The 72,089-nt window shown below is 43.8% G+C and overlaps 2 protein-coding genes across 5 annotated transcripts; both read right to left on the bottom strand.

Annotated features, from left to right (window-relative positions):
* Positions 1–7,742: 7,742 nt before the first annotated feature.
* On the bottom strand, positions 7,743–23,469 carry MTCH2 (mitochondrial carrier 2; the record flags this gene model as incomplete). Of its 4 annotated transcripts, none has more annotated exons than XM_084239507.1 (13): positions 7,743–7,829; positions 9,433–9,508; positions 10,791–10,858; positions 11,566–11,613; positions 12,498–12,591; positions 14,260–14,319; positions 14,758–14,809; positions 15,667–15,724; positions 17,051–17,143; positions 17,277–17,303; positions 21,028–21,134; positions 21,271–21,355; positions 23,383–23,469. In XM_084239507.1, the coding sequence occupies 13 exons, from the start codon at positions 23,467–23,469 to the stop codon at positions 7,743–7,745; spliced, it is 942 nt and encodes a 313-aa protein (XP_084095633.1). The 4 variants fall into 4 exon arrangements, with proteins under 4 accessions (XP_084095633.1, XP_084095634.1, XP_084095635.1 ...); XM_084239508.1 differs by having other exon boundaries at positions 17,051–17,113; XM_084239509.1 differs by lacking the exon at positions 17,277–17,303 and having other exon boundaries at positions 17,051–17,113.
* Positions 23,470–36,918: 13,449 nt separating this feature from the next.
* AGBL2 (AGBL carboxypeptidase 2) lies at positions 36,919–70,723 on the bottom strand (the record flags this gene model as incomplete). The annotated part of the gene is made up of 17 exons (XM_084248467.1): positions 36,919–37,092; positions 38,522–38,611; positions 41,140–41,247; positions 41,735–41,860; positions 42,813–42,879; positions 46,637–46,767; positions 48,196–48,296; positions 49,180–49,306; positions 51,913–52,069; positions 53,846–54,628; positions 56,002–56,155; positions 63,905–64,012; positions 64,687–64,872; positions 65,634–65,687; positions 69,005–69,127; positions 70,378–70,441; positions 70,688–70,723. 17 exons carry the CDS (start codon positions 70,721–70,723, stop codon positions 36,919–36,921), a joined length of 2,589 nt encoding a protein of 862 aa, XP_084104593.1.
* Between the last annotated feature and the right edge of the window lie 1,366 nt (positions 70,724–72,089).

The raw sequence follows: 72,089 nt of genomic DNA, 5'->3' as shown, positions 1-72,089 counted from the left end.
CCCCCCCCCGTCTCTGCACAGGGACTTCTGCAGACGGGCTGAACCCATTTTCTCTGCTAAGCTTCCTGTTCCTCCTGAACTGCACAACCATCCAAGTCTCTACACCTGGAATCATAACCTTTGTTTCTCCAATTATTTTTCCAGAACTTGATTGATCCATCCAGCCATCCACCCGTCCATGCTGTGCCCGGCATGCCCTTCCTTCTCAAGTCCTGTGTTCCCGGGATGCCCACAGCACCCGGCAACACTTCTTTGTGGTCAGAGCGAGGCTGGGGAAGTGCATCCCTAGGAGCTTTTTCTCCTGAGAGGAAACTGTTCCGGATGCATGGAAGGCTTTCTCTGCTGCTGCTCGCTAAGCAGGACGGTGGTTGCCAGGGCAGAGGCCGTCTTCCGGCTCGGTGGCTCTCCTGCCCTCAGCGAGAACCAGGCCTGAAGTGATCCGGCTTCCAAGTGCTGGCCTCAGTCCCACCGCAGGACCCTGGTCACTGCCTCCTCCCCGGCGGGCACCGTGCTGCAGTGTAAAGCAGGCAGGACTTGAAGTCAAAGAGTCAGGCCTGAATTCTAGTTCTGTCACCTTTGAGCAAGTGGCTTCAATCTCTCCAATTGTTCTCCCTTGAAAATTGGGGCTATCATCCGGCTGGAGGGTTGATTGAGATAATGGAAGCAGACACTTGCGTGTAGGTGTCAGCACCCATCAAGCCCTGTGTTCATCTCAGGCTCATGGAACATCACAGGTTGATGTTCTTGGTGGAATGTGCGTCTTTCCCCGTCTACTCGAGCTGCTTCCTGCGGCTTGGTTGCGGTGTATGTCTACGCCAGGTGAACCTGCCTTTGGCCAGTCATACTCTTCCAGATCAATGTCTGGGGGCCCTGTGGGGCTGCCCCTGGGTCCAGAGCCCCTTCAGGCTGGGCCTGTGACTCAGGTCTGTTTGGTAGTTTACCCTCCTAAGACACACCGAGCAGGTTACAGATGGACGAGTGTTTCAAACCAAAGTCTTCTGGAGAATTCTTGCTGGAACGTCCCTAGGACCCATAGTCCTTTACCGGAGCCCTACTTTGTTCCCACCTGGCCTTCCCCCCCACCCAGCAGTCTCAATTCTGCAGTCATATTTCGAGGGTTTGTTTTGGGTTAGTTCTATGAGTTCCCTTGGTTTTTTCCCCTCTATATTTCACAAATAATTGAAATCATTCTATATTTATCTTTTTTATTCTGATTTTTAAAAAAGATTTATGTATGCACACAAGAACGGGGGTGCAAGCAAGAAGTGTGTGTGTGTCGGGGTGGGGGGAGCGGGGTGAGAGGACTCACCAGAGACAGAGTGGGGAACAGAGTAGGACTCAGGTAAGGGAGGATGGGTGCTGGGTCGGTGGGGGTGAGGGAGTGATATACATCTGGGGAGGTGTGAGCCTGTTCCTCTAAATCATGTAGCGTTCTACACCAATGTTGTTATTGCAATAAAAGAGTAAAAAAAAAAAAACAAACCTGTTCCCCTATTTTTATATGGAAAAATAGAACTCAATACACATGTATCGTTTATGTTTTGAAATCCCCCCAGACCTACAGATCCAGGGGAGTCCTGGCTACGTCATTTCCCAGTCTTGGGTCAATCCAGGAACCCTTTTGAGGTTCATTTTTCCATCGGTAAAGTGGAGGTAACATGTTGTCTTCACGGCTGCCTCCCGGGTTCGTGCTCGTGGGCACGCAGCGGGGCACGGCTGCCAGTGACTATGCCGCCCTCGGTGCTGAGCACATTTACCTCGGCATCGTTTGCTTGCACAGCGGTGCTTCATACCCCCTTCTTCTCTCCACGCCGCATCTCTCTGCCACCACGGTGTGCAGGTGGATGGTGGCTTTGATCAGAGAGAGAGGACAGGAGCTTCGAGGCTTTGGGAGAAGATGCAAGATGAGGGGGTGGACAGGAATTTCAAAGCTCACACGGAGAAGAGATGGAATGAGCCTTGTTTAAAACATGGGTGACGACAGAACTTTACACCCACTTTCTATTTATAAATATCCCTGTCTCTCAGCCCGGCTCCTGCACAAGGCTCCAGGGGCGGGTAGCAGACAGAGAGCAGCTGCCAGGGAGAGGCAGATGCAGGCCGTAGGAGGGGCCCTGGGACCGCCTGGCTTGCGCCCAGGGAGTCAAGGCGGACGGATGCTAGGCCAGGAAGTCTACAGAACTTGGGTCAGAAAGCAGCATTGCGTCTCTTGCTGAAAGCCTGTGTAGACGGGGAGAAGAGGCAGCTGCCCTCCGAGCCCCCGCCGCTGTGGAGCGCCCGCTTTATCTGCCGCCGGCTGCCGGGCAAGCGGCCGAGATAAGGGGTGTGGTGACCGCCGAGCAGAGCCCATGCACCAAGATGGTGTGGATGGAGGGAGATGTCAAACTCAAGAGGATTCCTGAGAATCCAGCAGTGACTTCTGAGAAGCAGAGGGGCAGGAAGGACTCAAGTCACCTCCAGGGTTTTCAGCTTGGGAACTAGGGTTCCCAGGATGTGTTTAATAGTCTGAGAATGCAACCACCGCCGCAGGTTTGGCTGTGGGGAAATATCATGCAACTTGAGGATCCTGAAGGACAGCGATTCATTCAACAAACATTTCCTGCGTGATTCTGTGGCATTGCCGTGAGTGCTCATTCTGTGGCAGAGGAAGCTCCAAAGGGGAGGGCTGCCGGCAGAGACTCCACTTGCCCTGGACTCGAGCTTTTACTGATTTGATGACTTTGCCATATTATCTCTACTTGTGAAGTCTCCCCCCCTCTTACATCTTAAATAAGCTACCTTATACCTACTCTTTACCGCCAGTCACTGCACTAAATACTCCAGTGAGTATTACTCTCATTCTAGAGACAGGAGCCAGCACTTGCCCCAGGTCTCATGGCTGCTGTAACTGAGCTGGAAGTTGTTCCACTCCCCCAGCCTGTCTCCTGGGATCCTCAGTATGTCAGAAGCCCAACCACTCCATCTGGTCCTCCTTGAGTCCTCCCACTGGGTTTGGCTTCAACTTCTATGCCATCCAATGCCTCAGTCACCAGAGAGCATGTCGGGCCTTTCCAGCACGCCAGGCTCTGCTGTTTTACATTTGGTTCCGTTTTGTCCTCCCAGCATTTTCAGTTTTCCTTCTTACACTGCTTGGCTCTCTCAGGGCAAGCCGCGCCCTGAACAGGAGACCCCCCTCCAGCCGCCCCAGCCCAGGACTGCAGGCCCGCCACATACTCAGGAGCGGGTGGCTGCATTTGTCTACGTGTGGGCCCCTGAGGGGGACGGCTGGCACGATCTCCCTTACCCTGTGGGAGGTGAGCAGGCTGAAGCGAGGTACAGTTCGGGTTTCTGTTTTCACCCTCCCTTTTGTTTCCAGCCAAAGCACATTCTCACCCGTCTTTCTCACGCCAAGTGGGCAGGGCCCCAGACCGGACAGAAAGTGAGGAGGTACATTGTTTCTTGTCCTTATTTAATCTCTGGTTCTTCATGCTACCATTTGGAAACAAACCGCAACACTGAATTGATTTTCCATGGGAGTGTGACATTCCCCGGAAAGGTCCATTCTTCGGGCTGCCTCAGGGAGGCAGAGGTTGGTGCTAGACAACTCTCACCCACTGTCAACGGGAGACTTTCGGAGGGGACAAGGCTGGTTTCCACTCCCTCTCTGGAAGGTGAAACACATCCAGGTCATGTTTCATTCCCATTTCTTTGCTCTCGGAAGTACTGGTCTTTAAACACATTCTGGTGTGTGGTACTGATCTGAATCTATTTGAAAACACTTTTTGCAGTAAGTTGGTTCCAGAACGATTATGGTTTTTAATATAAAACCTGCCTAACTGGTCTCAGACAGTTTGGGGCCTGGAATGCAGAGGAACCCACTTATGAGACCATCAGTAAGTGGGTCTTTGAGATTTCACCTCATGGCCACAGAGATGACATGAGGACAGGCTAGTACAGTGTAGGGGGACACAACTCAAGCACTGCCAAAGGGGGCTTCCCAAGACTTCTCTTGAGGCAGCCAACAGACGAGGAAGCGAATTCATATGGACAAACTGGATAGATGGACAGTACTCTGAGATTAGAAAATTAATCCCTGTTGCTGTGAAAGAGATTGAGGGCATTTTTGGGGCTGGTGGTCAAGACTTTTATTTGCAACTTTCTCTCGAGGACAAAAAAAGCAGAATGCAGCATCCTGACACACTGAAAAGACAATAAGATGAAGGATCACAAGTGGGATAAAAAATGAGATGTCACCGGGCCTCCCCTGGTGGCAAAGTGGTTGAGCGTTGGGTTGCGAGGCTGCCCAGTTTCTGCAGCCAGTTTGATCCCCGGCCACCAGCGAGGGTCCCACAAAAAAAAAAATACTTTCTTTAAAAAAAAAAAAAATGTCACCTGTGACATTCTTTGATGAGCCTATTATCTCTGCAAAGGAAAATCTATTTTTGTCTGTATTTATAGACAAAAAGTTCCAAAAATATGAAATATTATGGCACTTAGGGAGGTGTTCTGAATGAACCTACCCAACATACAAGGATGTTCTAGAACAATCCGTAAGAGCTTATATATAACTTCCAAGAAATGTTATCCTCCAAATGATGAAGTCCAATTGGATTGCCAATACCTCAAGGAATAAATCCTTGCCCTAGAGCAACTCAGATTTCCATTCGCATAAATCTTCATAATGATCTAGGAAAGTAATGGCAGTCGTTTCTTTCAGTTGCTTCACCTATTTATCATTTGGCAGTGGCAAATCTATGCCTTTCTTGACTGAAGACCACTCTACTCTCTACTCTGGGGAGGCCTGTTCCTTGGTTCGCTACTTTGACTAAAATGCAAGACTCCTTTCCTCAGATGGATGACTTACATATCACCTGGTTCATCGGCTACTTTCCCCCGCACCAGAATACACAGTTTGCATGAAGCAGTAAATATGCCTTGGAATCCGAAAGACTCATTTTGCATCCAGCTCTAAAACTTACCAAATAATCCTAAATGAGTAAATAATGTCAGTCTTGTGTTAGTTCTAAGGCAAGGATACCCACTCTACCAAAGGTCACGACAGTACTTACATAACAGGTTTGGCAGCCACTGCCCCAGTGTTTCTTCTCTCTTCCTTTTCCTTCCTGTCATGGCATCTTAAACTGAACAACTCCTTGAATTGCCACTTGACCAACTAGTTTTCCTGTAAAACCCAGTGGGCCTATTTTTTTTTTTTTTTAAAGATTTATTTATTCATTCATACAAGAACTGGGTTAGAGGCCAGAGGTGTGGAAGGTGAGAGGACATCAGAGACAGAGCGGGGAACAGAACAGGCAGATTGACCGAAGTACACCACTGAGGGGAGCAGCAGGCGAGTCAGGAGAGGTCTGCTGCGCCATGTGGGTTGCTCTCTGGCTGGCTGGGAATCGAACTCATGCTGCAGTAGCTGCGGATTGCTTCATAGGCTGCGTCTTAACACTTGCGCCACCAGGGAGGCCCCCAGTGAGCCTATTTTAAAGGACTAAATTTTTTCCCATAGATTTTCAAATCAGGCAGAAAGAATGGCACTGCTGTGTAAACCCTGAACTTGGTGTTGGATGTACTTTGCATTTTGTCAGTTTAGTTTGTACTATAATCATGAGCCTTGGGGGAGAGGGGTTTGAAGACAAAGACTTTATCCTGTAGGGAGGATGAGACTTCACAAAGGGATGGTACTAGAAATGAATCTTAACCGCATAGGAAAAATTTCAATGGGGAGGGGAAAAGAAGGGCTTTTCTAAAGTAAGAAGTTATAGCAAAGCTAAGGTGTGTTTAGAAAACAGTAAGAAACTGGGATATAGGGCTTCTGTTTAAAGTTTCTTTTATACCCTGCTGTTTTCATAACCACCCCCAAGGGTCTAAGCAGCCTCACATTCTTTTCTTCAATAAAAGCTTTCATGAATATCAGACTCCCTCGGTGGGGAATATAGTTCCTGAAACAGTTCAGCACCAAGGTAAACCACTTGCCCATCTGCACAGGTACAGTTTTCTACCAGATAATCCTTAGTTGAATTTGTATTTATGCTTACAATGAAGTCAGCTCATTTTTTGCTTATGTCTCTCCAAGAGTACCTACCTGTATTTGTTGCCTCTGCATAAACTTCTGATTTTTGATTATGTTAATAGTTTATAAAATCTGATGGAGGGCCACTGGTATATGACCTACAGCTTGGATGCAGTAAGACTGACTGGATGAATACTTTGAACCGTACAAAGCCTGGGTGAAATTTTCAGCAGTCCAACTTGCATAGGTAAAAACTGAAGCCTTGATGCCCTCTGGTGGCAGGCTGGTCTTCACAGACAAGCTTCTCAACTAGGAATAGGCAGGCGTGTATGAGCACAGAAGCCACAGGATAATAAACATGGCACATTTTCCTAGATCATCTTTACTTGAAGATTTTTTTTTGGGGGGAAAAGTGGGTAATGCAAAACATTTTTATATTAAAACAATTGCAGATAATATTAAATAGAATATAAAATTTACATTACTTTTTGAGACAAAGAGACATCAAATACATTTCAAGTTAAGCTGCTCATGAGCTGCAGGCTGTATTCCTGTTTACCTCTGCGTGCTCACTCTGTTATGGGAGCTGCTGCTTCAATAGAGACGTCTGAGAGGCAGCAAATCAAGTGCTTTCTGCCAGAGGATTATTTTAAACTAAGTGAAACCATACACTTTCTCTTTTTAGAACATTTTAACCAGCTTTTTAGAGGCCTGAGTAGTTTTATGCTTGAGTTGATTATATTTCCTCTTACAGTGATTTTTATTCCCTGCTATATAAAGATATTGCTAACATGCCTAAGGGTGACATGCGAAGTGGTCTCTATCCTAAGAGCCATGTGGAGTTAAGTCTGTGTCACCAGATAGGAAGTTACACACTTTTCAAGGGCATACATAGGAACAAAAAACAAATTACTCACCTGCAAAAACAACAAGAAAGAAACAAAAGGAAACACTGAAGACATAGTAGTATATACAGACAGAATAGTGTCATGATGTAATGTAGAGACTGGCAAAGACCGAGCTCTTAGAGAAGGGGGCTACTGCTGCAGCGTATCTGCTTTTCATATTTTATATGACAAGAATTTCTTCCTGGGAAAAAAGCCATTATACTTCTATAGCTGGCTTATTCTCTATAATTGTCCTTTTGTTAGGGTGGCAATTTACTAATTTACAACAGACTTAAGGTGTGGATGTCTCTTGTAGAGATTTTCAGGGGTAATTTAGCAATGCTTTGTCTTCTTTCTGAAGTTTGAGACACAAGGTTAATCAAATGTCATTGAATGGCATATTCTGGTGGACGCTGAATGTTTAGGGTCTACTGAAGAAAAGGTAATTCATAACCTCCCTGGGACACAGTTTGCTTTATTCATTTTCTTAAGTTTTACAGAATTATTTCTCTTCTTGGGATTGTACTCTTCATTTTACAAAGCTTTAAAATGAGACTCAAATCACATGACAATTTGCCTGTCCCTTTAGGAAAATGTAACTTTTTCTTTTCACTTAAGTTAAATAGAGTCTGGAGCAAAAATGTCCCATTTTAGAATGACCCAAGGGGAAGTACCAGTGGTAAATTATGCTACATTGGGATAAAGAACACAAAAGGCAGACACCAAACACCTCCATTTTCCCAAGATTAAATGATTATTAAAAAAGCGCGCCACACTGTATATAAATCAACATTCTCTCCCATAATTCTGTGCATCTGGGACTATAGAAATGTCACTGTCCCTGTCCCACATCTTCAAATTAACATTCTCAGGTCACAACAATAAGTCTTCCCAAAGGGGACTTTCCGGAAAAACAAGCTATTTCCTCGGCTCATATTTCCCTGGGGGAAAAAAATATAAATTAATACAAGTAAAACCTAGCCTGTCCAAATTAGCAGAGAAATACAACTGGATATGCCTCTGGGAAACGATGAAATAAACAGGACAAAACTGGGAATCACTACAGAATAGCCAGTTACATTCTCTGACTCGGCTGAGCTCTCTAGAACTAACTACAATTTTGTTTCATGGATAAGTCAAAAATTTCTTACAGAATGCCAGTTTGGATTCTGGATCTGCCATTTGCTAGCTGGGTTATTAGGGTGAGTCAATATATGTAAAGTTCTGGAAATAATCCTAAATTCAGTAAACGTTAGCTTTTATTTATCTTTTAATGAAATGGTGAGAAGTCTCAGGGGCATTTGCAAAACCTTGTAATTAATGACGTTGTGAGCATGACTGAGCAGACTCTGAAGGCAGACAGCCCCGCACTCCCACACACCAGAGTGTGACCCTGGGTGATATGAATGATGTTATCTAACTTCTTGAAGTCCCAGTTCCTTCATATGTGAAATGGGGTAATAAAAGAAAGGTACCCACCCTCATATGGTAATTCTGAGCTAGTACATGGCAAGCTCGGAGCATGGTGCCTGCGATACAGTAACTGCCCAGTAAAGTGTCTAATACTCTAATACATTTTCTATCTGCTTTTTTCCCAAAGTGGGAGGTTAGTTAGAAAGGAGGCCCAAAAGAGGAGATTTTCCACTGTACAGTATAAAGCTCAGAGTGAAACCTAGAGTGCTCATGTTAGGTCTGCACAGGAATCGTTCAAGTATTCCAGCCTGGATTCACAGATAGGCTTGTTGGTGATGTGCGCTGAGCAAAAGCAACCACAACAGCACTTAGGCCTTTCTATTCGGAGTGCAGGCTGCGGAAGTCTGAGCCCCGAGACAAATCACTAATGCTGTCATAAAGCACAGCAGAGAGCTTCTTCATATACCTCCACTATCCTTTAAAAAAGTGCTTCTCACTGAAAAATGGCTTTAACCAGATGGCCATTTTAAGTGAGCTTGTGTTCAATTTAGCACACAGTCCATCCATTATTTTGGTTCCTAATAAAATGTAGATTGAAGAATCATCTTTGGTTGCAGATGATATCACTCACAGCAATACAAACAATAAATTCAAGTCTGGATAAAACAATCCACTGAGAGACTGCAGAAGAGACCATCTCTATCAACTTCCTTGTGACACATAATTATCATAAACAACTTCTCATTGCCCAATTTCTTCTCACCTGTACCACGGGAAAACACTTGAATATATAAGGAGATTCTGAAGAGTTGTAAAAGGTGAATTTGAAAAATATAACATGAAATTGAGGCTATCATTTGAATTATCAAACTCTGAAATTCAAATGTGATCACTCAAGGCTTCTAGATCACCTCTAGGGATTCTCAGTTCTTCATTACCCCTCCTGCTGATTTCTAAGCAGCATGTATGCCAGAATGACACACAGAATGTTGAAAAGTGTACATGACTGGTAGCTAAAGGGTGAGTGACAAGAGTTAACCTGGAATTCCAAAGATGTTAAGAAAATAAAACAAAATGTGGAACAGAAAGGGGGGGAGAGGAAGGGAAGGACACAGATTAAGAGCGAAATACCTCTTTTTGTAGCATACACCAACAATCTATCCAAGAAGTATATATTGGGGAGTAAGGAGGGCACCCACCAGCAAGCCTAAAATGAAAAAAAAAAAAAAGCTTTTCAAGTTAATATTTACTATCAATCAGTTAATAATATTTAGTTATACTTTCCATAATGTCTTGGTAATAAATTTGTGAACATAACTGTGAAATTCTGGAACATAACAATTATATGACTAAAGAGCAGGAAAATGAGATTTAAAAACTAAACAGTGTTCAAAAGAATACGATAATGGACATAAACAGTGGTCACCACAACAGGTTCTTACTCAGATAACCCACAGTCACTACTTCCACAAAACTGAAAAGATGAAAAATACATTTTACTCATCTTTGAGCTAAAATGTGGCAGCTGCTCTACAAATCACAAAAAACACTTGAATGAAACATGATATGAAATACGGTAACTGCACTCAAAACCCTACACAGCTGTCTATTTGATGGCTACAACAAGCTGAAGGTCATAATGTGTCAGGGACGGTGTGGGGACAGTGTTTTAAATTAAATCAACAGGCAAAACTTCTGTTCAACTTGGTAGCGACATTTGTCATGATGGAAATCAACAGTGTCAACACCACCACCCACTTTCCCAACCTATATAGTGAAAGGGTAAGAAGCTTCCATGGACCAAATTTCCTACTTCTCTGTCTTTAAGACTCTTTTCCTCCAAGAAGCCCCAGGAAAAACAGGCATACTATCATTCAATCCCTGAAACATCTTGTAACTTTCATAAAAAAGAGAATAAAGATTTAAGGGAGCTGTTTATGATATAAATTGTTGCTACTGCTACTGCATGGGGCATATGGAGAAATAAACTGAGGAAAAATAGTCGGAAAAGCAACTGTACTTTTCTCCCCAAATTTCTTTTTTTTTTTTAATTTATTATGCATATAAGAACTGAGATGTAGGCCAGAGCCGTGGAGGTGTGAGAGGATTCACCAGAGACAAACAGTGGGGAGCAGAACAGGCAGAGGTACTGAAATATACTGCTGATGTGAGCAGAGGGTGAGACAGGAGAGGTCTGCTGCCCCATGTGGGTCAGCTCCCTAGCTGGGGATCAAACTCATGTCACAGAGGCTTGATAGCACTGAGATTTAACCCCTGCACCACCAGGGAGGCCCAACTTCCCAAATTTCTTTCTTTCTTTTCTTAAACATTTTAGGACAGGTTTATCAGGAAAAGGAGAAAGAAAAAGAGAGGCACCTGCATAGTCATGGGCAGGCAGGAGAGCTGCTTTCCCCCAAATTTCTACCAAGTCTGCTCTGCCTCTCAGGCTTATGGACAGTCACCTACTAGAAGAGACACAAGGTACTTACCCACAGTTGTTGACAGCCATAAGATTAGAGACAAGCACAAAGGGATAGGTCAACATACTGGCAAAAAACTGCAAAATGGTAGAAAGACAGCTACGTTATTAGTCATTCTGAGTCATTGTTCTCTTTCCTCTCTCTAAAGCAAAGACCTACTGCCACTGTGGCCAAATACTCCAGTGTTGGTTTGCTGAGTATACCAGGAAAGACTATAAATTATACATCTTTTAGCCTACAGGTGCTTCCTCCTAACATATCACTACATCCACTATTTGAGCAAAAGGTCAGAAGTCTTCTCTTCTCCTGTGATTGAGTATTCATATAAAACTAAACAATGTTATTTAAGAGACTAAGCAAATACAAGTAAATGCAACAAAGAATTTCAAAATGCCCCTGAAGAAGAAAATATGAGAATCCCTCTAAAGACAACGGAAACTACTTTAGAAGTCAACTACTGAAGCCAAGACTCCATATGACTAGATGGTGAAGTTCTCCAGTGGAGGGTTAGCTGAGAAGCAGGCCTGACTGCAGGGGGCAGAGCTGTGGTAAGAAATGCCCACATGCCCCTTCTGAAAGCTGAATAGCACCAACCATGTGGGCTCATTAGTACTGTTACTGTGATGTGTGAATTCTGGGTTAGTCCCACCTCCAAAAAGCATTTATGAATCTGAGAGACTTTCCCGAGACAGCTGGGTGGTTTAAAGTAGTGATAACACAGGTCAAGTCTAAAAGAAACTAAACACAGCTATTCCTAGAAGGTTAAGAGAATTTGAAAACTCACTCCTGTGACAGCTTGGGAATAACTTTTCATTTCATTCATGGTGGAAACCTAAAATATGAAGAAAGTCTTTATTAGAATGAATAAGAAAATTAAGTTGATAGTAACAGCTAATTGTCCCCAACTATATCAATATAATCTCTAAATTATAAGTCTGATAGCTTGAAAATGAACTTTGAGGATGAAAACATAAAATAGTGATTATAAGCATAAAAAGGTAGTTGGCAAAATGATAACAAATTCCTCATTGAGGTTAAGATGGCTTAGAAACAAATGTAGTAGCTTCAGGATTTCAGAAACAAAAGAAAATAAGATTGGTAACTTTCCCTCAAGTTCCAGAAATACAATCCCTGCAAAACTACCTTTACAGCCTATCTGAGGGACAAGTCATACAGCTAGGTGTGAGCGGAGACTGTGGAGAAAATCAGTCTCTATACTCATAAAGCTTACAACTTGGATTTAGCCCCACCCTTGGGGATGTTCTATGGGGTTGCCCGTGTACAAAGAGGCCCACAATTGCCAAGGTAGGGGAAACATTACTTCTAGGGAAGGCTGATTCTTAAAACCTCCCAGGGCTGAGCTTTCCAGAAAATGCCCTTAGCTCGTCAGATCAGACACCAAACCTTGAAATTGTCATGCTTCATGGTATCTTCTAAAATCAGGTATCAATAAAGAAGTAATCCCCCGTGGCACAGAGACAGTGCTAGATCTCTTGGGTTTACTCTGCACACCTTAGGGATTTTGTCCAAGCATCTCTCTATGGTAAATAGTATAGGTCACACCATTAGACTTTGGAAACTTGACTGCTAATGCTTACTATATATAACGATGGGCTGGGCACACGATAAACTGCCCTCTTACTTTAAAGCTAACCTAGCTGCCAGATGAATTCAATAAAGTTAGGACCAGCATGTCTCCTTAAGGGCACAACCTACCCCACTGTCCAGTGCATAGGTATTGACGAGGTAGGCCAGTGAGTTACAGAGCCACAAAGAAATGATGTCACCTAGGAGGCGAGGAATAAGACCCCTACATGAGGAAACAAAAATAAGAATCAAGACCTGTGATCAGTACAAAGAAAATCCACTCAATACAAATACTTTGTAAAGAATTAGAAATTTCAAAACATTCTATACAAATGAAGACATTGAATACCAATATCTAGCCTTCATAACTGGTTCATTCAGTCAATACAATTGTACTTAAAGCTGATCACTAGCTATTGACTTTCATTCCCCGCCCCCCTTTTTTAAAGGTTTATTTTTACTCATTTATGCATACAAAAACTGGGGTGTAGGCCAGAGATGGGTTGGGGGCGGGCAGGAGAGGATTCACAGAGACAGAGTGGGAGCAGAACTGGCAGATCTACTAAAATACATTTCTGAGCGGAGCAGTAGGTAAGACAGGAGAGGTCTGCTGCACCATGTGGGTCAGCTCCCTGGCCGGGGGATCGAACTCATGCCACAGTGGCTGGTGACAGCTTAACAGCACTGAGATTTAACCCCTGAGCCACCAGGGAGGTCCTCATTCCCACTTTTTAAATGCAGGCCAGCTATATGCTCTAATATGGCAAGTGGCTCATCTTACTGTTAGTAACTAAGCAAGGAGGCCAAAAATTTGCCTACTATGCAGAAGAGACTTAAATATTGTTATTAAATTATTTGACACTTAGGAATGACCCAAACACAGACATAAATGAGGTTAATGAAAAACTGTGTTTCCAGGGCACAAGACAAGGCAGCAGGGAATAGTGGGACAAACACTGCCCTACCCATTACGACCAGGGTTCAAATCACTCCTACCACCCATCAGCTAGGTGTTGGGCAGCCAATGAACTTGCCAGAGCATTAATTTCTTTTGTAATCTCTAAAATGAGAATAGTAACTGTCTTGCTTATGTCTCAGAGTATCTGTGATAGACGAAATCAATTATGTAAAACACTGAAAATAAAAAAGGACCCTTTAGTTAACATTGCAGTTTCTGTTGTTCTGACTTCTTCTAAAGTACATTCAAGGGGCCTCCCCTGGTGGCATAGTGGTTGAGCGCTGGGCTGCAAAGCTGCCCATAGCCTCTGCAGCACCGGTTCGATCGCTGGCTGCCGGGCGAGGGTCCCACATGGCACGGAGATCTCTCCTGCTGCCCACTGCTCCCCTCAGCAGTGTACTTCTTCGTCAGTTTGCCTGTTCTGCTCCCTGTTCTGGCTCTGGTGAATTCTCTCACCCTCCTGTGCTTCTGACTGTACCCAGTGCTTGTATAAATAAATAAATAAATAAATCTTAAAAAAAAAAAAAAAAGTATTGCTTTAAAAAAAAAAAGTACATTCAAGGAAATGAATGCAAAAACCTCAGGATGTAAAAACATCAGATGATTTTTCCATTTTTCAAAAAATAATTTTCCTCATTTTATCAACTGTATATAATTGGAAACTCACAAGAGCTGAAACTTGGAATCAATTTATTTGTTAAAAAGCCAAACAAATGAACCAAATCTTCATTTCAAATATTTTACATGTGCAGAAGCAAAAGTTAGGGGTCTTTTACAAGAGCACTGAAATCAGAGGGGCCTAAACAGTGCTTAACATGAAGTAAACCCACAGAATACATTTCCCCAGGAGTTAAACAGAATCATGTCCTTATTTTCATCAAAGCTTTCTAGTCATATCAAAATCACATACACACAAATCAACAATTTACTCACGCAAAAAATCCTAGGATGCCCTCTTCCCGATAGATGGTTGCAATGGAGTCACAAAGCCCACTAAGGTACAGGAGAAGGTAAAACACATTAAGATGACTGTGAAGTTTCTTAAAAAAAAAAAATTATCACTTTGACAAGGTCAAGTTTATCTATCCTTTCCCTTGTTCCACCCCCTCACACTGCACAGAGTTGAATTTGGAAAGAAAAGTGAAGTCATCATCTAAAGGCAGTGACATGGAGTTAGGATGATTTCAGAACTGGTGGTTTTGCAACTTACTCTGAGAACCTGCAGGTTCCTGAATCTGCCTGGGTCTTCTATTTTACTGGGGGGTGTGTGTGTGTGCACGCGCGCACGCACACACACACAGATGAAATTATGTAAGATATATGAAATATTTTTTTGTAAACTCTAAGGTGTCACAAAAGATATTAATAGTGTTATTCTTATATGCTGGCTTAAACAGATCTCCCTGAATACTTGGAAACAAAAACACTTACCAGTACTTGGATTCTCTGCCAATAAATTGTACCATAGATCTCAGAGTGATCACTGCAGAACATAGAGAAAAGACTTAAAACTACATCAAGATCAGGCCTCCCTGGTGGCACAAGGGGTTAACACACAACCCATGAAGCTTTCTGCAGCCTCTGCAGGACAAGTTTGATCCCTGGCCAACCAGGGAGCCACCTACCTGGCACAGAGACCTCGCCTGTCTAGCCCGCTGCACTCCTCAGCAGTATATTTCAGTCAATCTGCCTGTTCTGTTCCCCTCTCTACCTCTCGTTAATCCTCTCACCCCCAACACCTCTGGCCTGTACGCCAGCTCTTGTATGCATAAATAAATAAATCTCTTTAAAAAAACTACATCAAGATGAATTTTGATAGTTTTGGGAGGAGAAAAAAATTTTCTCTACCTAAAGATCCATTACTATCTGGATAAATTGGATAAAAGACAACACTAGCAAGCAAACAAAATTCAGGAAAGGCACTTTTTTTTTTATAGAGGCATGTTTGTTTTATTTATTTATTTGTTTGTTTTGTTTATACATGCACTGGGTACAGTCAGAAGCGTGGGAGGGTGAGAGAATTCACCAGAGCCAGAGCAGGGAGCAGAGCAGGCAGAAGGACCGAAGTACACTGCTGAGGGGAGCAGCGGGCGGCAGGAGAGGTCTGCGCGCCAAGTGGGACCCTCCTCCGGTGGCCGGGGAGCAGCCGGGGATTGAACCGGCGCCGCAGAAGCCGCAGGCAGCTTCGCAACCCAGCGCTCAACCGCTGCGCCACCAGGGAGGCACTCAGGAAAGGCACTTTAATGCACTTCCACATCAACTTATCTAAGGGGTCAGGAGACCAAGTTATAAAAGAAATATAAGAAGACCGATTATTTCAGTTATCAGCTGTAAACATACCATGGAAGGGATGTGTGATGAGGGTAGCAGCAGAACGGGCCATCATCTCTCGAGTTGTCTAGAAACAATCAACAAACACTTCTTCACATATATGACACTCAAATTCTTGTAAGAAGCAATGTGGGTGATATTGCTGAATAAGAGAGGGGGCCACATAGCACTCCAGCCCTGCAGTTAGGATGCAGTAGCATACTGTCATTCTACCAGCATCTGCACTGGTAGAATGTTCTGTTATAGTTATGCCTCAAAATTTCTCTGCAGAACAGATTTATGTTGTCCTTTCAATTTTACAGATAAGAAAAACAAAATCAAATAAACAGAGAGGTTCACCAACAAACAATAAGGGCATTGGAATAAAATTGTGAAGCTGTATTTAGATTACGTTGCTCTCTCATTCTGAGTGATTGCAGAGGCACTGCTATCTTTGCTACACAAATGTCAGGCTCCATTTAATCTGTACTGAAAACCCAGGGAGACCGGAACAACTCCGATTTGCTGTTTGATCACAATCTGGTAACTTCAGTGCTGTTTTATTTATCTGAGTTTATCTTTCTAGTCTTGGACTCTGTTAAAAGGTTAGTAAAGACAATTAAATTACAATTCTTGGAGGTGGTTATAAATGTCACATATCTATTATTCCTTTTTGCATTTCAACAAAATCTTCAATGACTCATTTAATACATCCCTCACTCCCTACTCCAATGGTAGTTCTAAGAAGACCCTACAGGACAGGGTCTAACTGCAGCTAAGAAAATACAAAATGCATACTAATATATATTTCTACTTCTAAATAAACTTCATGAAATTTAGAGAAAATAAAGTTAATTCATCTGACTTACAGAAATACTTGTTTGGGAATGGGTATTTTAGAAGGCAGCATTTACTGGGAAATTGTGACCTCATTACAGACAATTAGACTAAGAAATTAAAAAATAGTTCTGAAAGTCATAAATATTATGTAAGGTAGAAACTCCAATGGCAGTAGATAGTTATGGAAAATGGGTAATAAAGGCATTCCAAAGCCATAATAACATAAAAGCATTTCTGAATACACAATGTTTAAGAGGCCCTGGCCACTATTTTAACATGTTTGTGCCAGAGATTTTCAACTTTATCAGAAGACTTTCAGTAGAAACCTCTTCAATTTTAAAGATGAAATGAGTAGGAAAAATTAGTTTCCTTAAAATGCAAACATCCCAAACAGCAGGCATTAGCTCTTTCTCTTTCTTATGTTATACATGTAGGAAAGCTCAAATTAAATTGAAGATTTCATTTCATTCCAAACAGACACTGAACACACAAGGCCTGATGATCCCAATTTCAAAACAGCTGCACCATATATTCTGATTTAGGAAAACAGCCCAGGATGTTATTCAATTCTTACCTCCTTGATAACTCGGTCAAAGCAAAATGAAACTTCTTTCTGTGCATTTCCAGGTCCTAACTCCTGGAAATCAAAATCAAAGAAGACAGGTATCTTGAGGTTTTAAACAGAACTATTCAAATTGTGGCCACCCTGTATGCCAACACTCACTGAGATGAAAGGGAAACTGACTGCTCGTCCCTCACAAGGGAAATGGGCCCAGGCATAGAAACTGGCTCCAACCTACCTCATTCTTATCACACTCCTGGTAATGCTGTAGAGGAAGAGAAAAAAGAAAAGAAAGGATAATTAAGGTTAAGATAATTTCACTAGAAGACATAAAATGAAAACACTATTGGTCGAAAACAAAAGCCAAATAGTTGATTTTCTTTCTTTTTCTTGCAACAAATCTCCAGTTTACTTCTAATTAATTAACTGGAAGTAAGCGTCTCTAAAGTGACCTCGTTTTAAGGTTAACATACTGGTCAGCTGAAGGAACAAGGATATGCTCATGAAAATTCTAAGGAAAATCAAACAAAATCCAGAACATTATTTTCTAAACGTTCTTGTTTAACAGAAAATAAGCAAGTAAAAACAAAGCCTAGGATTCCTAATCTCCTTGTGGAAATCGCAGGACCAAATCCAAATAGGGCAAGTCTCTTTTCTTCACTGTACAAAAGAACAGAGAATTGGTGCTAAGTCTGAATAGCTAAAGCTGCCTGACTTTTCCCTTTCTGTTTCTGAAACGAGTCTTTTTTTTCTTTTTAGGGAAGAGAACATGAATACCACAAGAGCCCAGATTAAACTGGAAGAGGAAATATTATTTTAAAAATAGAAGATGGGCAACATATAAAATAAAAGAATCAGACAATTGAGCTGCTAGTTGTACTAGATTTTAAAAAAGGCAATACTTTTTTTGTAAAAACATCAGAGCAAGAGAATAATCATCAAGAGTAAGCAAGTAAAATGACATTTTTTGTCAAATTTCAGTTGTACCACTGGAACTCAAAGGTTAGAATTTAATTCTAATAGGTTCAGCTGTTTTACAATTTTTCATTCATTTCTAAGAAAATCATAGAAGGAAAAAATAACCAATTTCTAGACTTTTACTCTATTGGTGAAACTGTCTACTTCTCTTCATTTTTCTGACTGGATATCGATTTAATTCTTATTCAGATATACAGAACTCTTTCTTATAAAGGTAAACCATTTCCATCAACCCTGAATTGGCCCTTCTTTTTTATTGTATAAGCTGCTTATTATTTATTTTTTGCATAGAAGAACTGGGGTGTAGGCTAGAGGTGCAGGGGGTGGGGGGTAAGAAGATTTACCAGAGAAAAGTGGAGAGCAGAACAGGCAGATTTACTGAAATACACTGATAAGGGAAGCAGTGGGTAAGGCAGGAGAAGTCTGCTGCGCCATATGTGGGTTAGCTCCCTGGCCAGGATGGAACTCAGGCCTTAGCAGTGACAGTGTTGAGAATTAACTCCTAGGCCATGAGTGCGACCCCCTAAGCTGCTTTTAATACAAAGTACAGTGCCAACCCTCCATCAAGTTTCATTTAGCTACATGTGAAATACATATTTGTGGGAGCTTGGATTATAGTGTGCCTCAACTACTCTGTATCTCTGCGTTGATTATTCTTTGCTTTGACTATTCTGTGCCTCTCAGTGTGCAGGAACAGGGAAAGTTTGAGATAAGGAACCTCTCAGGGCAAAAGTCCTGGTATGAGGATCTCTATATGCTGAAAACAGCCCTCTCAGGGCAGAAGAACTGGCGTGTGGACCTGTACTTGTGGAAAACAGCACGTGTAGAAACAGCAATAGGTGTGGTGGTTCGAGTAGCATAAACACTGAAATGTTCTCCCTATTTCCCACACTTGGCTGGGGCCAGCTGGTTACGCATCCTCCCACCCCCACCCCACACACCTGTGCATTCCCTGTTTGCCTGCTTGCTTCTTTGACCTTTTTTATTTTGTCTGATTCCAAATAAAAACGAGACTGCCCTTGGAGCTGGGCTGCCCCTTCATGGTGTAGTCCCTCTAGGCCTCTCATTGTTCTGCACATGGACTCTGAGCAATCCTTTTCTCATCCCGCCACCACACATTGTAACAAAACACATATTCAAGGTATGTCAACTCTGTCTTATTTTTCCTTTACGTAAAGGATCTTTGACTAGAGGACAACTGCCTTTCCACATGTAAATCTCACTTCGGTAACAGCAGTCCTTTCACTGGGCCCAGACTAAGGTGTGGCTGGAAAATAAAGTAGAAATCAATTCACCCAAAACACTGGCCCATGAGGACTACATCTCTCTGACCCCCAGCCCATCTGCATTGCTGCTTCCAAATTCAGTGGACAGGCATGACAACAAGGATAAGGGTAGAGAGTGACAATGACTGAGGGGTGAAACAGCTTCCACATGAGGACTGACCGAAAAGCTAAGCTAATTGTTTGACAAAATTATGTTATGTTCATGAAATGATAAAACATTAGAGGGTCTCTGTGGCGGTGCAAGGGGTTAAGCACTGCACTGTGAAGCAATCCGCAGCCTCTGCAGCACGAGTTCAATCCCCGGCCGACTACAGAGAAACCCACATGGCGAAGCAGACCTCTCCTGTCTCACCCACTGCTCCCCTCAGCAGTGTATTTCAGTCCATCTGCCTGTTCTGCTCCCCGCTTTGTCTCTTCTGAATCCTCTCACAGCCCACCCCCCGCATCTCTGGCCTGTACCCCAGCTTTAATTATGCATAAATAATTAAATCTTAAATAAAATAAAATAATAAATAAATAAAACATTAGAATTGGGGCAACCTTAAAGGCCTGGGGGGAAAAAAAAGATGTGGTGGATTGGTACTGAGCACCATTTAGATAAGCAATTGACAACCACTTCGATTTCAGCATTTATATGCTTTATAGATTTCATAAACATACAGTTGTTTTTTTTTTTTTTTTTTAAGAATTATAGCACAGAGGATAATATATCCCTGGTGCCTGCCTCTGGGAAACAGAATAGAAAACCCATGACTTTAATATTCTCAACTATACTTATGCTGTACAACCATGGACTGCTGTACAGGTTACACCTTTATAAATAGAACTAAGATTAATTCTGTTTGACCTACATTGTAACAGGTGCAATTGAGAATCCAGTACAATAAAAATGACAGGCTTTAGCACTTGAAGTTAAAAGATGGCAAAACAGAAAGAACACTAAGAAAGAAAGAAATGTAACTGATGTTTTAGGAAACATACAAAAAAACTAAGAAAACAATTCACTATGTATCTACCACAAAGGCTACATAGTAACATTTTATCCCTTTTGCGTAAGATAATGCCCTTTCTTAAAATCCTACAGATATAGCTGAAGTTCTACCTCTCATCTCTGCCACCTTCCCAAGTGACAGCTACTCTAGGGTTGATGTACATATTGGTGATTTTTTTGTTTAACTTTCAAGTTTATGCAACATAATATATATTCAGAGACAAATACAAATGTCATAGATAATTAAAAGACAAAATCCATATAGCCATGATCTGGATGAAAGAAAATCATTGCCATTACTACCCAGAACCCCAAGAATGGCCCCTCTTCTCTCTGCATACAAATATGCACTGTCCTGACTTTTTAAGTGGTCTGTAACAGAAAAGATTTTACAAGGGTAACACTAGAAAGAGGAGCATTAAATTCGAAAAAAATGCACATTTTAATCAGCTTCCTTTCCTCTATAAAAATCAGTGACATACGAGCTCAAATAAGTGTATTTAATCTCTGCTCAGAATAACTTGGTTTAGAGGAAGGTCACATAGGTCAAAATCCTTTCATCTTACACAAATTCCCCTTGCTTCCCTGAAAAGAATTTAGCATCGGTATACCAAGAACATGTTTTCCAAAAGGAACAAAGATCAAATTTATAAATGTCTTTGAAATTGCTCTTGAAAATCTGTGCATAAAAGCTAATCTAAAACTAAGAGAAGATTAATTGATTTTCCTCTTACCTGTAAAACTTTACCATGGACCACAGTTCCAAGGACTCCTGAACACAGTCTTGGTGTTAAGCCTGTGAACAACCCACGCTTCCCATCGATGCTCGCAATGTGCTGAGCTAAGAACATGAATCAGAGATTTAATTCTACTTGAAATAAATGGTTATATAGAAATTTCAAGGAAACATGCTTTCTGTGTAACATGCTTTCTAGTCTATTCAGTATCATCCAATTTCAAATAAATCAGACACTTACCATAACAAAAGAGCCCAGGAAGCTGACATACTTGCCGCCCAAAAATATTTCGGCCTATTGTTGGAGGCAGAGGCTCATATCCCACCTTTAAAAACAAGATACTAAGGTAAGAATCATTATAAGTGACAAACTCCCAAGAATCTCTTAGTTGCAAGATCTTGAATAAAGAACAAAATCAGGGTTATAATTTTTAACGCAAATTAAAACGCAGTGTATGTTGTCCTTGTCAGCTTTTTATTTTGTCTATTGATAAGACTGGTTTCAATAAACTCCAAGTTGCCTTTTGGCTCAAATTCTATGAGGTAAACCATGTAACTGCCATAGAGCAACATCAAATTGAAAAAGAGGATAAAGGCACTTTTGTATCAAGAAAGATACAGTTTACTGAGGTGGTTCAAAAATATTTTCTAAAGAAGCTCTAACCCATTTTTAATATTTAGACAAAATGAGAAGACATCTACTGCTAAGCCAGCATCAACTTCCTGCGTGACTAGCAAAACTAATAACTCAAAAGGCAAATGCAGATTATAACTGGCTAATTCACTCAGGAAATAATGACCAGCTAAATTCACATTAAAAGAGCAGACTGTCATTAACAATCTAATGGAGGCCATTTTAGAGTTAATGATTATCATCTTATCTCTACAATATATTCAGGATTTTCATATTCAGTGCTAAAGGGATACTTGAGAGAATAAATGCTGTAGGACATGGTTTTGAGTGCTGTGATTCTTAATCTGACCAATAAAATTACTGTCTGGGCTTCCTGAAAGTGATACTGTGCAACTATTTTAAAAACTTGAGTATCTGTGAATTTCATCAACCTTCCTCTCTCCCAAGATAATTGGCAACACATAGAGGTTGTGAAATCAGGATTAAAGATATTCAAGTTTTAGGGGCAAAAGCTCTGAATGTCACTTAGAAAATCCTGTGTCCTGGAGAAGAACTGTGTGTGGGGGCTCCTACCAGACTGAACTACAAAAAGCTGCTATCTTAGATATTGTCTCGCCCCAAATGTGACAATTTTGTTTTTAAACGTCATAGTACACTTTCAAGTCTTTGGTCTTGGTTCAAGTAATTTATTTTACAATAGCCTTTTACATATATAATCTGAATCCAAACGGGTCAACTAAACAACACATCAAGTCAGGAACAAGAAATGTGACTTTCCCTGGAGTCTTGTGTATTTCAGACGGTGAGAACTGGGGTTCTAAAAGCTTCCTTCTTTGGCACAAAGCAAGAGCTAATGATGTGTACTCTCCATTAAAATTGAAAAAAATGAATGACCTACCCAAGACAGGGAAATTCAGAAAGGCTATTGAAAATACTAATAGTGTACCACCTGCTAAAACCCAGCCTGCTTGCCCCTGGACATAAAATACATCTGATAATTATTTTATAGTAGACGAGAAACTCGCTAAAACTCTTTGGGCTGAACTGACTTTTTCAGACAGATGTGGTTTTCCACTGTCCTGAGCTACAAAGGCTGCTGCTGGAGAGCGCTCAGCAGACCCTGCCCAAATTTCACTCCGCAGCCACCCCATGGGTCAGTTCTGAATGGGCTCCTTGTGTTTACCTGGGGTATCAGGTGCTAAAATCTCCCAACAGAATAGCTGCACTAACAGTAGGAAAAGAAGAAGAAAAGGACTAATAAATAAAAAAAGAAAATGTTGGCATCCCGTCATTTCAAATTTGACTTCAACAGTCTCTCGCGGCCAGTTTGGGGGGCAGGGGGGGAGAGGTGAGTGTTCATTTCAAACAGGCGGGAGGGAGGGGCTGGGAAGCCCACGGTGGCGACGGGCCAGGATCAACCTCCGAGAAGAAAAAACAAAGTTCAGAAAAGCCACCGGGCCGGCGGCGCTGGAGGCAGTTGGCTGCAGGGCAGGAGCGGGCCTCCCGGCTCGACGAGGAGGCACGACCTCGGGCAGGCCCAGCGGCAGGGCCAGGGCCGCGGGGGTGAAGCGCGCCTCAGCAGGCAGGAAGGGGCGGCGAGACGGAGCAGCATCCAGGGAGACCGGGAGGCCCCGGAAGGCAGCCCCGATCCTCGGGCGCCGCGGGCAGCGGCGTCAGAACCGGGCGCCGGGCGGGGTGGGGGGTGGCGACGACTCGTACCTGGATGAGCACCTTCACGTACATGAGCGGCTGGGACAGGATGGTGAGACCGGAGCCCAGGAGCACCTGACTGGCCGCGTCCGCCATGATGGCAACCGCGGACGGACAGACAGACGGAGCCACCGAGCCACCCAGCCAGACCCAGATCACGTGCCCGGGCCGCCGGCTTCACTGGCCCGCCCGCGGCGTGCGCGCACGCACGCACCGGCGCGCCCCGCCCCGCCCCGGCCCCGCCCACAGAAACGGCAGGAGCACGCGGGCGGGCCCAGGGGGCGGGGCGAGCAACACGGGCCAGGTGCGCATGCGCGTCGCGGTGGGCTCGGCGTTCCACTGGGCTGGGCGGTTCGTTGTGCGCCTGCGTAGGACGGCCGCGTCCGGAAGGAGAATAGGAACGTGGGGAGCGCTTGAATGACCCTGACAGCAAAGGCAAGGTCAGAGGAGCATAAGAAGAATTGAAAAGGATTCTTGTGCTTTGCCTCCGCACTTGCCCTTTGGACATCATCTACAGACCCATAGACAATTTAATGATCAACAAACACTAGATAAGATCGATATCTAATAATCCACCTGCAGGTTGCTGTTGAGGCATGCTTTCATTCATTGTTACCTTATCAGAAAAATAAGTTGATGGCTGTCTAAATTAATCTTTCCTCCTACCCCCGTTTTTCCTGCTGACGTGGTCTTCAGCACGCATTAGTGTGTGAGATTTCTTATTTATTTTGCTTGTTTTTTCTATTAGAATGTAAGCTCCATAGCTCTGGAACCCTGAAAGCCTTTGTTCACTGTGGTATATTCCGTGCCTGGCACATACTAAGTGCTCAGTAAATATTCACATGGCATAAATAATCAATTGCATCAGTGCCCACCAGGTGACAGGCTATTAGAGGCAAAAATAAAAAGAAATTGCCCTTACCTGTGAAGCTGTTATAGAGCAGCCCCGATATTAAACGGGTTCCTGGCTGTGGGTCCTCACCCGCGCGCTTTAAAGGGACTTATGAATACTCTACTACAGACACACGCAAAAGGGTTAATAAAAGGTTTATTTACAAGAGAAAAAGAAATAAGGAAAATGTACAACTCAGGGAGAAAATAGGGAAATAAAGTCTTTAATGCGTCCTACCGGATCCGACGACCTGGAAACCCAAAGTCACTCTCAGAGCTGACCGGACGCTGCGAGCTGGTTAAGAGCCCAAAAATGGACAGAGCCCCCCAAAGCCCACGTGTCTGCCTTTTGTATCCACCTGGCTGCTTAACCCCACCCTCAGGTCCCAGCCACCTTTCCTTTGGTGGTGATGGAATTTGGAGTTCCCAGTGTTTTTGGCTTTGACCTGGGGTGGGGGTGGAGTCCACAAAGCCTATATGGAATTTGCTTTGGGACATTCTTTTTCCCCTAACAAAGCTAACGTGTTCAATATCAAACAGCATGTAGTGAGTGGTAGAATGCGGCACAAAGAATGAAAAGAGAAGACTGGAAATAAGAACCTTGCTATCTTTGGTGTCAAAATGAAAATAATTCAACCTTCCTTTTAGCTTGTGTTCAAATTTAAGCTTTTTTTTTTTTTTTCCTAAAAAAAGTTTTTTTATTTATGTATACCAGAACTGGGGTAATAGGCAGAGGTGCAGGGGTTGGGGTGGGGGAGAGGGTGTTGGTGAGAGTACTAACCATATACAGAGTGGGGAATAGAACATGTGGAATGACTGAAATACACTGCTGAGGGTAGCAGTGGGCAGGACAGGAGAGGTCTGCTGGGCGATGTGGGTCACATTGCTGGATGGGGATCTAATTGGCACTGCAGTGTGTGCAGATACAGTGCTGACACTTTAATGCTTTCATCAACAGGGAGGCTCAACTAAGCTTAACATTACAATTAACTCTAAGGGTTCTGTAGAGCACTAAGTGAAGAGAACTGTAATAAATACATGTGTAAATATAAATTAAACCTGCAGACCAGACGAAAAACCTGGGCAGCTACTTAGAAAAAAAGGCCATTCCGGGCCTCCCCGGTGGCGCAGCGGTTGAGCGCTGGGTTGCGAAGCTGCCCGCGGCCTCTGCGACGCAGGTTCGATCCCCGGCTGCTCCCCGGCCACCAGAGGAGGGTCCCACATGGCGCGCAGACCTCTCCTGCCGCCCGCTGCTCCCCTCGGCAGTGTACTTCGGTCCTTCTGCCTGCTCTGCTCCCCGCTCTGGCTCTGGTGAATTCTCTCGCCCTCCTGCGCTTCTGACTGTACCCAGTGCATGTATAAACAAACAAACAAATAAATAAATAGATAAATAAAACATGCCTCTATAAAAAAAAAAAAAAAAAAGGCCATTCCAAGACAACTGGGGATGCTGGACCAAAAGTCAGAAGCAACCAGAGTAGAAGGGAACACTCACCCTCAGGATCCAAGTGTAACAGGGTGGTCCCCAGGAAAGGGGGAGGTTCGCTGCCCCACCCAAGGGAGGGTGGAGCTGAGCAGGAAGAGGAGAAGTGGCAGAAGAGACTGAGGAAGGAAGCAGGATGGAGCCAGGAGACCTGGAGGAGGCGCATGGAGCCTAGAGACACGTGAAGAAACTGCGCTTGTCTTTTGGTCGTGGACTGGGTGACACAGATGTGGGTGAGACCCATGGGGAGGTGACAATGGCAGCTTTTATCTTGATGTTGATTTTGCTCTTTTCCTTCCGGGCTTGTCTGGTTGTTTCTGACTCTTTTCTGTGGGTTCCCACTGGAAGATGCTTTAGACTTGTGGCAGGCTTTGGGGCCTTGCTCTGGGCCGATCCCATATGGATGGACTTTTACCCACGAGGGGACGGGTAACTTTGGGTGCTTCATTTAGAAACTAGACTCTTTGCCTTACCTGTATTGTTTCCTAGTTTTATTAAAGTCCCTTCCCATTAAAGTCTCCTATGTTTTGTGTTGATGCGGCGGATGGCAGAACCCATTTAGAATAGGCAGGTTTGCGGGGTTTGGGCTGCCCCTCTCCCTGTCTATAACACAAGGTCGACATGTTAGACCAACCAAAACAGCCTGCGGCTCAACTTGATCCTCAGAAAGGCTAAAGAACAATAGGGTTTCCAGGCTCGCTGGACTCAGCATAGGACGACCTAGGGCTCCTAGGTCGACCAGCCAACCCCAGCAGCACCAGCCCGGGGATCTGAGACAAACCTGCACCCAACCTGAACCAGGTTCACGCTGTCGAGGGCTGTTAGCCAGAAGGTCCTGGACCCCACCAGGGGCACGGCGGTTATCCCGGGACCCACTCGAACTCCCCTGGGGCCCTAGTAACACCTACAGCCCCACTCAAACCAGTCTGCGGCTCCCCAGGCTCTGAACACAGCCCTACCTGCACTCAGCCTCAGGTTCTCAGGTCTATCAGTACCCCAGCCAAGCAGCATGGGTAGCTCCTTGCACCTGAAGACACCCAGGGCCCTGAGGATGCCTGAAAACTTCAGCAGCAGCGACCCCATCGTGCTGTGAGGCTCACAATGGCTACCCCAATCAGCCTAAGCTTCATTCAGCCTTGGACCCTGAATCCTCAAGGAAGAAGCATGGAGATCCGGCTCCACACAGCCAGCGCCACCAGCACCCAGCCTCCGTCTGGCAGGTCAACCAGCAGGCCCCACCGGACTGGGCTGGGGATTCCAATGAGCAGCCAGGCCCATTCAAGCCAGCCCGCTACTGCCAGGGTCCAGTAGCTGGGCCTGCCAGAACCTTCAGTCCCAAGCCGACCCTTTAGGCTGAGCAAAACAGCCTGGGGCTCCAACGGAGAGTCAAGGCCCAGGCTCGCCAGGTCAAGCCATGCCCGGAGATCAGGTCTCTGAGGTTGACCAGCAGGCCCCAGCAGCACCCACCTGGGGCTTGGAAGCAGCTGACAGCCCCACTAAAACCTCCCCTTGCTGCCGGGGTCCAGCAGCCAGCACTGCCCGGAGCTAGCTTCCAGATCCCAGGTCAACCATTAAGGCACAGCAAACAGTTGGGGCTCCCATGGAGAGTCAATGCTCAGCGAGAGCGGCATAGGGATTCCAGGCTCGCAGGCCCAAGCCTAGCCCAGAGGTCAGGGCCCTGAGGTCGACCAGCAGGCCCCAGCAGCACACACCAGGGCTCTGAAGCAGTGGCCAGCCCCACTCAAACCAGCCAGCTGCTGCTGGGGTCCAGAAGCCAGCACCGCCCGGACCCACCACAGGATCCCAGGCCAACTCATTAGGTGCAGCCTGGGGTGCCAATGGTTAGTCAAGGCCCTGCAAGAGCAGCATAGGGCTTCCAAGCTAGCTGGCCTCAGCCTAGCCCAGAGCCCAGCGCTCACAGGTCGACCAGCAGACCCAGCAGCACCAGTCTGGGAGTCCGAGGCACACCTGTGCCCCCACCTGAACCAGGCTCCTGCTGCCCTAGCTTTCTAGCCAGGAGGTTCCAGACCCCGCCTGGGCCCCACTGGTGGTCCCGCAGGCCACACGCGAAACGCCTGGGGCTTCCAGTAACACAGGCAGCACCACTTGAACCAGCCGGCGGCTCGCCAGGCTCAGAACCTGGCCATACCTGCCTCAGCCGCGGGCTCTCAGGTCGACCAGTGGACCAAAGCCCAGCAGCCTGGGGCAGCGAATTGTACCCAGAGGCGCTGCCCACACCCTTGGGGATGCCAGACACTTCCGGCAGCAGCACCCCATCGTGCCTCGGGTCCCACACTTGACTCCCCCAAACCAGCCTGAGCCTCAGCCTTGGGCTTCAAAGCTGCAAGCCAGGCGGCTTGGGGATCTGGGTCTCCACACAACCGTCACCCCCGGCACCCAGCCTCAGCCTGGCTGGTCGACTAGCAGACCCCACGGCACCCAGCTAGGTCTCTGAGACACAGGCCAACCCCACTCAAACCAGCTGCTGCTGTGGAGGTGCATCAGCCGTCACCGCCAGACCCAGCCTCTGGATCCCAGGTCTACCAGTTAGGCCCAGCAAGACAGCCTGGGGCTCCAATGGAGAGTCAAATCCTAGGGAAAGCAGCATAGTGTCCAGGCACCCTGCCTCAGCATAGCCCTTCTTGAACTATTCTGCAGCTCCCCAGGTTCAGATTCCCACACTACCTGTAATGATCCTTGGGCTCCCATGTCAAAGAGGTGACCCTAGCCAACCAGCCGGTCTCACTCTTGGACTATGCATGCATTTGAAGCACCTTGGTTATCTTAGGCCCCACATGTAGCAGTGACAGAACTTGCCTTTAGCTCCCTGTTTTCCACTTTGCTCTCCAGACCCTTCAGACTTGGACTTGAAATAAAATAGCATAGTTTCACTGAATTTAAGAGAAATATTTGCATAATTATGGCATGATTGATAATGTCAATACCTTCTATATGTCAATAATAATGATCAGGACTTTGAGGGTATCATTTAAATCTCTCTGCCAAAGTTGGGGATAAAGAAATCCTCCTTTATTGAGTCATAGAGATAAATTTTGCAAGCATTGACATTCCCTATTTGCCTTCCTTGCTTTCTTTTTCTCCAAGCCTTTATCACCTTCCTATCTGTAATTAAATTAATGTTTTAATAATATAACCCCCTTCACCATACTAGAATGAGGCTGCTCCCCGGCCACCGGAGGAGGGTCCCGCATGGCGCGCAGCCCTCTCCTGCCGTCTGCTGCTCCCCTCAGCAGTGTACTTCGGTCCTTCTGCCTGCTCTGCTCCCTGCTCTGGCTCTGGGGAATTCTCTCACCCTCCCGTGCTTCTTACTGTGCCCAGTGCTTATATAAATAAATAAACAAATAAATATTTTTTAAAAAGTAAAAAAGATCAAAGAAGCAAGCAGGCAAACAGGGAATATACAAGTGTCGGGGGATGCATAGCCAGCTGGCCCCAGCCAAGGGTAGGAAATAGGAAGAACATCTCAGTGTTTATGCTACTCGAACCATCACACCTATTGCTGTTTTCAGCAAGTACAGGTCCGCACACCAGGACTTTTGCCCTGAGAGGTTCCTTATCAGCTTTTCCTGTTCCTGCACACTGAGAGGCACAGAATAGTTAAAGCAAAGAATAATCAAGGCAAAGACACAGAATAGTTGAGGCACACAATAATCCAAGCTCGCATAGAAAGGTAAAAGAAAATTTCCTGTATTAATGTCTATCAGCCTAATTCTCCTTGCATTTCTAGTAATGTCACGTGGTATAGAGAGTTTGTAACTATTAGAGTTTCACTGGATACTGCACCTTTCAACAATGTACCTTGTTAAATGCTTTTGGCCTTCAATTCTATCTTATCTGATGTAAGACTCTGACCCCTTATTTCGTTTTGCTTGCATTTACCAAGTGTTCCTCTTCACTTTCATTTTCATTCTTCCATTTTTTTTTATAGAGGCATGTTTTTGTTTATTTATTTGTTTGATTGATTGTTTGTTTGTTTTGTTTATACAAGCACTGGGTACAGTCAGAAGCGCGGGAGGGTGAGAGAATTCACCGAGCCAGAGCTGGTTGCAGAGCAGGCAGAAGGACCGAAGTACACTGCTGAGGGGAGCAGCGGGCGGCAGGAGAGGTCTGCGCGCCATGTGGGACCCTCCTCCGGTGGCCAGGGAGCAGCCGGGGATCGAACCGGCGCCACAGAGGCCGTGGGCAGCTTCGCAACCCAGCGCTCAACCGCTGCGCCACCGGGGAGGCCCTTCATTCTTCCATTTTTAAGGTTACTCTTTCTTTCTTTTAAGATTTATTTATTTATGCATACAAGAGCTGGGGTGTAGGCCAGAGGTGCGGGATCATTTTCATTCTTTCTTTTAAAATTTTGTGGGATTGGGGCCTCCCTGGAGGTACACAGATTAAAGTCTCAGTACTGTCAAGCTATTGCCATCCACTGCAGCCTGAGTTAGATCCCTGGCCAGGAAGGTGACTCACATGACGCATCAGACCTCTCCTTTTGTGCCCACTGCTCCCCTCAGCAGTGCATTTCAGTAGATCTGCCTGTTCCGATCCCCACTCTGTCTCTGGTGAATCCTCTTTCACATATACACCCCTCCCCACCTACACCCCAGATCTTGAATGCATAAATAAATAAATCTTTAAATTTTGTGGGATAATCACTTTTATATTTTGACTCAGGCAGGCAGGCAAGCAGCCAAGATGGATTGGATGGATGGATGGATGGATGGATGGATGGATGGGGGCGGGGAGAGGGAGGGGAGAAGGGAGAGGGTGAGGGAGGAAGGAAGATAATAAATAAATGACAAGTGAAAAGCAGATCATGGCCAACTTCACAGCACTTGTATGACGAATGAGTGTCCTTTCTTGAGCCACTCAGTTCCTTTGTGGGGGATGGTGGTTCTGGGGCAGAGGATGTGGGCATCTTTCACCAAGTTCCTGAGGAAGACACTTTGGGCTGCCCAGGAAAGTGGGCCACCATGGGGAGCCCAATCTATGTGCAGGAGGACCCTTGTAGAGTAATGCAGGTCTCTCCCATTGGCAGATGCCTTCTAGTGTCTTTGTTGTGCTGACTACCACCTCTGCTTTCCTCCCAGGCCAGGGAGGGCATCCATGTTTCTCACAGTGGTGGCCCTACCCTCCTAAGTAGGAGCCCAGTTGGCGGGTTGACCTTGAGAGCTTCCAGGCTGAGTCCAGGTCCAGTTGGCCAGCTGACCTCAGGCTTGAAGCTGAGGTCAAGCTTCCTGGCCACTGCAGGTGTGGCCCTGCAGTGTAGACTGCTGGACACGACAGGTGTTTTTTCATTGCTGCCTTTGCAGCAGGAGCCATTGGAAAAACTGCACCTTCATTTTCAATCTTTCTCATTTATTTTGTTTGAGGTGTGTCTGTCTCTTGTATATGCTATAAAATAGGTGGATTTTGCTTGGTGTTTCGATCTAAAAACCTATTTTCATGGATGAATTTAGCCAAGTGCATTTCTTTCTTTCTTTTTAAAGATGTATGTTATTTATACAAGAACCAGGGTACAGGCCAGATGCACAGGAGGCTGAGAGGATTCACCAGAGACAGAGCGGGGAACAGAACAGGCAGACTGACTGAAATACACTGCTGAGGGGAGCAGCGGGCAAGACAGGAGAGGTCTGCCGCGCCATGTGGGACCCTCGCCAGCCGGCCGGGATTGAACCAGTGCTGCAGAGGCTGTGGACAGCTTCACAGCGCAGCACTCAACTGCCTGTGCCACCAGGGGAGGCCCTATTTCCACAAGTTTTTTGTTTATTTGTTTGTTTTCCCTCCATTAAATATTTGTGTTTGTTTTTCCAGAGAGAGAATCCCGGCTTCTAACATCAATACATTCATTCATTTACTCAATTATATAGTAATATATCTAAAATAGTTCCAGAATCATTTTGCTAGACCAAACTTTGCCAATTATCAAACTTACTGGTGGGGTTCAGAATCCCCCACCCAGCAGAGCCTCGCTTCTTAAACACCACTTTCCAACCAGGTTATTACTGGGGGGAAGATGGACGCTGGGAGGCCCAGGGCACTGAGAGATGGAGGTGTGACATGTAAGGGAACTTGTATCAGAAGCGGAGGGTGAATTTCTGAGTCTAGATGAGACACAGGAGCAGCAGCCCTGGGTCCACTCAGGACGTGTTTTCCTCATGTCCTCATGAGGATGCTGTCTTGGCAGCTGGGTGTAGGCGTAGAGAAGACAGATGGTTGGGATGGCTGGACTGATCCAAAGTTGGGGGATTACCAGGTGGATGTGGCAGAAGGACGAGTGTGAGCACTCTGAGGAGCTGGCAAGAGCATGGCTGACATATTGCTCCCTGGAGCCTGTGCTGAATGGGGGAGGAAGGGAGCCAAGAGGGAGAAGGGGCAGTGACTGGAGCTTGAGCTGGGCTGAGAAGGGGGTTATTGGAGTGGTTTCTGGACACTGAATCCCAAGGTACCCAGCTGATACCCAGCTCACGGGGCTGTGAGGGAGATGACGTCCTTGGAGCAGCCTGCAAGCTGTTATCTTAAGGACCAGAGACAGTGAGAAGACCTAGTTGGACCAGGCTGAAGAGGGAACTGTTTCAGGCACAGCTGACTACTGTTCAAATAAATGTGAAATTATGAAAATGAAGGGATCTTAGTGTTACTTGCCTGAGCAATCAGTGGCTTTTAAGGTCAGGAGATGAAGGTCCTTTTCTCCGCCCCAGCCTGGGTGGGACTCAAACCCACATGTTCTACCTTCCAACTTGGCAGGTCTCTCACCCCCTGTGACCTTCCGGAGGCTGGCAGGATGTCTGGCTGATTTGTTTTGGCTCAGGTCTTAGTTCTCTGCCTGCATTTAAGCACAGGGGCAGCAATGGAGTCTCACATTCCATTGCATGCTCAGTCACTGCTCAGGGCATTCCTTTTGATCAGAGTTTGTGGGAACAGTCCCTGTCTTAGGATAGGGGTGTCGGCAGGGAGTCAGAATTTTCAATTAATATTCTTTCTTTCTATATTCTTTGGGATCTTCTTTCTTAGGACCTTTAAGCAAGCAATACTCTGGACATGGGACATGTACTTTATCTCTAGAGCCTTTCTGAACCTGATTTCACAAGGAAGTTTCTCATAGATCACACAACTCTGGCACAGAGCAAAGATAGAACCCACTTAAAGGGGAGAATAAATTCTGAGCTGCCTTCCTGTTGATCAGGCAGCATGAATGTGAGCAGAAGGGATAAACATGTTGAGCCACAGCAAATATTAACAGAAATGAGTTTATCCTCCCCAGGAATATTTCACTAAGAAAGGCTCAGAAATGTCACTGGTGGAAATCAGTTCAACTGTATCTAGCCACGTTGTAATTTGTACTTTATTTTTTAAAGATTTATTTTATTTATTTATGCATATAAGAATTAAGATGTAGGTCAGAAGTGCAGGGGTGAGAGGATTCACCAGAGACAGAGTAGGGAGCAGAACAGGCAGACTGACTGAAATACACTGCTGAGGGGAGCAGCAGGCGAGACAGGAGAGGTTTGCTGTGCCATGTGGGTAGCTCCCTGGCCGGGGATTGAACTCAGTGATACAATGGCTGGTGACTACTTGATGGTGCTGAGACTTTAACCCCTGCATCATCAGGGAGGCCCACGTAGTTTTTACTTTAAAGGACAGAGTCAGCTTTGTAGCTTCAAACGCATCCTGCGCAGAAGGGGCACTGGAATCATCGCTGTTATTTCCAAGTAATTAAAATAGACCTGGCCAGAGAACAGCCTGGAAAACCAGACATTTGCAATTCTATTACTGCAGAACAGAGCCTTTTTGTGTAGCATTTTTTCCACAACTGGGATCAGTTTGGTGACAATGTAACTTGAGTCAGTGACCACGGGTAGTTTCAGAGTGATCAGGAGAGCCTCTGGAGCCATACAGGGTTCCTCTATTTAACGTTCCATCAATAAATTCTTGCAATGTTGCTTCAAATGAAAAAAAAAAAAGGGGGGCCTCCTGGCGGTGCAAGAGGTTAAGTACAGCACCATGCAGCTGTCCGCAGCTCTGCAGCACGAGTTCGATCCCCGGGTATGGAGCTACCCACATGGTGCAGCAGACCTCTCCTGACTTGCCTGCTGCTCCCCTCAGCAGTGTTTTTCAGTCAATCCGCTTGTTCTGTTCCCCGCTCTGTCTTGGGTGAATCCTCTCACCCCCACCCCCACCCCCGCCCCCACACCTCTGGCCTGTACCTCAGTTCTTGTACTCATAAATAAATGTCTTTGGGAAAAAAAGAAAAAAAAATCTTGAGTCATTGTTACTACCATCACTTAACTATTTAGACTTGTTTCCTGTCACTTTTACCAGGTGTTGTCACCTCTCCAAAAACAGAATGAGGTTTCTCCCACTACTACCAGATGCTAATACAACGCAGTTATGGCCATGTGATCCAAAGTAAGGCTGCTAAAGAGAACATGTTTACCTCAAATCCATGGAACCTCTAAAAAACTTACTTTTGTTAGAGAGTACACATTTAGTTTATAAGGAAGTCGAAGTAAGACGTGCATACATTCTTTCCTCCCGTATTTTTAACCTTCGTGGCCAACTAAGGAATGCAAGGCTCGTCTTGTCTTCTGACCCACTGAGATGTTATCTTTCTCGTCCTCCCTGATTTCATTCTCGGCGTCACTCTTAGTGACCAAGTTGCTTTAGGTCTTTTTTCCCATGTCTCATTACGTGTAGCGGCGGGATGAGAAAAGGATTACTCAGAGTCCATGTGCAGAACAATGAGAGGCCTAGAGGGACTACACCATGAAGGGGCAGCCCAGCTCCAAGGGCAGTCTCGTTTTTATTTGGAATCAGACAAAATAAAAAAGGTCAAAGAAGCAAGCAGGCAAACAGGGAATGCACAAGTGTGTGTGTGGGAGATGGGGGGGATGCGTAACCAGCTGGCCCCAGCCAAGTGTGGGAAGTAAGGAGAACATTTCAGTGTTTATGCTACTCGAACCATCACACCTATTGCTGTTCCTACATGTGCTGTTTTCCACAAGCACAGGTCCACACGCCAGTTCTTCTGCCCTGAGAGGTTCCTTATCTCAAACTTTCCCTGTTCCTGCACATGCTGTTTTCAGCATATAGCGATCCTCATACCAGGACTTTTGCCCTGAGAGGTTCCTTATCAGCTTTTCCTGTTCCTGCACACTGAGAGGCACAGAATAGTCAAAGCCAAGAACAGTCAAGGCAAAGACAATAGTTGAGGCACACAATAATTCAAGCTCCCACACTCCTGCAGCATCATATTTATCTATCAGTTAGAATTAGTTACTTTGGTTTCCCATTTTAACATTTCTAGCCAGAGTCACCCCTCTTAGCCCCCTACCAAAAGCAGAATGAGGAATGACAGTACCTACATTGGCTTCTAGATGCCACAACATATAAATTCCCCATGGAGCACTCTTCTGAATTGAGCAGGAAAATTTGCCTCTCTTTTCCTAAAGAAAACGAATAGCTACTCCTTTACAGACTGACCGTGAGCTGGACAGGACTTGAAATTGAAATGTCACGGTCTTTTAACAATTAATTATAGGATGCAGGCACTGTGCAGAGGTTTTACTGGATTTTCTCCCTTCAGCCTCTTCAGTATCATATCGCTCAGCAAGCTTTTGGCTTCCAAAACTACTTTAAAAATTTGATCATGCATTCTTGTTTTTTATTCCAAAAATATCATCACACTGGGATGCTTTATATAAACATTTTCCAAAATTGTTTAGGGCCAAAACAAGTGTTTCTAAACAACTTTCACACAAGGCTTGCCCTTGGAACTAGTCCTTTAAAGATATCCTTTTAGGGACAAAAAGAGGGGTAATGGGCCTCCCTGGTGGCACAAAGGGTTAAGTGCAGCACTATGAATCCCCCGCCAGCCAGGAAACTGACCCACATGGCACAGCAAACCTCTCCTGTCTCTTCCGCTGCTCCCCTCAGCAGTGTATTTCAGTAGATTTGCCTGTTCTGCTCCCCACTCTGTCTCTGATGAATCCTCTCACCGGCCCCCACACCTCTGGCCTGTACCCCAGTTCTGGTATGCATAAATAAATAAATCTTTGAAAAAAAGTGGGGTAATGCCTGGGTGTTTCTCATACCTAAAATGCTAAGATTTTATGCTGTAGGGTGGAATGGGGGGCCATAAGCAAACTCCTGTGTAAGGCAGATGGGCAGATATTCCCTCACACAGCATTGGGAACCCTCTGTACTGCCTGCTCAATCTCTGTAAATTTAATTATGTTAAATTGGGAAACCAAAGTAACTAATTCTAAAGTTTATAATTAAGTTTATAAATAAAGTTTATAAATAAAAAAAGACAATGAGATTGTAATGAAAATCAGGTTGCCACGTGGTTCTCATCACTAGTCAGTGGTGATGGCTGGAAAAGTTTAAAGGTGATCATGAATAACTAACTGGCAGTGAGCTTGCTCTCTAGTGTGCTGGGAGAAAGGGGAAGTCATATAGGTGTGAACAGGAGGGGCTGTCTGACCTTAGCAGGCTGACAGGACATGACCTTAGCATGACCTTAGCAGGCTGACAGGACAGACTGGAGACAGCAGACTGCTCAGGGGGAGAGGAAATAGAAACGATCTGTTCACTTAAGACTTCAGTTAACCCTTCAAAAGAAACAACTGGTTATAGAGAAAGATTTTTAATAGGTTAAAAAGCTTACATAACCATGTTGAACATAATACATGCAAACATTAAATTCCGGTCACTACATGAATTGTCTTCTCTGTGTGGAAACACCTTGCCCCTCCCACCCCCAGCCCTGCCAACCTGGTACACAACAGTCTGAGCACCATTCGTCCTTAGAAAGCTCGGACACCAGACTTTAACACAGGGCATTCCCAGACCATGTTTAAATTGGAGTTGATCTTTTAAAACTGATTTGCACATAATTTGAGAGACTGTCTATTGGCTAAAAAGAGGTAGAGCTGTGTTATAATTTCCTGAGCACAGCCTTCAATTTCTGATAAAGCTTTTGTATACATCATAGTAAATTTTCATTTTATGAAAAAATAAACTCGTGAGGTCTGCATCTTGAAGGCATATGCACAGTGCTATTAGCACATCTGTAAGGTTGGTGCATAGTGGACACACTCCCCCCAACACATCTAATCCCAAAGATGCCCAGAAAGGCCTGAGAGCGTGGTGCTGGCAGCCTAGGGGTAGGTGAATACGTGCAAGGCTGGGTACTGGGCCATGGGAGCGCGGGCTCTCTTGGTGGCAGGATATCTGTTCTGGGACCAGTTTGGCTTGATAGATGGAGCTGGCTTTTGGCTGGTGTTTGTGTTTCTCTTTGGAGAGCATGATAATGGAAATCCTGTCTTCTCTCTCTGTGCAAACAAGATATCAAAGTTGAATTCACTTTATGTTGCAATTTCTAAAGCTATAGTTGGCTTTACATGGAGTTAGTAAGAAGTATTTGCATTTTCCTCACTTACCAAAGCAGTGACATTACAGGGCAAAAGGGAATCAAGCATTGTCCCAGCCCCTCAGATAAAGAAAGTTCCACAGACAATATTTTTATTGCCCTGAGAAGTTCAGGGACTATATTTTATAAGCTGTCTGGAAACATTACACAACAGAAGAGAAGAACTTGATCTCTCTAGGTGGGAGACTGCCCCACTTTTTTCAACTCTGCTTTCTGACATGCCATGGAAACTAAATGCTTCCACCTGTGCCGAGGGTCACTGCAGGGGGAGGTGCAGCACACCTGTACTGGAGAAAAGTTACCCTAGAAATGTGAAGAAAATGAAGTGAAGTCATAGGTTCGGATGATATTCATCCGCTACAATGGGTTTAATTGAAACCGAGGTTACGTGTTATAGCCTATGTAGCATGTTTCAATTGTGAAATATGGTTTAGCCACCCACAGGCTTCTTTCAATGAATGCTGAATGAGGACCAAGGACAAGTCTGCCAGGACAGAAATTTGATTTGTCTTTACTTAAATCTCTTTTTCTTGCTCTCCAGTCTGTTATACCCTAGAGGATGAGCTCTCCTGGAGGACCAGTGCCTTGAAGGAGGGGTCATGTCTTCCACATTGGGTTCTCCATAAGATAGATGAGAACATCAAGCCATGGACTTGGGAAGACAACTGGGACTTCACCCTGGGAGATCTGTCCATTCTGTATCTAATATGCCTCCATTAAACCAGTGGTTCTCAATCTTTGTTCCACCAGGACACAAGAGAGCAACACTCTCCCACAGGTGTACCAGGGCTGTTTGAAACAGCTTCTGTTTCTCCATCTCTTTTTCATCCCTCTCAGAATATACAAGTGCAGGAGAGATGTCGTTATAGGGATAAATGTGGACTCATTTTAACTTACTCTTTTAAAGAAGCAAGTTATTCATAAGCCTCAGTAATGAACAATCATGGGTACACTGGACATGAGGTACAACTGATGGCAACCTCCGCTTGCTGCTGGTATGTCCTATGGTGGAGAACTGCTACATTATTCACTATGGCTGTTTCACCTGAAATCTTACCACTGAGTTACAAAGCAATGGCTACCTAACAAATGTGTGTGGAAATAAAATTCCGTTCTCCATGGCAAGCTATTAGCACAAATGGGCATCCTCTGGTCCTGCAGGACCTTGGGGGCTGTGTGTGTGGGTACGAACTACTTAGATCTTTGCCTGAGCCGAACAGATTCAAGAAACTGAGGATTGCAGGTCACCACCCTCCAAATCATGCAACACATTTGAAAACCAAATAAAACTAATTTCAGATACATATATACATATATATTAAGAGAAATACCTGCATACTCTCTTTATTCTTAGTCACAATCAAGGCAGTCATTTTTGATGGGTCCAAGGAGGTACCTTTGTCTCTTCCATTTAACTGTGACTAAAATAAATTAATACATTCTCACTAAATGTTCCATTTGGACAAGTGATTATAGAGAGCTCACGTCACTTGAGTGTCTGTTGCTCATACATGTCAATGTATTGTGGTCTCTAACACACAAAGAGAGGCAGGTCACAAATGAATCCTAATTCAAAGAAAAGAAGAAAACTAGCATACCCTGAGTGCCGCCACATGCCAGGCACATCACAACTTCATCCACTTCTCCCAACAACCTAATGATATAGATATAATCACCCCAATATTCAGATACAGAAAGACAGTCCCAGAGTGGTTAAGTAACTCACAGGAGATTACAAAGTAAAGCTAGATTTGAATTCAAGACAAACTTTAAAGCCTATGCCCATCCCATAATCACTAACCCCAAACAGAGATGGGCATGCTCTGTGGGGATTCCGTGATGTAATCAGTGGGGCCCCATTATATTGCTGTTAGCCACTGGGTAGCTTTCACCACAGGATAGCACGCCACATGAGGAGAGCTCAGTTTGCACCCTATCCACTAAGAATCAGCTACCATTGTACCAAAACCTATTTTCACAAATAAAAGAATCAAGGCTTTTAAAGCCACAAAACTCCAATGTGCTAAAAGTTGGTTGGGTGCTTCTGTGGTGTTCCCATTGCATTCTACTCTGTGAGGTAATTCCCTGCTTACCTGTGAAAATCCCCAGTGGGCTCTAAGGTCCCTGAGGCAGGGCTAGGGCTCTGTTCAATGACAGTGCTGCACTCCCTCCTCTATAAGAGGGCCTGGCATGTGGGAGTTACACAATATAATTTGGTTGGATAGATGGGGGTGAGGTGGCCTGTTGTTCTGAGTATAAAATAACAAATCACCAATAGTTGACATAAGATTTGAGTGGTGTCTAATCCAGAGCAGTGCCAGTGTCTTCTCTAATTTTATTTTATTTTATTTTTTTAAGATTTATTTATTTATGCATACAAAAGCTGGGGTACAGGCCAGAGATGTGGGGGTAGGGGAGTGAGAAGATCCACCAGAGACAGTGGGGAACAGAACAGGCAGACTGACTGAAATACACTGAGGGGAGCAGTAGGCGAGGCAGGAGAGGTCTGCTGCATCATGTGGGTTTCTCCCTGGCTGGCCAAGGATCGAACTCGTGCTGCAGAGGCTGCGGATTGCTTCATAATGCAGTGCTTAACCCCTTGCGCCACCAGGGAGGCCCAATCTCCTCTAATTTTAATGTCCCCCGCTCCCAGTGGCACTGATTAATTCAGATGACATAGCTGGCTGTTGCACTTTTCACCCAGTTGGGAGAGAAGTGCTAAGTGGAAAAGTCAGTGAATCTGTGTGACAGTGAAGGGTGCAGCAGAATCAAGAGCTCTGAAATAAACCTGCACATATATGGCCAATTAGTTTTCTACTAAGGAGCCAAGAATATATGATGGGGGGAAAGTTAGTCCCTTCAGCTAACGGTGTTGGGAAAACTGGATTCCACATGCAAAAGAATGAGATTGCACCTCCATTTTGTATCACACATGAGTCATACATAATGCCTTTCAAAATTTACAGACCTGACACCATGAAACATAGGTGGCAAACTCTTTGACATTGGTCTTGGCAATGACTTTTTGAATTTGATGTCAAAAGCAACAAAAGTAAAAATAAACAAGTGGGACTATATTAGACTTAAAAGTTCCTGCACAGCAAAGGAAACCACCAACACCTATGGAATGGGAGGAAGCATTTGCAAACAACACTGTATGCAGCCTTAAGAAAGAAGGACAGGGCCTCCCCTGGTGGCGCAGCGGTTGAGCGCAGGGCTGCGAAGCTGCCCGCAGCCTCTGCAGCGCCGGTTCGAACCCAGGCCACAGGTGAGGGTCCCACATGGCATGACAGACCTCTCCTGTCTCGCTCGCTGCTCCCCTCAGCAGTGTGTTTTGTCAGTCTGCCTGTTCTGTTCCCCACTCTGTCTCTGGTGAAGCCTCTCACCCTCCCGCACATCTGGCTTGTACCCTGGTTCTTGTATAAAATAAATAAATAAATCTTTAAAAAAAAAGAAAAAGAAAGAAGTACATCTTGTCACTTGTGACAATGTGGATGAACCTAGAGGACATCATACTAAGTGATGTAGCCAGATGGAGAAAAACCTAGACTGCCTGGTATCACTTATCTGTGGAACCTGAAGCAGAGAACAGAATGGTGGCCACTAGAGGCCAGGAGGTGAGAGAAGAAGGGAGAGAATGGGTAAAGGATACCAACTCTTAGCTATAAGATGAATAAGGTGTGGGAATCAAATGTCTGACATGGCACCTGTAGCTGATAATACTGTGCTGTATGATTAATCTTTGCTAATTGAGTGGAACTTAAGTGTTCTCACCAAAAGGGAAAAAAAATAGGTACATAGGTGAGGTAATGGATGTGTTAATTCAAGGCCAGGAATCCTTCCAAATATGTATGTATATCAAATTATCACATGGTATATTGAATTCTAGTATAAAAAATTTAATCATCTTTTCATGAATGAGTAAAAAAAGTCAAAGCAAAAATACTACCTCATTCAATCTTGGTCTTTCACTTTTCACTGTTGATGAACTGGTATTCTCTGAATTTCTGAAAAATGTAGGCTGCTTTTGCAGAGTAGAAGCAAACCCTGCCCTTTCCTAGAAGGATTGAGTGCAAAGAGAATATTTTTCAATTGATCCACTGCTGTCAATCTACTCACAATTGACCCACTTTATCCAACAGTAAAACTCCCAGGCCTGAAAGCACTTTCATCTTAAGAAAGCAGGGCGATGGCATGGGTGTGGCAGCTGGGAGGAAGATTGGGAAGGAGTACCCAGATGTTCTCAGCCTGGACTGGGCCTTATCGCTCCTCTCTGGACTAGCTTTCTACAATCACCCTCTCCTTCGGGAAATCCACACTCAGGGAAAGTCAGACTTGGCATGCCGGAATGTGCTAGAGGACCAGCAGGCCAAAGCTGCAATCTGCTCAGAGGTGTCCAGAGTACCCGTGGACAGGGAAATCAAAGCAGAAAGAAGTTCAGTCCCCACTCCCTTTCTGGTTTAGAGTAAACTGTAGCCTCTTGTCCCGCTCCATCTATGGAATAATCTCTAAGTAGACAGAAGCAGGCAGCAGAGCTTTCTTACCGGGGCATCTTCCGTTAATTTTAACTTCGGCATCAAATTATTTTTCTGATACTGTTTATTGCGTTGTTTCCTAGTCTGAAGTGGTTTCTTTTTTTTCTTCTTGTACAACTTCTTCTCCTGATTCAACTATTCCAGAAAGAACAGAAAAACTAGTCACTGAGGAGTCCGGAGGCATCCCTGTGAAGAGGTGGTGCTCCCTTCACACCACACGCAAGGCACAAGGACTGACCCAGTGTGCAGGCCTCACAGTGCTGAACTGCTTTTGGTTGGGAGAACAAAGAGTTCAGTGAGCTCTTTACTGGAGGTCACTTCCCATTCAATACCCCTCAAAGCCCACCATTACAGACACACTGCCAAAGGAGTTCCTGTCCTAATAAGCAAATATCTGTGATTTACAAGATGAAACCAGCCCACTTGTGGCCAGAATGTCAGGTAGACAGTGCTGTGCATTAGAAGTGTGGTTTGATTGTTACCACAGGTCGCTATGATGATTAAGGTCTAATGTTGTAGGTTTCTGAGGTGTGAAGCTTATACTGGTGATGCTGTAAATCCAGCTGAAGACATTGTAGGGTTCAGTCTGATCTGGCTGGCTTCCTCCTAGACACTGACTTAATCTTATGCCATGAAAGAGATACTTCTCAGTGCAACCAGGAAATTGTGTGTGTTATAAACCACAACAAATACCTTGTTACCAATGCTCTTACAACATCTGGGTAAGAAAAAGTATATGAACAGATGGAGCAAAAAGATGACTTATTATGAAAGTATAAAAAAACTGGACTACATGAAAAAAACAATTAAAAAATGATGCAACATTTTTATTACTTAACATGGATTTCACTTTTAGTTGAACTTTCTTTTCTCACTTTTAGTTAACTTTGGAATTAATCTGGAGTCCCTCCCCACCACCGCCCCAATTTTAAAAACAAAGTTATCAAGGACAAAAATGAAAGAATCCAGGGAGGTTAACCAGTTAGGACATTATTGCTATATTTTCTGCAGATTTTAGAATAATTGGAAAAGTCCATCAAATTACTAATTTGCTATTTCCTGGGTGCAAGAGTCTATACAACCTCACCTCATCAGCTATGTTCAGTAGGTGAATAGGGAGGCCATCTGAGAGGGAGCTGTCAGAACCACTGGTGCTGTTTTCAAAAGGAGAGAAGAGATCACCTGTTATTAATGTCTAGGAAGTGTGACAGTTCCCAGACCAGCACATGGGATTAAGTTATCTGGTCTACCTTCATTGTTTCAGTTATTATTTCAGTTACTAAGAGTTCCTGACAAGCATATTCATGCATTTATTCTGGACATCTACAGCATGTTGGTAGTGCATTAGTCACAGGAAACAGATATGAATGTGGCAGAGTCCCTGTCCTCCAGGAGTGTGCAATCTATGTGCCAAAATAAACACCGGGCAGAGGGGCAAAGCTGTGTTGGCAATGATGGCACGAGGTTGTAGGATTCTTAATATGCAGCCCCAGAGATACCAGGGTTTTTTGGGGAGCAGGAGCTTTGTCTCATGCATTGCTGTCTGGCCAGTTGGACTAATTCAGAGAGCAAGGATCCTTCCAGGTATGCTTTGAAAAAGTGTTGAAAAAAATAAATTTAATAACAATGAATCTATCGGGCAGAGGCTAGCAATATTAGTTTTTTTCACCCCAATTCTCCCAAAGTTTTGGATGCACATCTAGACTGATCTAAAGTCTTGCCCCACAAATGTCCCTGCTCAATCTCTTTCTTCAAGGACTAGGGTGAATTAGGACTTAAGAGAATTAGTCCCTTCCCCTTTCATCATATCCTTTGCTTAAGTGTCACATTGCATTTTCTCCCTTCTTGGAGCACGGCTGGCTGGAACTGAGAGCTGTGCTCCAAGAAAGGACCTCCATATGTAAAAACCTTTTAGGCATAAAACTCAAGTGTCCTGTGAATGACAAAATATCTTTTTCCCAAGTTTTTTGTTCTTTCACCTCCCCCACCTCCAGCGCTTAGAGGAGCTCCACAATAAGACAGCAGGAGGCCAGCCCTATCTTCTCTAACTCCCCATTCCCTGTTCTCACAAGGCTGTTCCAGCCTGAGGAGTTTTTGAGGTCGCTGGATAACAGCCTCTGATATCCCTTTCAGAGATAACAGAAATTTGAACAAACTGGACAAAAGCATTAGGTGCAGTATGCCCCAGGAGATATTGAAAGTGACGTGCACACACAGACAGCAAACTCGCACTGGGCTTGTGCACTCAGGGTCTGCTTTCCTATGTGATGGTGAGAGCAGACAGGTGGACCCCTGGGGAGGCTCATGGAGGCTTGATGAGCAGCGGGCAAACTGGTATCAATAATTCCTAATTAAATGCACCAGTGGATTGCTCTCCAGACTCTCACTGTTTGATTCCCTTGGGATCTATACATCTGAGTTGACATGCAGGGTGCACACAGTTTTGAGGCTGAGACGGGAGGTTGGTACAGTGGTCTGGAAAGTTCAGCAAAGAGTTCTGGGAGAGTGAAAGGGGTAACATGGTGAACAGGGCACCCTGCTTGGCCTGGTTTAAGGTTCCCAAGGAGACATTTGGGAGACTCAACTAGTAGAGCTGCTTTAGTGCTAAGGTGTTTATGTACCTGAGACTGGGTGGGAGAACTGTCCTCTCCCCACTGTCCACCATGGACCACAGTGCAGCCTCTGGCAGAAGACTCCTAGGCCAGCCAAGAAACTTGGCTAAGGGCAGCTGGGACAGGTTTGAGGCACTTTGGCCAATGAGCTGGAGTAGGTGTTCTTGCACCTGTGGGATGCCCACCTTCCTGGGGGCTTCCTGATATAGTTGTGGAGACTATGAGGGTGGAGCCGAAATCTTGTGTACTAAGTGAATTCAGCAAATATTTATTGAGCTCTCCCTTTGTGCCAGGTATTGTTTTGGGTATATGAGATACAGAAGTGAACAAAATAAAGATCTCTGACCTTGTGGAAACTATACTCTAGTAGGGGGAAACTGACAATGAGAAATAAACACAACTGATATAAGATCACAGAAGGTGATAAAATGCTACTGTGAAAAGCAGAGCATCTGAGCAGGATGGGGACTGGCAGGAGTGTGAAGGGAAGGAGCAAGCTGCTGTTTTAAAGCACAGAGGGTAGGCCATGTTAAAGTTGGTGTTTAAGCAAAATCTTGAAGGAAAAGGACTCACTCATGCAAGTATTTGGGGGAAGAGCATTCCAGGCGGCCAGAACCGCTACTGCAAAGGTCCTGGGCAGGTGAGGCAAGTCTGAGGAAGCGCAAGGTCAGTGTGGGTGCAGCAGTGTGTGAGAGGGTGAGGGTAGAGGCCTAGAAGTATCAGTGGCTAGACCCCAGGCCACCATAGGGTCTTAGGCATTTTTTCTGAGTATACACCAGAAGAAGGACATGATCTGATCTCCCTTTGAAAAAGAATCCCCCCTCCTGCCTTTTGTTTGGCTTCATGGTCCCTTCTTAGTCTCATTTGTTGCTTCATCTCCTGCCCACCTCTCTATCCTCCTAATTCGTGGTACCCAGTTCAAACTTGGCCTTCATTCTCGCTGCACTTTCTCCCTTGGGATCTCCTCCAGTCTTAAGGTTGAAATATCATCTCTGCAGTGATGGCTCTTTCCAGTGGGGGGTCTCCACTGGACCCCAGACTCACTATCCACTGTCTCTTCAGTATGTCCCCTTAGACGTCTACTAAACATCTCAGCCTAGCATGCATCCAACCAAGTCACTTTCCCAACCACTCCCCCTCCTCTGCTCGAAGCCACCCTCACCTTTCATTAGGATCATTGCTGGTGCCCCAATGAGTCTCCCTGCTTAAAACTTTCCTCTTTACAATCAGCTTTTTTTTAAAAAAGGAACCAGAGTGTTCCTGCTGAAACTAGAACCATGAAGCTTCTCTACTTAAAAACTTTCAGGGCCTCCCTGATGGCACAAGGGGTTAAGCACAACACTATGAAGAAATCTGCAGCCTCTGCAGCATGAATTTAATCCCTGGCCAGCCAGGCAGCTACCCACATGGCGCAGCAGACCTCTCCTGTCTTGTCCACTCCTCCCCTCAGCAGTGTATTTCAGTCAGTCTGCCTGTTCTGTTCCCTACTCTGTCTCTGGTGAATCCTCTCACCCCCCACATCTTTGGCTTGTACCCCAGCTCTTGTATGCATAAATACATAAATCTTTAAAAAAAAGGAAAAAAAAGAAAAAAAAAACCTTTCAAAAGCTTGAAACCTTTCACCTTCTTTGGAGTAAAAGACAAAGGTTTTACAATTGCCTCCAGGCCTCACATGAGCTGCTCACCCCGCTCCCTAGCCCTTTCTGTTCCCTAGAAAAGAGGCTGTCAGAGAATGGACATTCAGCGCATACTTGCTGGAGGAAAGAAAGGTACTTAAATGTGTAATAAATTGAGGGGTATGATTTAATATTTTGTACCTGAGATCTAAAACAAACCCAAAACCAATAAAAATAAAGAGCAAGTAAAACTCTATATATATATGTAATTTTTTAAAAAGATTTATTTATTTTTATACAAGAGCTGGGGTATAGGCCAGAGGCACAGGAGGGTGAGAGTTTTCACCAGAGAGAGAACGGGGAGCAGAACAGGCAGACGACAGAAATACACTGCTGAGGGGAACAGCGGGCGCGACAGGAGAGGTCTGCCACGCCACGTGGGAATCTCCCTGGATGGCCAGGAATTGAACCCGCCCTGCAGAGGCGGCAGACAGCTTCACAGCGCTGCGCTCAATCCACTGCGCCACAGGGGAGGTCCCTATATATGTAATAGTCTATGTAATATATGTAATATATATTTAGTTTTGCTTGCTCCTTATATATGTATAATATATATATATATATATATATATATATTTAAGAATTGAACTTCTCTGATTTTTCTTTGAAATGAAGTCTGTTACCTGGATTCAATATCAGACAAAGAGATATCACTCCAACTTCCTTCTAAATCCATATCTTGTCCAAGTTCACTGAATTTCTTATGGATTTCCTGTTGTAAGAGCTCATTGAGCTCTGCTAGACACTGCATGAACTGTGAGGTAAAAAAAAAAAAACACTATTTTTGATCATTCATTTATTTATTCATCTAATATTTATTAAGTATATGCTGAAAGGATATACTTTCAGTTGATACTGTGACACACAAATGGGTAAGTTATGACCTCTGCTTTTAAGGGCATATTAATAGATACATTATATGAGCTGTAGAAACAGAAGTGTTTTCTAAAGCACTTCAGTGTTTTAGTCACTTTTCTCTGGCTATAGCTGATAATAAACATCTTGAACTATGCAACGGTCTGATCTTTTTTTTTGAGTAGTGAGGAGAGAAAAGTTAGAATGGGGCTGTTCAGATTTTAGCTCATAGCAAAATGATTTAACTGGCCACATGTGCCTTTAAATATTTTTTATTAAACAGTTGCATCCAGGGTGGTGCATATCAAGAGTTCCCAGGGTCAACATTTATGAAGGGCAAGGAAAGAAAGAATAAGTTAGAGACCATGAGTATAGATTCCCTTTTAAAAAAAAAACAACTTTTTTTTTCAGCTTTATTGAGGTATAAATGACAAAACCATAAGAGAGTGTGTATAATGTGATGATTTATAGAGGTATATATTGTGAAAGGATTTCCCCCATCAACTTAATTGACATGTTTATCACCTCACATACATCTTCTTTGTAAGAACATGTAAGTTCTATTCTCAGCAAATTTTGATTACATAATACAATATTAGCAATTATAGTCTCTGTGTTGTACATTAGACCCTCAGACCTTATTCATCTTATTATTTAAACTAAAATTTTATTGCGATAACTTTGGTTTACACTTTATAATATAATTTCAGTACAGCTTTGCACCCTGGCCATGTACACACCACAGCACCCACCACCAAAGGCCTGGCACCATCCCCCTCACCCAGTCCACACACTCTCACCCCCCTTCCTATTCACCTGAGAACTGAGAGTTCATTCATTTTTACCAACCTCTCCTAATTTCCCTTACCCCAGACTCCCTTTTAAGAAGTTGAGTGATGAAGGGAAACAGACATAACCTGCTGGAGAACCAAGGGCAAAGGAAACCTTTGGCAGCTTGAGAAGATTCGCAGTTGAGGGGATGCAGGAAGAAGAGGAAAACACAGAGAGGGGTCACTGATGAGGCAACCCTTTGGGGAGGCAGCAGGGGAGGACTGCGGAGCAGAGGGCAGGGTGAGATCTGGAGAGGAAGGACACTGATCATCTAAAACAGGAAGAAGCAGGGGAAGAACTGGTCTGCCAGAAGTGAGCCCAGAAGTGAGGGACAGTGTGTGGGAAGGCAGCATGAGGCCTCTACCTTCTTGGGGAGTGATGAAGTCTTACCATTTCCTTAGAGTGCAGATCACCCACAATCCCACTGGTCTGACATCGGACCTATGTGAAACTGACCCCACTAGCTTTACTGCATTTTTCTAATCGTGGTTTTTACCTTGGTTCGGTCAGGATCGCAGAAATCTAGAAGGGTGTCACAGACGTGATAACCTAGGGACTTCAGGTCCTCAGTGGTAAAGTGAGTGTCTCTTTTATTGCCTGGAAAGAAGTCCATAAACACTACTTATTTACTCTTAATAAACAAGCGTTAATCTAATTTACAACTCTCTCTTTAAAAATATTATCTCTGAATCTAGAATATTATGCTTTTGGATGGCATCTCTCTCATAGTTTTAGTATGCTTCCTAAGAATCTTTGACAATGAAAACCTTGATTATAGTCATAGAGGCTATAAGCACGAAAGGTTTTTTTTTTTTTTTTAAGATTTATTTATTTATGCATACAAGAGCTGGGGTACAGGCCAGAGGTGTGTGGGTAGGGGGTGAGAGAATTCACCAGAGACAGAGTGGGGAACAGAAAAGGCAGACTGACCTAAGTACACTGCTGAGGGGAGTAGTGGGGCGAGTCAGGAGAGGTCTGCTGCGCCATGTGGGTTGCTCCCTGGCTGGTCTGGAATCAAACTCATGCTGCAGTGGCTGCGGATTGCTTCATAGGTTGTGTCTTAACCCCTGCACGACCAGGGAGGCCCAGCATGAAGGTTTTACTTGATGGTGGGCACTAGGCCCAGTGCCTCCCGTGTACCATCTCATGAAGCAGTGCCAATAACCCAATTACTATTGTTATTGACAGTTAAAGGACAATACAGTCAAAGCAGCTCAGTAACCTACCCAGGTCACACAACCCATAAATGGGACTGAAAGTCAAACACTGATCTGCCTAGTTTTAGGTCCTGGACAACTGTTACGTTATACTGCTCCACTGAGTATTCAATTTTCACACAGATTTTGGATAGTCATAAGGTATCGAGAGGAAAATCCTCTAGGTCAATTATCTTCCCAATATTCAACAGATTTCATCTCCTCAATGCTTTGCTTGGCTTTCTTGTGCTAGCTTAGCCTGCGATATACAAAAGGCAGCTTACCCAGCGTGGACCCGCCAAAGGTAGACTCAATGGTGTAGCTGTTTAGGATTCCCATCCGCCACATCACAACTCGTCCTGTTCCTTCTTTGCACTTTTGGACCTTAAAATTACAACTATGAAAAGAGAACTAAAGAGAAATCAAAATCCTCCGTTAATCAAAATCTGGCAAATATAAGAAGTCTAAAATTCATTAATGTGATACCACTTGGGGTCTATATACTATTTCCTAAAGTATTCTATAAAATACTAACTCTAAGGGATGTTAATAGAGATTAAGGAAAAAGGGGTTCTGTGGTCAGGTTAGCCAGGGAGATGAAGGGTTAACAAAATTAAACAGGCTTCCTCCGCAGCCCCTCAGGGCATTCGCTATTCCGCAGTGGAGGTCCTCTAAAGAGGAAGGGAGTATATTCTGGTTTTCAAACTTACTGGCCCAGGAGCCCTTCCATCCCTTTCCCAGTGACATCCTGCAGGAGAGGGGTGCCTAGAACACTGTTTGGGACTGCTGGCTTAATTTGGTACTCACAGTACTCGCCAAAATTTCTAAGACTTATGATCTACTTCTCCCTAACTTGGATCCACCAGGTTTACCCTCCCCATATGATGATCTGTGTTCGCCTCAGCTCTATCACTTCTGCCACACTCCCTGGTCTCTGATGACAACCTTCTCTGCTTGGAATTCAACACACTTCACTGTCTTTCATGACCCCTGAACCCTCTTCTTCTCACTTGGAGTTTATAACAAACACTTGGCACCCACTCCAGCCTTTTCTATCCTGCTCAAAATACTTTACAATTGGAAAGTATCTCACTAGCTAATGCTTTCTAAATTGTGCCTGCATAACCCGGGGTTCTACTGAGGCACCTCAGGACATTTCAATCAAGGTCTAAAGGAGACAGACTGGGTATGGGCAGGGCCCAAGTCCTCCACCCCTCTTCACTTAGTGTAGCTCTCTTTTTAGTGTTTTCAGCTACTGGGCTCTGGAAGTGAATTAATTTGAAGAAAAAGATCCCTGGCAAAAACAGACAAGACTTAAAAGAAGAAAAAGAAAAAAGGAAGGGAGGGAGGGAGGAGCAAAAGGAGGGAGAAAGAAAAACTTCCTTTTTAAAAAACATAAAGAGTAGCAGATATAAAATATTTGTCTTACAGGGCCTCCCTGGTGGTGCAAGGGGTTAAGATGCAACCTATGAAGCTATTTGTAGCCACTGCAGCACAAATTGATCCCCAGCCAGGGAGCTACCCACATGGCTCAGCAGACCTCTCCTGACTAGCCCGCTGCTCCCCTCAGCAGTGTATGTCAGTCAATCCGCCTGTTCTGTTCCTCACTCTGTCTCTGGTGAAATCCTCTCACCTCCCACACCTCTGGCCTGTACCCCAGTTCTTGTATACATAAATTAAAAAAAAATTGTCATATATCTTTATGTGAGGAAATCTGTACCATATTTAAACACCTTTCTAACCAACCTAATTGCTCTTTCTAAAGACAGTAACATATTGTGGATCTATTAATGATGCTAGAAACTAACTTCTAAACCAATGCAGATAGTCTGTATTTGTCCAGCCATCACAGAGCTGTTACTCAGCCAACCATTAAAGACTTTTAAGTTGTTTTCATTAGCCTGTTAACATCTTACAGTTCTTTGTGATCTTGTATTACATGAACTTTTCCATGGAGGCTCATGTAACATCACTGTTTAATTTGTCCTTCAATCCCTTCCTCCATTGCCAATCATGGGATTAAAGATGATAGTTAAAGCTTCCCACTTAGAGTTTGAACTGATACCCAGGCAAAGCAGCCAGAGCAATTAAAAAAAATCATTCTTATTGAAAAATAATTTTATGCCATACAATCCACCCATTTAAATTGCACAATTCAGGCTTTATATTCTCAGAATTGTGCAACCCCCACTACAATCTAAACTTAGAGTATTTTCATCACCTGAAAAAGAAAGCCAGGTCTCCTTAGTGGTCATGCTCCACTCCACCCTCTCCCCTCAGCTCCAGGCCATCACCACACACTTCCTCTCTCTATGGGTTGGTTTCTTTTGAACATTTCATATAATGGATCATATACCATGTGGCCTTTTGCATCTGTTCACTTACAATAATGTGTTCAAGGTCCATCCACACTCTAAAGTTTCAGTGCTTAGTTCTTTGATTGCCATATCACATTCCACTGTGTGGATATACATTTTGTTTATCTGGCCATCAGAATAGTTCTTTTTTTTTTTTTAATTTTTTTTTTTTTAATAGAGGCATGCTTTATTTATTTGTTTGCTGGTTTGTTTGCTTGTTTTGTTTATACATGCACTGGGTACAGTCAGAAGTGCGGGAGGGAGGGTGAGAGAATTCACCAGAGCCAGAGCCAGAGCCAGAGCGGGGAGCAGAGCAGGCAGAAGGACTGAAGTACACTGCTGAGGGGAGCAGCGGGCGGCAGGAGAGGTCTGCGCACCATGTGGGACCCTCCTCCGTTGGCCGGGGAGCAGCCGGGGATTGAACCGGCGCCGCAGAGGCCGCGCGCAGTTTCGCAACCCAGCGCTCAACCGCTGCGCCACCGGGGAGGCCCTATCAGAATAGTTCTTAATCACATCTTTGTAAATTTGTGAAGGCAAGGTTGCTGGGGTTTACCCAAGATGATGAAAAGCCAGACGGAAAGGCAAATCTACTGGTACCAAAGGAAGTGTGTGTCTGCTTCTCCCTTAGTCATTGGACAGAAAATCACCACACACACTCACCTTATCTGGTGCATTTTTGCTTAACATTAAAGGGAAGACTCGTTCATGAAGCCAGTAGTTGCGATCGTTGTTATTACAACCATACAGGAAGATGTTATTCTTTCGGCTGTGGCCATGGAAGTCGCAATACAAGAGAACCTCCCGTTCTTTAAGAAGTCTGTTGAGGGGTTCAAACAATAGTCTCAATGGTCATCCAAATGCAAACAGTCACGGATCTTATGAAGTCTCCTCTTAAGTATGTCTATTGGTACCTTTTCTCCTAAGAAAGTTTTAACCCCTAATGGCTTTCAAAGGCCCCTCTCCCAATCTTTAGCCACTGCTATACACATGTCACTAGGACTCCTTGGCCCTGCTAATCAGAGGGCCTTGAAATGGAAAAGTCCCGATGGAGGAAGAGGTAGTATGGACCTTGAGAAAATGAATAGAGAATATTTACTGTGAGAAAACCCTCCCTGTTGCAGACTGAGGAAAGAGGGAGAGGGGCTGCAAATGCAGGGATAAACAAGACAGAACCAAAGAAAGTCTTGCTTCCTGACTTCCCAGGGCTACTGCCTACACGGCTCCACTCTTCTTATCTCCTGATTACCCAGAACACCTATTCAATCTTCCAAGCATTTTCACCTGATGATGATGACGACAGGATGAGGAGGGTGATGACAATTTGGGTGAAACAATGTGCTGGGTTCTATGCTAAAATAGATTAGATGATCTCATTTAAGCCTCACAGTGACCACCCAGGCAGGCATCACTACCCCCATTCTACAGATGAGAAAGTTAGTGCAGGGTTAAATCCCTTCCAAGGCCACAGAACCAGCCAGTAGCAAAATCAATCTCAAACCCAGGCCTGACTTCCTAACATATGCTTGCAGTCATTTCGCCTACCAGCTCCACACTACTGCCACCCTCTCCACTCACAAGGTTAGTTGTGCCTTCACAGATGCTGATGTGCTGTAGGTGGTGCTATTACATCACAGCCTTCAACCGATTTTATACAGGCTTGGTAATTGCTAACCACTTTTATTATTCTTTCTTCACCAGAGGCAATATAAAACAGCAATAAGGAACTCAGACTCTGGAACCAGTGGAGCCAGAGTTCAAATATCTACTATGTATAATGTTGGACAAATTAATTAACCTTTCTAGGCCTTCATTTCCTCATCATATATAAAATGGGGTTGCTGACTCTGCCTACTTCACAGGCCAATGTGAAGATTAAATGGGTCATATGTATGAAGCGCTGAAAATGCTACCTGTCCCCCCAGACATAAGAACTAATTGTTAGGTATTATTTTTATAATAATAACTATTATTTTTATAATAATAACTCAAGGGCTCATGATAAAGACTTATGAATTCCTCTGATTTCTGGTCATTTCCACTCAATCGTTTCACTTGTAAGTGAAATGCCTCTAGCTGAAATGTTGCGTGTCCAGTCAACCCAATGATAGGACATAATTTAAAAGTTTGAAGATGAACAGACCCAATGATATGACATAATTTAAAAGTTTGAAGATGGGGCCTCCCCAGTAGCACAGTGGTTGAGTGCTGGGCTGTGAAGCTGCCCGCAGCCTCTGAAGCGCCCCTTCGATCCCCAGCCACTGGGGAGGATCCCACATGGCGCGCAGACCTCTTCTGCCATGCCCACTGCTCCCCTCAGTGTATTTCATTGGTCAGCCTGTTCTGCTCCCCGCTCTGGTGAGTTCTCTCACCCTCCCAGCTTCTGACTGTACTCAGTGCTTGTATAAATAAATAAATAAATAAATCTTTAAAAAAAAATAAAAGTTTGAAGATGAATAGACCCATATGACTGCAAAGACAATGGTAAAGACTTGTGTCCAAAGTTATAACTGACTTCTGCATCTGAAGAGACCTCACACCCCATCCGATAGCGCTCATAGCATTCAGAGAAAGATCGGCAGGTAAAAGGTCTCACCTTTTAATCATGTTCCTGGTGTACCAGATGCAAGGGAAAGACTCCTTCAGAATGGTCTTATAATGCCTGTTCAAGTCTCTTCCAGCCAATGAACACCGATAATTCCCCACAATCACTCCATCCGGATTTAACATGGGAACCACTTTGAAGACAAAGATATCTCTAAGGAGCTGGGCATCCGGGGAGTTGCTAAGGATGAAGTCCAAAAACCCTTTCATGACCCAGGAGCCATTACTTTCCCCCGGGTGGACTCTCGCGCTCAAGACCACAGCTTTCTTTGCAGCTGCTTCTTGGGGGGTCCGCGATGGGTTGGTGATGGTGAGCAGGTAGACAGTATTTCCTGCTAGGCTCCTACATAGAGTTCGAAGTTTGCAGAACTGAGACTGAACAGGGTTGTTTGCCACTGACAGGAGGTAGCATTGCAAGTCAGTGTATGTGTAAGGGTAGAAATGTGCAAAGTAGCAAGTGTCCTGGTCATGTGGGAACTGAATGGTCCATGTGAGACAGTAAAAGGGCTGCTGCCCATCATCCATGTGGTTCTTATAGTACTTGATCTCACTTCCTGCTCTCCTCCAGCCAATGCCGCGGGCTTTCGCATCCAGTTGGGAGTACATGAGTGGTTTCATCCCTACAGTGTACAGGCTCTTGGGTTTTAGCAAATTGATAATGGTGAAGCGATAGGTGACATCTTTTCTGGTGTTCTGAACTCGAAAATAAAACCACTGAGTGTGTTTATTTGTGTAGAGGTCAGTTCGCAAAGTGAGTTCATATTCATAGGTGTCTCTGGAATGGAGAAAATAGAAGATATCTCTGTAACTCCACAAGCCCCCTCAAAAAACAAATCTGGGAAAATAGCTATCCCCTTGTGAAAACAGAACTTATTAGCACAAAAAGTCTGCTATATCAAACAGATTTCTAATTTCCCTAGTTCTCCAACTCATATTATCAGGTTAACAGGAACCGGGGGCAGGAGAGATTATTAGGGGTTGGACAGGGAGAGTCTCAAAACCCACACTGCTGCACAGGATGTTTGGGAGCCCTGGAGCTTTCTGGTCTCTTTCTAGAGTAGCGGTTCCAACCACTTCAATCAATATATTTCCCTATGACACACTGAATAGCAGTGAAGCCAGAGCTCTCTGTGTGGGCTCCCACTACATCCTGGACATCACCAGTATGCAGGAGACCCTTAGGGCTTCTATGCTATTTTTATCTCTGGGCATTAATTGTTTGAAGATGAGGGGGCATCTCTGGAATGTACTTGTCTTGTTGAAAAGCAGGACTAACTTGCAGAAGTGGAAACAGAAATGCCAAGAAAAAAAGTGAAAGTATTCACTCACATGCATAATTAAATACATTCCAAGTAAAGTATCATTTCCTTCCATCTCATCCATATTCCAATGCCAGGAAACAGGCACTTTTAGACACTGTTATGGGAGTTGGAAATCACACTGGAGGGCAGTTTGACAATAACAATACTTAAAATGTTCAAATGCTTTACCCCAACAATGTCACTTCCAGATCTTAGCCCATAAAAACCACAAATACTTAAAAATATAAATCCATATGGGTGTTAATTCCATTAACTCAAACAAACAATTGTAAACATCTGAATTTTTCATCAGCTGGGGACAGGTTAAATAAGATATGGAATTATCCATACAAAGGAAATATACACTATGAGAAATAAGGGTATAAATCTGTGGTACTGCCAAAGAAAAAACACCTACTGTTTATTTATGAAATGGAAAAAAAAAATTTGCAAAGGAGTATGTATACCTTTGTCCTATTTTAAAGGGTTTATTATTTGGCTACATTACATATCACACACACACACACACACACACAGAACATTTAGTACATATACACCAAACTGTTAACAACTGCTGTATCTGGGGTTATGATCAAAGGACTTCAATTTTTTCTTGTTATGTATTTTTTATTAATGCAAATTTGAAATGAGTTCAGAGGAAACGATTTAGATAATTTTTTTTCTGGGCAACAATATAAGTCAATATTACTCCCACCAACCTTCATCATTATCAAAATCAATTCTTATCAACTCAGACTTTCAGAAACATGCCTGACTTCTGATTCCTGAAGAAACTTTTCAGTCACTTAATTATCACCCCTTTGAGAAATTCCTGTTTGCTACTCACACTCGGACCGCTTTTTGCAGATTCCCACTCTCAAACCTTGATTCAAACAGTAGAGTACTGTCTTCTGGTCCTTGCAAGGGAACAGCAAGTTCCTTGATAATTCCTCGTTTGCCCCCCACTCTGGAGTCGGTGAAATAGGCACCTTCTGTTGGTACTGCAGATAAGACAGGTAGATTTAGGCCAGGTTCCACTCAGAATCCGTTCATCCAGCAAATATTTATTGAGTATCATTAAATGTTGATGACAATTCTAAGTTAAAAACAATGAATATTTGAATTTTCAGTTGTCCCTGCTGATACTTTAAATTTTAAACAAAGCCTTCAAGGCCTTCATGTGTTTAAAACACTTCCTTTGGCTGCATGGCTCCCTGTGACATCTCATTTACTGCTTATATTCCATGTAAACCCCAATTTATATGGATGTTGGCAAAAAATGATACTCTAAATGGACTATCTGAAAACATTTGCAGTCTTTTCCTACAAAAAAATAAAAAAAAAAACCTACTTGTTTATGAATAAAAGGATACAACAAAAAAAGAGACAATAAGCCAGATAAATTTAAATCTTCCAGATTTAAATATAACAAAAATAGAAGTTTGAGAAGAATTGGCATGGGTAAATTTGCCTATGAAGGGAACCGAAATGTCATAGTAATTAGTGAAAAGAAAGGGTTATAACTGAAATTTTATCTTTAAAATGAAGCTGAAACAGGGCCTCCCCGGTGGTGCAGTGGTTGATCGCTGGGTTGCGAAGCTGCCCGCAGCCTCTGCAGCGCTGGTTCCATCCCTAGCGGCGGGGCGAGGGTCCCACATGGTGTGCAGACCTCTCCTGCCACTGCTCCCCTCAGCAGTGTACTTCATCAGTCTGCCTGTTCTACTCTCCACTCTGGCTCTGGTGAATTCTCTCACCCTCCCGTGCTTTTGACTGTACCCAGTGCTTGTATAAATCTTAAAAAAAATAAAATGAAGCTGAAACAATTATGAAATTTATTTCTTGTAACAAAGTTTAGGTTACAATCATAGCCTCTTCCTAATCCTTGGAATAATAAAGAATCAATGTGGTTTTTTTTTTTTTTGATGGGGCTGCAATTTTTTAGACAAATTCAGTAAGAGTGCCATATGGTATTTTCTGATATTTGCAAGTACTCTTGCAAAACTATTTTAGGTCTTGATAGGTTTTCCCAAGTTCTTTTTTATGTACTGCAATATGTCCAGAAGAATCTTTTGTTGATTTCCTCTGTTAACTGATTAAAAATATCTAGATTCTTATAAGTCAATGGCTTAGCAAGTGACTCAACCAATTTTTTTTTTTTTGCATTTTTGTTTATTTATTTTTTTTTTAAAGATTTCATTTTATTTATTTATACAAGCACTGGGTACAGTCAGAAGCACGGGAGGGTGAGAGAATTCACCAGAGGCACAGTGGAGAGCAGAGCAGGCAGACTTACGAAGTACACTGCTGGGGGGAGCAGCGGGTGGCAGGAGAGGTCTGTGCACCATGTGGGACCCTCACTTGGTGGCCGGGGATCGAACCGGCGTTGCAGAAGCTGCGGGCAGCTTCACAACCCAGCGCTCAACTGCTGCGCCACCGGGGAGGCCCTCAACCAATTTTTTAACATTCATTAATTTATTAAAATCTGCCTCTCTTGCAAAGATAACTTCACTTTGCAATTTCTACAGTTTCTGCATTATGTTGTCAGATGTTAACAATATCCACCCATCAGCATGTGACTGATATAAACAAAGATGCTGACCAAGGGTATGATAGATGCCAGCATTAGACAAATAGTAATTTTATGTGGGGTCCAATTTTATCAGTAGTCAGTTCATTTTTAAATATGTTCATTATCTGTGGATAATAAACGAGAGCCAAGGAGAAAACAAACATGTACAGAGTGAGTTAAAGAAGAAAACATGCACACACAGATGGAGGAGGAAGTGGTAGCAAAAGAACAGAAAATGCAATTAAAAGCTGAAGCCCTAAGTGGCTTGATCTCTTCATGAAACCCCAAAGTGCAGGCAGCCCTGCAACCAGGTCCATTAATGTAGGGATTGCAAAATCTTCTCGGGTCTCTCAGGTAACAGTGATAATTCCCCACAATCATTCTGGGAACAACTTTAAAGACAAAGATAGCTCAATGGATTGAGCTTACTCAATCCACAACATTTCTCAAAAAACAAAGCCTCTCTCCTTTCTAAAATTGTTATCAGAAGTATGTGACTGCTTCAGGGCCCCCAAGCTAACAAACTCCCCAAACTCTCTCTGGAGCCCCATCTTCTCATTTTCTGCTCCTTCAATCCTCTAATTGGGTGGAGTCAATTCACCTTGACAAATCTAAAGGATAAGAACAAAGCAATTGTCACAGCTACTGGACAGGTCAATTAGGACAACTCCTAACAGCTGCTGTGTTAGGACAGCTCTCAGCTCCAGGGTTTCCTCCTAAGCAGACAGATCCCTGAATAGCACCAATGAAGCAATGTAGGTTCAAGGTCATCTGGTTTTTTGAAAATAACTGCAAGCAGGTCAACATGAGGTAAAAAAGAATTTCTTGAAAGTACAGGAGCAACCTATTATTTATAACCCAAATCTACCAACTGTGAAAAGATGACATAAGGAGAGCTATTTAATTTTGGAAACCTTCTTTTATCATTATGGAATCCGCCTCTGTGACTGTCATGAAGCCCAGGCCGGGTTAACAGTGATGAGTTCTGGAGGTAACTACACCCACTCTGAACTTTCTGGGTATGACCACTTTCTTCTCTTCTCAACTAGGTCTTAATGCCTGTCTCCTACTCCTGAAGGTGCCAAGGTCATTTTATTTTTATTTATTTTTTTTAATAGAGGCATGTTTTTATTTATTTATTTATTTATTTATTATGTTTGTTTGTTTGTTTTGTTTATACATGCACTGGGTACAGTCAGAAGCGCGGGAGGGTGAGAGAATTCACCAGAGCCAGAGTGGGGAGCAGAGCAGGCAGAAGGACTGAAGTACACTGCTGAGGGGAGCAGCGGGTGGCAGGAGAGGTCTGCGCACCATGTGGGATCCTCCTCCGGTGGCCGGGGAGCAGCCGGGGATCGAACCGGCGCCGCAGAGGCCGCGGGCAGCTTCGCAACCCAGCGCTCAACCGCTGCGCCACTGGGGAGGCCCACCAAGGTCATTTTAAAATGGAGTCAGAGATGCCACTGGAGAAAAATCGCTGAACAGACTGGGCCAAAAGCAATTGTTTTAAGAAACCATCAAGCAATCAACTGTTCTTTGATGTATCATCCAGATCAGGAGGACTGATGATGATGGATTTCTTGCCAGAGGATAGAATCAAGAACTAATTACGTACAGTCAAAAATGTTTAAGTTTTTTAACACAATTAACTTTTTAAAACCACTTTCCTCATCTTCCTCTTTTTCTCTCTAAAAGAACCTCTCACTTTCTCCCTTTTCAGGACATATTTTGGGTTTCTACTCAAATCTCTGCTCTCTAAACTGCAATTCTTTGATCCCAAGTAAATATACTTTGCCTTTTTAATTGCTCCTGTATTTCAAGGTTAATCTTCTTTTGATTTCATACTTTAATGTCCCCCAAACTCCTCTTCACACATTCTGTAAGGTGAAGCTAGGTCAACTGTGAATTGCTTCCCCTCATTTTTACTTCATTGCACAAAGCTTTTTTCACCATAATATTCACATGAGGATTGCCTATTAATTCAGACAACTAGGAGCAGAGCATGTACAATTACATCACAGCCAGGCCCTCTGCTGTAGTTGGCTCCTTTTATTCTCCTAGTTGTAGGAATATAAAGATGAGCAGTTCCTCTCCCTCCTATTTCCAGCTTCTCCAAAAACCTCCCCTGATTTCACTGGTTTATTACATTCTATTTCAACTAATTAAACTTGGTACATATTCCTCCTCTAACAAAATACATAAATCTTGTTTCTGATCATTACTATCCTGCATAGATTGATTAAATTATAAGGACATTTTTCTGATTTTCTTATTTATTCAATATAACATTTCCCAATTACAGTGAACTTTTTTTTTTTATGTCCTAATTAGCTCAGGCATGTGTGTGTGCAGTGAGAGAGAGGTGCTTTTTTTAAGATTTTTTTTTTTTAATTTATACAATAGCTGGGGTATAGGCCAGAGGCGCGGGAGAGTGAGAGGATTCACCAGCGACAGAGAGGGGAGCAGAACAGGCAGACAGACCAAAAGCACTGCTGAGGGGAGCAGCAGGTGTGACAAGAGAGGTCTGCTGCGCCATATGGGAATCTCCCTGGACGGCTGGGAATTGAACCCACACTGCAGAGGCTGCAGACAGCTTCATAGTGCTGTGCTCAACCCGCTGTGCCACTAGGGAGGCCCCGCTTTTTTTTTTTTTTTTTAAAGATTTATTCATACAAGAGCTGGGGTGTAGGCCAGAGGTGCAGGGGGTGGGGTGGGGTGGTGAGAGGATCACCAGAGATAGAGTGGGCAGCAGAAGAGGCATCCACTGAAATACACTGCTGAGGGAAGCAGCGGGCGAGAGAGAAGTCTGCTGTGCCTTGTGGGTCACCTCCCTGGCTGGGAAATGAACCAGTGCTGCAGTAGCTGCCGACAGCTTCATATTGCTGAGACTTAAGCCCTTGCACCACCAGGGAGGCCCCAAGAGTCAGGTGCTTTTTGGTGATAACAAAGGATGCCCTTGCTGGCAACTTCTCTGTTTCCCCAAGTCCTTGTTATCTAATTGGTATCCCAATAATGTTAGCTCAAATTTTACTTTCCTTTAGTTGGGAATGTTTGTATTTTTTTTTGGCTCATTGCTCTCTAACATTACCTTTCCTTTCTGTCCTAAGTGTTACTGTTATTATTGACTGTACAACATCCCAGCACTTGTCACTATATTTTTTTCTATAAACTATTTTGGTGAATGTACAGTTGATCCATCCTTTCCATAAATATCACTCTTTATCAAGTTGAAAAAACTGTCTTCTATTCCTGGTTTTCTGAATGTTTTATTATTATGAAGGTTGGATTTTGTCAAATGCAACTTTTTCTGCACCAACTGAGATAAATGTTTTCTCCTTTAATATTGTTTATTACATTAATGTCCCTATATTGAGGCATTCTTGCATTTCTGTCACAAATCTCCAGTGGTATATAATCCTTGCAATATGCTGTTGAATTCAGTTTGCTGGTACTTTGTACAGGATTTTACATTTATAGTCATGAAAATATTGCTTTATAATTTTTCTTGTGATGTATTTGTCTAGCTTTGGTATCACAGCAATAAAAATAGTTGATAAATGTTTCCTCTTCCTCTTGGGTGTTCATAAAGAATTGGTACTGTTTCCTCCTTAATTGTTTGACACAATTCAAACTAATCCTGTCAAGTCATCTGGGCCAGAGATTTCTTTGCAGGAAGATTTTTAATTACTAGTTAAATTTTTTTTTGTTATAATCTATTCATACTTTTTATTTCTTCCAGAGTCAGCTTTGATAACTTGTGTTTTCTAGCAATTATTCCTGTCCACCTATGTTGTCTAATCTGTTGGTATTACCTTGCATTTCTTTTGATTTCTGTAGAATTGAGTTTTTGTCCCCTTTCTTTCCTGATTTTGATAATCTGTGCCTTCTTTCCTTTTTTCTTGGGTTAATCTAGCTAAAAACTTTGTTATTTTGGTTTTGTTTTTAAAGAATCAAATTTTGTTTTGCTTTTTCCCTATTATTTTTGTTACCTATTTCACTGACTTCCATTCTTTACTACTTCCTTCTTCTGCTCAATTTGAATTTAGTTTTCTATGATTTTTAAAAATTTATTAACATGGAAGTTTAGGTAATTTATCTGAGATATTTTTCTTTCAAATATAGGCAGGCAAAGTCATAAATTTGCAGTGTTTTAGCTGTACCCAATACAGTGTGATATTTTGTTTTATTTTCAATCAGTTAAAAATATCTTTGAATTTTCTTTGTGATTATTATTTTTTTTAATAGAGGCATGTTTTATTTATTTATTTATTTGTTTGTTTGTTTTGTTTATACATGCACTGGGTACAGTCAGAAGCACGGGAGGGTGAGAGAATTCACCAGAGCCAGAGCGGGGAGCAGAGCAGGCAGAAGGACCGAAGTACACTGCTGAGGGGAGCAGCGGGCGGCAGGAGAGGTCTGCGTGCCATGTGGGACCTTCCTCCGGTGGCCGGGGAGCAGCCGGGGATCGAACCGGCGCCACAGAGGCCGCGGGCAGCTTCGCAACCCAGCGCTCAACCGCTGCGCCACCGGGGAGGCCCTGTGATTATTTTCTTTTTAAAGATTTATTGATTGATTGATTGATTGATTTATACCTACATACATACAAGCACTGGGTATAGTCAGAAGCACGGGAGGGTGAGAGAATTCACCAGAGCCAGAGTGGGGAACAGAACAGGCAGAAGGACCGAAGTACACTGCTGAGGGGAGTAGCAGGTGGCAGGAGAGGTCTGTGCGCCATGTGGGACCCTCCTCCGGTGGCCGGGGAGCAGCCGGGATCAAACCGGCGCTGCAGAGGCTGCGGGCAGCTTTGCAACCCAGAGCTCAACCGCTGAGCCACCGGGGAGGCCCTCTTTGTGACTATTTTAATCCTTGGGTTACATAAAAGACTGTTGTTCAGTTTCTAAATGTTTGCAGATTTCATTCTGTTGATTTCTTTCTTAATTTTGAGGTGGTGAGGGAATATATTTTATATGATTTCAATCCTTTAAAATCTCTTTTTTATTTATTTTTTTTTTTTTTTTTTTTTTTTTTTTTTTTTTTTTTTAAAGAGGCATGTATTTTTTTTTATTTATTTATTTATTTATTGTTTGTTTGTTTGTTTGTACATGCACTGGGTACAGTCAGAAGCGCGGAAGGGTGAGAGAATTCACCAGAGTCAGAGCGGGGAGCAGAGCAGGCAGAAGGACCGAAGTACACTGCTGAGGGGAGCAGCGGGCGGCAGGAGAGGTCTGCACGCCATGTGGGACCCTCCTCCAGTGGCCGGGGAGCAGCCGGGGATCGAACCGGTGCCGCAGAGGCCGCAGGCAGCTTCGCAACCCAGCGCTCAACCGCTGCGCCACTGGGGAGCCCCCTTTAAAATCTCTTAAGACTTGCTTTACAATCAAGCATATGGTGTATTCTAGGGAGTCTACCACATGCCCTTGCAAACAATCTGTATTTGGGTGTTGGTATAGAATCAGTGCTATGTACATTTTTATAAAAGACATGGGTTCTACCCCTAGGAAACCTGTATTTTAATACAGAGAATCACACAGTAAATGACAGTCAAATGCACAACCTACAAAGTACTCACTAAAGCACATATAGGTGGAGAAAAGAAAGGCAAGTTCTCCAAAGAGCCAACATCTGATTTTCAGGAAGGAAAATCACAAGGGAGAAGCTATAAAATACTTAGAACCATAAAAAGAAAGTATTTTCATTTACAAAAACAATTGAGGGCCTCCCTGGTGGCGAAAGGGGTTAAGCACAGCACTATAAAGCTATCCACAGCCACTGTAGCACAAATTCGATCCTTGGCCGGCCAGGGAGCAACCCAAATGGTGCAGCAGACCTCTCCAGTCTCGCCCGCTGCTCCCCTCAGCGGTGTATTTCAGTCAGTCTGCTTGTTCTGTTCCCCACTCTGTCTCTCGTGAATCCTCTCACCCCCCCCCACACCTCTGGCCTGTATCCCAGTTCTTACATGCATAAATAACTAAATAAATCTTTAAAAAATAAATAAAATAAAATGAATTGAAATTTTCAAGCTTGATGGTCATGAATACTAAGGCTCCCATTCAGGTTGATCTGGAAAAGACAGTTTATCACTAAACTATGGATTTTTTTAAAATCACATTTACTATAGAGAGTATATATATTTGTCATGATTACTCATTGTTATACTATTTGTTTAATATAGTGACAATACCTGAATCTAACTGATAGACAACTGTGCCTCTTTCTTCTCCTACAATTTCTGGTACCTTTTCATTTCCTGTAGGTTGATAAAAATATTCTGGAATAGGTGGAACCCACTCTGCAAGAAGACATAAAATGGGAAAATAAATAATATATAAGGCACTTTATGAGGACTGATATAAAATTATAACAATAATTATTCAAATAGCTATTTTGGTTGAATCAAACCAAGTGTCTACCCTAACTTTCAGTTTGTAAATTGATTATGCCTAGCTTCCTTCCATAAAGGCTACGAGGAGACTTAACAAAAGGCATATAAAGCAAAGTATAAACTTTAAATGGAAAAATTGAAAATAAGCCAAAAAGGTCACTATAGTTACTACAACAACCCTCACTGATCTTCCAGGCTGGGGTTAAGGGTCCCCAAAGGGACTGAGCTCTGTACAACTGCTCTGGGGTCTATATCTTGTTCATTACTGTATGTATCTATGTATCTATCTATCTATCTATGTATCTATCTATCTATCTATCTATCAAACTAGATATATACTGTATCACTAAACATATTCTTAGAAAGGTACCCTCCCATTGCAATAAACTTAGAAACATTCTAGTGACATATTGGTGTAACTTTTGACTTCAGTGAGTGTATATCACAGCTTAATCACTTCAGGCTGAGCTAACAGATGTTGAAGGTGTCCTGCCTCATACTTTGGTATGCAAGAATTAAAATGGTAAAATCTTGTGATAAAATCTGCCCAAATAGCAACCACAACATGTAAGTCACTTTACCAATATGATGAATATTTTCTTTGATGACCTCACATTCTATTGGCCATCTTGGAGCCTGCAGTGGTCCACTGCTAGAGAAAAGGGCAAAGAGATCTCGGGGTTCTCGAAGTCGTGGGTTTACTTCACCAAACTCATCATGAAGAAGCTGTCTGCTCTTAAAAAGTGGTGAACTCAGCATAAGGGAATCTGTCAGAGGGGAAGGGAATGAGAGAAAGCTTTCTTTTCCTCCTCAGGAACTTTACTTCTCAACTCTAACAATTAAGTAACTTTAGGCAGTGCATTAAAATACAAGAAGGGATGTGTAATTCCATGATATGGGTAACTCCATGTTTCTCAAGGAGATTTAGTCCAGGATGATAGCATCAAAGTTATAAAATGTCAAATTGCACTTCTGCATAATTTGTTAAACATTTAAATGTAAAGCTTTAGAGTAAGTTAGAAGAAAACTTTTGTTTCTTCATTCAAAACTAGTGGGTCTAAAACACTGCAACAGTGGATTATAAAATGAATAAAAAACTGTTTTATTATTTTTGTTTAGAGAGAGGCAAGAAAGGGAACATTCAATTCCCCCTTTGCATTTCAGTAAAGAATACGTAAGACTTTATTAACCACAATGAAGTCATCTACAAATGAAATTCCAAGTTCATAATATACAACCACTCAAAGTACAGAGAAACTTTTAAAAGAGAACATGGAAAGCAGAAGGGCAAAGAAAGAATGAGGGGGGCAGGAGAGAGACAGAACGAGTTCTTGGGAAGTAAGAATGAGAAAAAAGGGAGAAGAAAAGCTTTCAGGGAGAAAGACGAAGAATGGAAATGAGAAGTGGGGGGGCGGGGCAGAAATGCAAGGGGGAAGAAAGGCGGAAAGGCCCCTAGTGGGTCATTCCTAGCTCTAGGCAGAGAGCAGGAAGGAGTTCATATTTTCTGGGCAGGAAGGACAGGAAGTACCTCTGCTCACAGCTTCTGTCTGTCTGTGCACAGTTGAAGAGAGACAGCTAGGCCCTGGAAAGAGCAAGGAGGATGTACAGTTTGTTGTAGGGATCTTTTTCTTTTTTCTGCTCTCTTTCCTCCATCCCTTTCTACCCCCCCACTCAACCCTGCTTTGGGCCTCTGCATTTCTGTTTCTAAATATTTTGCCCATTGCTCAATAGGGAATTAAAGAATAGGCAATAAATATTTGAAAAGATGATAAAGCTGCTCCACTGTAGTCATAACTGTAAGAAACGTAAGTCCAAATGACAGAGAGATACCAATTTTTTACCTAGACAGGAAAAACATTTACATGTTTTCACAGCCATCCTGGCAAATGTGTAAGCTAAAAGGTACACTCAGAACCTGCTGGTAAGAAGGCAAACTGGCCCAACCTTTCTGGAAAGCAATTGGCATTATCACGCTTAAGACTGAAAACACACATACCCTCAATTCATCAATCCCACTGCAAATAATTTACCTTATGAATTTTCTCCTTAAAGTTCATCATATTACATCTATGAGGAGACTCGCTGCATCACCGTTCAAATAAAAATCTGGTGGAAACTACCTGATCACCCATCAAAAGTTAAAATAGGGCCTCCCCGGTGGCGCAGCAGTTGAGCACTGGGTTGGATCCCCGGCTGCTCCCCGGCCACCAGAGGAGGGTCCCACATGGCGCGCAGACCTCTCCTGCCGCCCGCTGCTCCCCTCAGCAGTGTACTTCGGTCCTTCTGCCTGCTCTGCTCCCCGCTCTGGCTCTGGTGAATTCTCTCACCCTCCCGCACTTCTGACTGTGCCCAGTGCTTGTATAAATAAATAAATAAATCTTTAAAAAACAAACAAAAAAAATCAAAAAGTTGATAAAAAAAATGATGACATATTAATGATATGGATACTATACACAGGTGACCTTAAAAAGAGCAAGGAAAGTTTATTTTAGTGCTCATATGAAAAGGTCCTTCTAAGGGATATTTTTATTTTTATTTATTTATTTTAATTTTTTTTTTTTTAATAGAGGCATGTTTTATTTATTTGTTTGCAGAAGCACGGGAGGGTGAGAGAATTCACCAGAGCCAGAGTGGGGAGCAGAGCAGGCAGAAAGACCGCGAAGCACACTGCTGAGGGGAGCAGCGGGCGGCAGGAGAGGTCTGCGCGCCATGTGGGACCCTCCTCCGGTGGCCGGGGAGCAGCCGGGGATCGAACCGGCGCCGCAGAGGTCACCGGCAGCTTCGCAACCCAGCGCTCAACCACTGCGCCACCGGGGAGGCCCCTAAGGGATATTTTTAAATAAGAAAATGAAGTAGAGATTATGCATAGGATCCTTTGTGAGCAGTTAAAAAGAAAAAAATATATAAAAACTAAGGATATATTTTTCATTTTGTACTTTTCGCCTACCACTGGAAGTTTCCAACCTTATACACATAACCCTTTGCTTTCTCTTTTAAAGAAGCATATTATAATTAATTCTTTCATACCTTTGTAAAAACCCAATATTATAAATGCTTTGCTACAAAAATAAAGAAAAATGTCTTCCTCACTCTAATAATCAAGAGAGGGGAAACAGTTATCTGATTATCAAATTATACGCCAACTAAAACTCTTTCACATCCTTGTGTTACTTCTACCAGATGGTTTTACATTTTATATTTTCCATTACACTAAGACTGCCCCTCCTCCAAAAAAAAAAAAAAAAGACTGGCAATTGTTTCTTTTCTTTTCTTTTTTTTTTGGCAATTGTTTCTTATTAATGGAATTTCAAGTGTTAGCAAATAGGGCAGGACAAAACTGAAGTGGCGTGTTCAGCTGGCTCCTGAGTCAACAGGCCTGATCAGTCTCCTTGGCTCAACCCTCATCTTTCCACTCCCTGAAAGGAACTCTGGGTTACAGAAACTTCTGGGCATGGGTGTGAGCAAACACATGTGACACAGATCTGAAAAAGGAATTGCAACAGCAAGAGTTAAAAGTACTGTTTCCAGAGATTGCCAAATATTGCCTTTCTGAAACAGTCTACCTATTCACATTCCTAACAGCAGGGTTCCCCCAAAATCCTGACCTAACAACAACTTTAAAACAACCTCTGGCCAGATCTCATGTTTTTAAAAATAGCACCTTGACATTTTGAGTTGTATCTTTAAATAGAAATGAAGTTGAAGATGTATTGATTGATTGATTGATTTTGAGCATCTTTTTATAAGGCTTATTCACTGTTTGTATTTGTTTTTCTATGATCTACTGTTCATGTCTTTTGCCCAATTTTCTCTTTGGTCACTTTTTAACTTATTAATTTATAAGAGCTGTTACAGGTGTTAATCCTTCGGCATGTTTGTCACACTGTCTCCCTCCCTCCCCCTTTGCTTCTTTACTTTCCTAACAGTAATTTTTTCTATGCAAAACAAATTTTTATTTGCTGTAAAATTATCACTGTCTTATGGCTTTTGGGTCTTGTGTCATTCAAAGGTTTCAAGCAGCAAAGGGATGCAATCAGATTTACATGTACAAAAGAACACTGCTCTACGAGAAATGCACTGGGAAGGGGCAGTGAGGGGCAAGAGAAGAGGCCAGGAGACCAGTAATGAGGCTGTTTCAATAGTGAGAAATGATGGTAGCTTGAACTGGGAGAGGGGAGGAGTAGAGAAAAAAGAAGTGGAATGATGTTTGGTTGGTTAAGTACTGGGGGGAAATCCAATTGCATTCTTGTCCTTATGTTCTGGAAGAACCCTGTGTCCCTGTGAGAAATCATTTTTGCTTTTTTGCTTGTTGGAATTGGTTTCTTATACAAAGAACCTTAAATATATATATTAAAACCATGTGAAAAATCAGTGTGCTACCCTTCACTAAAGAGCCTTAATGAGGGCCTCCCCGGTGGTGCAGCGGTTGAGCGCTGGGTTGCGAAGCTGCCCACAGCCTCTGCAGCGCTGGTTCGATCCCCGGCCACCGGAGGCGGGTCCTACATGGCACGCAGACCTCTCCTGCTGCCTCTCCTGCCGCCCGCTGCTCCCCTCAGCAGTGTACTTCGGTCCTTCTGCCTGCTCTGCTCCTTGCTCTGGCTCTGGTGAATTCTCTCACCCTCCCGCGCTTCTGACTGTACCCAGTGCTTGTATAAATAAATAAATAAATAAATAAATCTTTAAAAAAAAAAAAAAAAGAGCCTTAATGAATTTTCTGACAAGATGGAGGAAGGTAACCCAGAATATTTGGTATTGCAGTTTTCATTTACAATCCTAAGTAGTTTAGACAGAACAGTTTTGAGTGATGAATTCCTTGGCATGTCCCATGTTAGGCCAGCTCTCCTGAACTCACCTGCAGAAGCTGCTCAGGGCTCTGGGATGAATACACTGATTACTCACAAAGAAGCTTCTCCTTTTGCAGGGGGTCATCCCTTTCCCCGAAAGAGCCACTCAACAGGTATCCAGGACTATTCTTCCAAACGTGCTGACTCTTAGCAGAATTTGGTAAACTGCCTCTCTGTGCTAAGAGGATGCAATTTAATTAAAGTTGCTGGGAGAATGACTCATAATCACTTCTAACATCAAGATCAACACCCAAAGCGCTACTACCCAGACTACCAGGACTTTCATCACCACCCACCACTGATGGTCTTCACAAGAAATACAACCCATTTTTCAATGAGCTTTCACATTCTCATGCATGTGAGAATCATTTTCTAAATTTTACAGTGAGGAGACTTGAGAAGCAGCATGGTACAATGGAGAAAAAAAGAGCCTGCAAGGGAGAAAGACCTCCCAGTTATGACAGTACCCGGGAGAGCTACGGCCAAGTGAAGGCAGGGACTCAGAGTGGGAACCCTGGTGCCCAGGGGCCCCTGCTGAACCTGGCAAACTGTTAATTCGATTTTCAACAAATGAATAATTGCTTAAAAATGAGCAAGCTTAACAAGGTTTATAGAAATAAAATCAATATAAAAGCTTTAATTTTATTTCTAAATACCAGGAACATCAGAAAATCAAAATTTAAAAAGGGTAGTATGTGTGTATATATACACACACAACATAAAATATGAAGTTCCATGAAAAAGTTATCTTTATTGGAAGACCGTAAAGACCTAAGTAAATGGATGATTAGACTATGTGCGCAGATGGGAAAATTCTCATTTCTAGTGAAATTTGACCTATAGATTCAATGCAATCCTGATAATCTTCAAAACACTACAATTCTGGGCCTCCCTGGTGGTGCAAGGGGTTAAGCACAGCACTATGAAGCTAACTACAGCCTCTGCAGCACGAGTTTGAGCCCCAGCAGGCCAGGGAGCTACCCACATGGTGCAGCAGACTTCTCTTGTCTTGCCCACTGCTCCCCTCAGCAGTGTATTTCAGTCAGTCTGCCTGTTCTGCTCCCCACTCTCTCTGGTAAATCCTCTCACCCCCCATACTTCAGGCCTGCACCCTAGTTCTTGTATGCATAAATAAATCTTTAAAAAAAACCCGAAAAAATAAAACATTACAATTCTAAAATTTTACAGAAAGGCAAGAACAGTCAAGACACTTCCAAAGAACAATATGGCGAGGACATGCCTTTCCAGATAGCAAGACTATTTTAATGCCAGATAGTGTAATTAAGGGAGCAAGGACAGACAAGAGGTGACACAGCAAATCAATGGTGCTGGGAACATTAGTTACTACTCTATCCAAATACAACTCTCCCAGTTAATCAAACCAATTACTTCATGAAAAGTGAAGCTAGATAAGAAATGAGGTGTTACCTTTAAAGTAGCCATAGTACTGGAGATGATGGTACATAAACTCTTCATAGGGATCAAGAAGGGTCTGTGAAAGGAAAGGCCATCTCATTAGGAAAATCCTTTTGAATGATACTGAACTCTTACAAAAGGTAGACCGGCACTGTTGCACAGGACGGGGTGCTTGAGGACTTGTAAATAAAGTAAGAGCAAGGCACTGATACAAATAATCCCATCTTGGGGATCAAGATCTCCACCTAGAAATAGGTGCCTGTAGAATATACCCTCAGGGATTTCTGGGGAGATCCTGGAGAGGAGTTGGGTGTGTACCGACCTCCTGCTTTAGCTCTGGTTCCAGTGCTGGGAACATGTTACTTCTGCATGGTATGCTGAGGACCAGTCAGTGACACAGCATCCAGTCACCAGGCCTGCCCAATTTTCATACGGGCAGCTGATTACACAGGACAAGCTAAGCAAATAGAAAACCACAACGGGACAACTGAAAAAGCCAATATTCACCCTGCCCCTTCCCCACCTCCGCGGCTCCCACACGACCACAGAATCGCGGCAGGGTCTCTCCCTCCTCCCAGCCCACCCAGCCTCTCCTCAGGTAAACAGGCGCCGCCCGGCGGTCCGCACGCTGAGGGTCGGGGCGCACCTGAGGAATCAGGCAGGGCAGCGCGTCTTCCAGCCTCCTCCCGAGGCGTCGGGACCCTTGCTGGCCTCATGCTTCCCTCTCCCCTAGAAAGGAGACGCCCGGCACCCGGACGCTTCCGTGAAGCGCAAGAAAGGAGGACGGAGCGAGCCGGCGAAGTGATCCCGACAAAGATGGATAAAAAAGGTCAGGGGCCCGGAGACTGGGCCCTGAAAACCTAATTCAGGGGCTCTGAGCTTTCGGGTCCGGAGGTGGAGAGGAGCCGGGAAGGGGGCGTACGTTTCTCTGAGCGCAGAGAGGGTGCGACCGCCCCCGCGCCCGGGCCCGGGCGGCAGAGGCGCCTGGGCGCGGCGGGAGGCCGCGACAGGGAGGCCGCGACAGGGAGGCCGTGGCGGGTAGAGGCCGGCGGCGCGCCCTACCCCTCTGCGGACGCGCTGGGCGCTCAGCCGCCGCCGCTTGCTGCGGGGCCCCCGTTGCCTAGCAACCGCGAGGCGGAAGCGGGAGGGCGGGGCGGCCGGGCACTTCCGGGGGCTGGGCCTCCCCTCCGAGGAGCGGATGGAGAACCCGGGAAAAGGCCACCGCCAGTCTTACAGATCCCGGAGATCCACCCGCATCCCTCCTTTCAGAGAGGATACCCCTGACTTCCGGGCAGTGGATACAAGGGACTGACGAATACAACGCGGGTATCCTCAGCAATTTCCAGTTCACTGTTGTTCCGTAACTTACTTTTTAGGTCATTCTTAGCTATCGCTTAAAGGGAGCTACGCCCCCTTCTTTCATCTCATATTCACTCCACCCTATAGCTACCATCTAGAAATTATGTTGCACACTAGGAAAAGGAACTAAATTAGATTTAAACATACACACTATCGGGGCTCCCTGGTGGAGCCTATCACCCGCGACGGTCCACCGATCCCTGGCCAGAGCTAACCCACATGGCGCGGCAGACCTCTACTGTCTGGCCCGCTGCTCTGGTGAATTCCCCCCACAACCTCTGGCCTACACCCCATTTCTTCTAAGCATAGATCTTAAAAAACAAAAAAACACAAACTGGCAGATTTTAAGAAATGCTCCATTCTGG

The sequence above is a fragment of the Talpa europaea genome, assembly GCF_964194135.1.
Source record: "Talpa europaea genome assembly, chromosome: 1".
NCBI lineage: Eukaryota > Metazoa > Chordata > Mammalia > Eulipotyphla > Talpidae > Talpa > Talpa europaea.
This window is presented reverse-complemented; position numbering and strand designations above follow the sequence as displayed.